This window comes from Molossus molossus, unplaced genomic scaffold (assembly GCF_014108415.1).
Source record: "Molossus molossus isolate mMolMol1 unplaced genomic scaffold, mMolMol1.p scaffold_m16_p_3, whole genome shotgun sequence".
NCBI lineage: Eukaryota > Metazoa > Chordata > Mammalia > Chiroptera > Molossidae > Molossus > Molossus molossus.
The window spans coordinates 73,763,118-73,835,206 of NW_023425366.1; the positions used below are offsets into that span (position 1 = coordinate 73,763,118).

General features: G+C 36.9%; 1 pseudogene; it reads right to left on the minus strand.

Annotated features, from left to right (window-relative positions):
* Positions 1-6,674: 6,674 nt before the first annotated feature.
* Positions 6,675-36,215, minus strand: LOC118642046 (annotated as a pseudogene).
* Positions 36,216-72,089: the final 35,874 nt, after the last annotated feature.

Consider the following 72,089-nt stretch of genomic DNA (forward strand, 5'->3'; position numbering starts at 1 on the left):
TTGGTCTGAGGGCGGATGCTCTAACCACTAAACCAAACCAGCCAAGGCTCTCAGAAAAATATTTAAAGATTTCAACTTTATTTCAGGCCACAAAAGCATAATTTGCAGCAAATAGTGTGAGTACAATTGAGTAATCGAGTTGTACAAAGTAACATTCTAAACATTATCTTGCCAGTGGAGTTGATATAATGTTAGCATGGAAAGAAGAGGTTAAGAATGGAAAGTTTGGGCTCACTCATCTATTGTGCTTGGCTCATTAGCACCTATGTACCTTGTAAGGTAACTTTACATATTTAAGCCTTGAATGCTATGTAAATTACATTAAACTTAGCTTTAGTTTCAGAAAGGACCTCTAATTACTACATTGGTTACATCTATGTTTAATAAAGTTTCCATTCCTTTTTTATTTATTTATTTTTTGAGACACTAACAGAGAACTTCTCAATATCGACACATCACGGGAGTCCATTCCATTAAAAATGCAGATCCTGCTTCATTACTTTTGGAGAGGGACCTGAAAACTTGTATTTCCAGCAGACTCACAGACCATGCCTTTGCTTATAGTTCATGCGCATTTTGAGTAGCAAAGCCCTATTGGCAACACATTAACACTCCTTTATTTTAAATGAAAATATTTTACGTCTAGGAGAAAATATACTTTGGTCTTGTTGGGATCTGGTTTCTTTGAGTTTCAGAACTATGAGGAAAGACATTGTAATCAACTTCTATGAACCCTGAGAGCAAATTCTCTGTCCCAGGATATGCCTTGTTCTATGTAAGACTTCTTTCCTAACCTATGCCAATAGTGAAGCCACATTTTTGTTTGTGTTTTAAATTTATAAAGATATGCTTATCAGAAGGGAGGCCTCATTCTGGAAACTAAACCTGAAATGTTTTATTTATACTCCTTTGCAAGTTAGCATTGAAGTTTGTGTTTTCAGCCTCAGATCTTCCAACCTATTAGCTTATGCTAGTGCTTCATTTATTATGTTCTGAGTTAAAATTTTGAAAGAATACCAGATGCCGTTTACCTGTTTATAGTTTTGTTTTCATCCCTTTACTTCCTGGAACCTGTCTCCCAATATAACTGGTTTGAGAGGCTGAGGCCTACTGCCCACTGAAAGAATCACACACAATAATCTAAAAAGAACAAAGAGTCAAATTCGTGGCTTTTGAGCTCTTTTATAAATCTATTGCAAAGTCGGTAGTCTGAAAGTCAAAGCTCTTTTCTTTTGGAATGGGTAGAATTTATTCACAGAGAACAGTTTTGTTTTGTTTCGTTTGAATTCCAAACGATGGGCTCTGAATGTCAAGAGCAAAACCTGGAGGACTCAGGGCACAGCGTTTACACAATAAACCACAGACCAGGGAACACTGTATGAATGACATGAAAGCATTGTGCCCACTCAGATGGAGCCAGTTTTGATCAGGGTTTGGAAGAAGATCAGAGAGAATGGGATTAGAACTCAGAGGCGGCCTAGAGTCATGGTTTGGGTGGTGGGGGTAGGGAGTGGGGCGGGGGAGTATATAAAAACACAAATATGTACAGGGAAACTTGGGAGTATGAGAGACTATTCCCATACGAGGATGAGAGACATCCTCTGTCTCACTAAATACAGGTTGATGTGAGACTACAGACTTTTTTGGGCAGACCTGTGTCTAGTATGTTGTTGGAGACCAGAGCAGCAAAGGGCAGAGTGAACACCACTGCCTCTTGTGCCTGGCAGACCATCTCCAAGTCCTGTTTTTTTTTAAGATGGGGAAAGAGATCTCACAAAAATAAATTGTTAGCATGAAGCATAGATACAAGGTAGGTTCCAGGTCATCAGCAGAAACTATGAACACCTTATGAAGGAGACTAGAGGAGATGAATTACATACAATGTGGAGAATAAAGAGTCCTGGGCCAGATGCCCAACAATGCAAAAGGACTTTGAGAACATAGATGATCTCCAGTAAGAAAGGTAAAGGAAGTCCGATGGGGATGGGAGCGGTGGAAGAATCCTGGGGAGTGACTGCAGTTAACTGAGTTGTACTAAGTAGAGACCAAGGTTTAAAGTGGAAATGACTGCTTAACTGGAATTGCAAAGACTGAGCTGCCCTGTCATTACTGGGCATGAGGCAGTGAGGCTAATAAGCCAAATGAAGTTTAACAATGTGATAATGAAGTTCCAGTTTATCAGCTTGACTTCTGTGCCTATCTCAATTCATAATCTCTGCAGTAAAATGGTGATAATGATGCCAGCCCTGCTTACTTCAATTTTAAATAGTAGGAAAAAGGCATTGTTGTAGAATTTTAGAGTTGGAATCAACCGCAGGGATAAGCGTGTCATGTCATCCCCCTTCTTACAATCTTGGAGCACTTCATGTTCTTACAATCAAGCCCCACTGGATCTGGTTCCTCATCCGTTTTCAGCCCCGTCCTGCTCCGTTTGGCCTGTGACTTGTTTGGTTCCAACCACACACTCTTTTTTCATTTAGCAAACTTCATTTACTTTCCCACCCCAGGGCTTTTTTAGATCTTATTCTTTCTTGCTTGGAAGACCCTCCCCTCCAACTGTGGGTCAAGTTTCTTGGTAAATGCTTCCGTATCACCCTCTATTGCTTCTGTATAGTACTGTACTTATCACACATTTGAAATAGATTTTTGTTGTTGTTGTTGTGCATAATGCAAGTCTTCCTTCAGAGGATGTAGGCCACAGTGGTCCAGAGACCATGTCTGTGGTGTTGGCTGGTATAGCCCCAGAATAGCATAGGCCTGACATGTGGCACCCAGTAGTACCTGGGGAGTGAGCTGGTGAATGAATGAATGAATGAATAGATGACGGTATCCCATGCTCTCATTTTACACATGAAGATGTAGGGTCTGATGAAATTGTTTTCTGGGTGCTTGACTAACATCAAAAGTTGTTTTATTATACCTTGGGAAGAGGCTAGGAGGACAATTTTCTCCAATGGTTAAAGACACTCAAAATAAATTCAAGAGTATTATCTAGTTTACGAAATCATTACCCCATCTCCTACTTTCCCAGCTTTTTTTGTTTATGTTTATTTATAAATCCTTTTTATAAAAGAATCATCTGTCATACTTTTATGACATCTTGGATAAAATGTTATGGCTAGAAATCGCAATTTTTTATTTATTAAAAGCAAATCGGTCTCTTTGGCTAGTTCGTTCAACTTTGTGGGTGTTTTGAAAGATGGACACCCACCAGACCAGCAATTGGCCCCCACAGGTGTTTTTCCCCATGGTAGCCAGAAAACCACATGATATTTTGGAAAGATGCTTGCTGTACCTACAATAATACTGAAGCAATAAAGACCAGTGAGACAGCTATAAATGTCACTAGACAAATAAAAGAGTCTCAGCTTGTTTTCTCTTATACAAGATTACACAATTTCAAATTGCACTAAATTGGTACTAATTTGGCAATCTTAACTTTGATGTGCTTCTAGTCTTACAAACCTGTGGACTGTAGACTTGAGGGGCATTCACACCAGGTTTGAATGAAATGAATTTACAGCACAGTGGGAGACAAGTTTTACTTTATTCCTGGTTTTCTCTATGCTTCTTGGTGTGGAAGCCCTGGAACCTACCAAACTTTATCAATATTTAATGTCTCTTCTTTAAGATGGCAAGCTTTAGAAAAATAATTCATTATCAAGGTAAATAACTGTAGCTCTGGATGTCCAGGTATATTTTAAACACTGTTGATGAAAGGGAATATTTCTCCAAGAAAACTATATGAATGTCAGACAACTATTTTTTCCCCATAAGACCTTATAAATAATAACTAATATTGCACTAGGACAATAGAGGATTTTCTCAATTTCCTCAGGGTTCCAGGTAGAATACTGACTGTTAGCTCACATTTATGACAAACTATTATTTTTTTCTGCTAAAACAGATGGATTTTGAATTGACATTTTGACATCACAGAAAAATACATACTGTCTTTTCAAACACTCCTCTCAAATACATCAGGAAAGCAGCTATTAAGTGAAATGCATGACAGCAGGACTTCATTCTGCCTTTCTTATTCGAGTGTTTATTTGTTTGAATTGGCCATAGATGGGTTCCTAAGGATTTAAACTGTGTCAGAAATGATTTGATTTAAGTCAAACAACAAGCATAGTCACACCTTGTCACCACTCCTCAAATGACTTCAGGGAGGGGCCACCTTCGTGGACAACATGTAATGAGTTCAGTAAGCTTCCCTGGGCATTGTCTCATTTGTAAGATATATTTAAGACTGGAAAATTTAAGACAACATTGGAATATTTACCAGATACAGATATTAACATAATTTTTACTCTCATAAATGTGACTATGGAATTGTTTAGAGACAAGTATGTGGCAGCTTGAAAATAGCATATAATATTGCCAGATAGAGATATACCCGAATAATTTCTGTATCTGTAAATGTGGACTTAGAGATATATTAGAGTTGTGACTACAGAAATATTTACTTGGGGAAATTACCAATGTGGAAATTTTATTGTAATTGTGTGTTTGTGTGTGTGGGGAGGGTAAGTACAATATTGATTATTGCCTTTTATGAGGTAGACAATTATGCATAGAGGGATATTTAAATTTATTTATTTTTTATATTAAAACGTCTTATTATTCTTTCCATGCAGACCTTTCTACATTTTTACATATTTGAAAGGTGAAATTTGTTTCTTGAATCACTTAAGAAGTCTTTGGACTTCTTTCCCATTCAAATATGATATTGTTTCCAATGTAAAGATACACTACAACATTTTGACATCCCATTTGAAGCTATTCCTTCTGGTCGTGCCTGTCTTTTACATTATAACCCCCTTATATTTTGGTAAGCTATAGATAGTTGTACCTTTTTCTTCAATTTCTCTTTTGATGAAAGCTATAAGTCCTTACTCATTTTATCTGTCAAAAGGGCCCAAAAGGCACTGCATCCTCATTTGGACATCTCATCCTTCCTTCCAGTCTTGTATGATTGGTGGTACACTTTGCTTCTCCAACATGAACTTAAGACTATAAAACATTACTGTTTTGGTGAGACTATAGTAAATGACATTTAACTATCATTGTTACTATTGATATTAATATTGAAGATGGTTAGTTGTGTGTGTGTGTGTGTGTTGTTTTTTTTTTTTTTTCCTCAAGAACTCATTTTGTGAAGCTGGTTAAAACTATTTATATTAACTTTGTCCTCTAAAAATCATGTTTCTAAATCTTGTGGTTTATACTTCAGTGAAAGAATATTTCAAGAGCCCCTATCTTTACATGACACCACTTTAATAAACAAAGTGAAAATCAGAGCTCTGGTTCTATTCTTGGACTTCTCCTTATTTGAATGATCCAGCTTTTCTATAGTGATTAGTGATCACAGAGATCACATGAAAGGAATATGACAAAGTTGCAGAAAATTTGGATATTTTTAAATGGATTTTTCTTATAATTCAGCCCTCAAATTCACATCAACCTTATAATTCAGTCAAATTCAGGATATTATCAACCAATTATTTAGAATTCCTAAAGTATGCCAGGTATGAAGTCATTTCAGCCATACAAACGAGGAGGACTCCATACGGATGGAGACCCATGCTCCACAAGGTTGAATAACATGTCTAGGAATATACTTCTAGAAATGAAAAAGTGGGAATCATATTTGGGTCATTCTGATTCCAATGATTGTGATGGGCTGAACCACTGGATTGGTTTCTTTCATGTTTGCTTTCCTTCCCCATAATGCTAAAGAGGTTCTTTCAGCCTCTGATAGTGAACCAGGCACATATGCTGAATCTTAGATTTTAAGGTTTCTATTGCCAAATTTTTTCCTTCTCCTCAACTTTATTTTTAAATGATTTAACAAAAGGAGTATAAAGAGAAGAGACTCAATATGCATGCATTTCAAAATGTATTATATGCAACAATCTCTCAACCCATGATATTTGAGGATAGCAATTGGAGAACTTCAGATTCTTCCGTTTCAACTATATTTAACAGGGTTATTAATATTTTAAATATTTTACTAGCAATTTAACCATTCATTTTACGTCTATGACTTGTAAGAGGTAAGAGCCAATAGCTACCTTGTGGAAGGCCCTGTTACTTTGTTCTTTCTTTCAAGAAGGCATTAGTTATAATGTTGGTCTAGACTCTAGAGCTTGTTCTGAATTTCAGATGATGTTTGACTATGAAATACTCATTAATATTTGTAGAGTTTCCACAGTGTATGTGTAAAGATGATGAAAAAGGAACACATGTCAGGGGATTTGCTAATACAGAGATGGTTTAATCAGACCCTGACTTGTATTATAGAATGACAGAGGTCAATGACTGTGCGTGGTAAAATATTCTTCTTTTGGTTGAGGAGAATAAAGTCTAAAGCAGTCATTAATTGACAGTAGATCTAAGGCAAAACCTGTTTCTCCATGGACCTGATCAATGAAATGGCCATGATTTGAATTCAGGCTGCCTGACTCCACATCCACTGTTCTCTGCAGCTCTAGGGGTTTGAACATCTCCCGAGTAAGTCATAGAAGGGCTTTTAGAAGAGAACTGGGTCACACATAGCCTCCCAGTGGTCTCTGGGCCTTTTTGGAGAAGGTTGGGTGAGGATTGCTCCCCGGGGTCTCTCACTCTTGCAGAGTAAGCTGCTTCGGCACAACAGCCCCCACCTCTGGGCGTTAGTGCAGCTGCTGCAGGACTACTGGCTGGTGCTGCCAGTCACGGACCAGTCTGAGAGTGTTTCCTCCTTTCTCCTTATCCTTCAGCCTCAGACAAGGTGGAGAATGAGGGATTCCTGGGGCAGATGAAGACTCAGGTGCAGAGGGGAAGAGATTTGCCTGCAGTCAATCAGGAAAAAGAGCTGGTAAGAATAGAGCACTAATGTACCCATTTCGTCTTCACAATAAAATGCAGAGGAAGCTCAGGGAGGCTAAGGAACTCATTCAAGGTCACACAGGTAAGGAGGGCTAACAACAACAACAACAACAACAACAGGGACACTAATACTAATATGCTAACCTGTGTTTGCAGTTACTATGTGCCAAACATCTTCTCATTGGATGTGCACAGTGGTAGGAAGTAAACGCTGTTTGCCCTACTTTTGCAAATGAGAAAACTGAGGCTCAGAGAAGTGAAGGACATGAGGAAGGCACGTGGCTAGTGAGTGGGGATGGAAATCAAATGAGCCAAACTTTATGAGAGGCTCAGTGTGTACCAAGACCTTATTTTTCACATCTGTACTAGGGAATAGTTGCAGTTATCTTAAATATATAAGTATGGAAAATTGGGCTTAACAACAGTTATTTGATAATGGTCACACAGTTAATAAATGGAAATATAAAAATAGTAATAATAGCCCTGGCTGGTTTGGCTCAGTGGTTGGAGCAACGGCCGGTAGATCAAAAGGTCTCAGGTTCAATTCTGGTCAATGGCAGGTACCTCAGTTGCAGTTTCGTCCCCGCCCTGATTGGGGTCGTGCTGGAGGCAACCAGTTGATGTGTTCCTCTCATGGCGATGTTTCTCTCTCTCCCTTCCTCCCTCTCGTTCTATCTAAAGATCAATGGAAAAATAACCTCAAGTGAGGATTTTTTATAAAAGTTATAATAATAATAAGCTAACATGTATTGGATGCTTAGTATGTGCCGAGTATTATGTCGTTATTCTGTGTCTCAGAGAGTTCAAGAACTTGCACAAGGCCTCACAGGAGTGGCAGAGTGAGGATTTGGACTTAGATCTCCAGAACACAAGGACTCTTTGTGGGAGGGGACATTGCAGAATGCTCAGGTCCTTCACTGCAGACCAGTGCATTGGCTGCGTAGGGGCTTCCTGGAGGGGGTTGGCATTCCCAGGTGGTGTCCTGACCTGTAACATAGGACCATTGATGCCCTAATTACAGATGTGAAGATGCAGAGGTCTGGGTATACTGGGCAAGGGCAAAGCTCTAACGACAACTAAATGCAGAGGGTATGGAAGGCCTGAGTCCCACTCACTCTTGGTAGGACACTAGCCGTCTCTAGGACCTCTCTGTGAGTCAGTCCTATTTTATAGATCGAGAAACTGAGGTTCAAAAGAGGGGAAGGGACTCAAATTAAAACATTTGTATTTTTGTCCTCTGATTTTCTGCTTCATTATTGTTTTGTTTAGATAACATTTAAATCACTACTGAGTTTGTAGGTTTAATTGTATTTTTTTGAATAAATGCAGAATCTTTTGTATGTAGTAGGTATTTGTTGATTTGAATATTCTAATTACAAGGAAAATGGGAAAGTGTGTGTTTATCTTATTTTATAGAAACCATGTTGCTATTGATAAATGGATTTAAACCATAGGACTATCCAAAAACAAACAAAAAAAAGAGGGTAAGAAAATAAACCCCACAGGTTGAAAGATAGAGAATGCTAAGGATAACGACCCCATACTATAAGATTTGGGGTCCTGACAGACAGAGAAAGTGAATTTAATAGGACATGAAAGCAAATGTCCTACTCAGCTGCTGATCAGAAAATAACAGATGAATTCACTGAGAATGTTGAAAGGCACACCAGAAGAAGAAAACAATACTATTATTTAAGGTAATGGAGACATTCTTCACAGATTGTTTATGGAAAACCCAGCAGGCAAGTTACCCCTTGATCAAGGCTCTGAAAGCCTTCCAATCAAAGCACAATAAGTTGACCCAATAAAACTTCTCAGAGCAAAAATAAAGAAAAGCAGGAGACATTATAGGCAGCAAGCATTTTACCTTTCTGCCGTTCCCAGCGCTATCAAGCAGTTACATTAGGCATCTCGACTGCTTCTCAAAGTGTCATAAAAGTATTCTGACAGACACATTCAGGGGTTCGGTGAGGCCAAAAGTATATCCATAATAATACTAAGATGTTATTTGCCTTTCCCACTTTTATTCTCTCTTGGGTACACAATTCAGTTTTTCCGGAGGCTATGTAAAGTTTGATATCACAACAGATTGAATGCAGCAGATATGTGAGATTCATTGTCTTCCGTTGACTAAAGATACTGAAGAGTTTTCCAGAAATACAAAACAATGCCACTGTTGTACTTTTTCCTTTAGAAATATAGTTTTCACTATCAGACCATATTACTTATGTTAATGTATGGTGGGTTTATACTATTGTTTTCAAAAAAATTAATGAATATTTTTAAAACTCCCTCAGAGTTGATTTTAAATATAATAAGTGTTAATGGGTAAGATCAACATCAACAAAAGCTCTGAGAGCCCTTACTGATTTTTAAGAATATAGAGAGATCCTGAAATAAAAAATCTTGAGAAACTCTGTCTTTAGGGATATGAGAATGTTTCATATGTTTCAAATTACCTAAGTCTGGTACAGACTGCAGAATTCATCATGTCCATTATTCTTCTCCTTTTGGAAGTATGGGAGGAATATACTTCCCCACATCCCTACAATCGAACAGATGACTCTTCTAGCAATGCATTGTGGGTAGCAACGACATGTTACTCTGTCAGGTCCATTGATGACAAATTTTCAAGAACTCTGTTCCTGCCACTGTGACCCTGGAGGCATGTGTTGACGTAAAGGTGCCAAAGATGAAAGCAGCTTGGGATACTAAGCCAATCCTGGTGCAGAACTGCTCTGAAGAACCACCTGGCTGGCTGCAGACCTGGCATGAGCCAGAAAAAATGTTAGTAGTAGTAAATCCCTGAGATTTGAAGTGTTTACTACTCTTGCATAAACTAGCCTATCCTGGCTTGGACCTTACTTTTCTTTGGAAGAAACAGCAGGGGCAAACAATTTTAGCAGCTAAGGGAAAGTCCTCATATGATTAGAATAAAATGTGATTCAGAGTACTTTTTCAAAATTGTTACCTTATATTTTGATGCTCTAGAGGTAATTATAAAAAATGACATCAGGCTCTGTGAAAATGCACCTAATATGGATAATACATACGTCCTTACTCTTAAAGAAACTGTGACCTAAATGCTGTTCTTTTATTTCAGGTGCTTTGGAAATTCAGAGCCTCAAAAGTGGTAATCATTTGCATTTACACAAAGCAATGTTCTATGCATTCAGCTCATTGAACAGTAGTTATTAAATGATCACTCTGCAGTCTGTACTTTTGGGGGGATAACACAGTGACTAAGAGTTTTCAATGTCACCAATTAGCTTACAGGCAGGACATTGCTGAAAGGCAAAGGGCAGAATTTGTATGCAGACCAAGATGGCACATTTTCAGGAGCTTTCTAGGAAGTCCCTCTACGGACTTAGGCTTAAATCTTATTGACCACTCTTAGCCACATGGAAGGCTGGAAACTGTAGGTTTTGGTTAGGCACATTGACATGACACCCTGAAGAGAACTGGTTCTTTTTAAGTAGGTGGTAAGTAGGCAGCCAGGCATGCCTTCCACATTTCCCTTGAGTGCTTTGATGATCTCTCCAGCTTGGTTTTGCCAAAATCTGGACTCTCATGTACTGCCAAGGCAAAAAGCCCTCAGTCTCTAGTGCTCCCAAACACCACTGATTCATCTGCCAGCCTGGTTCGCATGGTTGCTTCGGGTCCAGCGGCATAGTACTGCTCCTGTTACTCTTGGGGCTAGGATGTCTTTGAAAACTGCCTGTGGATCCATCTGTGAGCTGCTTCACAGAACAATTTTGGTCCCTGGACTCTGCTATAGAAAACAAACCCAATCTCCTTTTGCTCTTTGACCCACAGACCTCTGGTCTCAACCCTTTCCTTGCCCTCATGACAAGAGTTTCCAATAGCAGGGAAATCTATTTTCCTTCATCTTGTAAACCTAATCATTTGGCCTACACCTAAAAATCCCCTCCATTCTACTTTTCCTTTGTACTCTCATGTCTCTCTCCCTGAAGCAACACTTACAGCACCAGCTACCTATTTGAAAAAGAAAGAAGAAAGTGAAAGTTAATATTATAAAGTGTCATTCTCCACATCAGTGATTGGGTTTTCAATACAGTGTTGTCAAGTTCCTGATGTGCGTTTGCACAGTGTGTGCTATGGGAAGTCCTAGGGATTAGTTCCAGGGAGTCTCACGAATGACTTCCTACAAAAGGTGATGCCTAAACCAAAAAATAAATATAATCTATCTTGTTGAAAATAAAAGTGGGAGGGAGAGAGAGAGAAAGGGAGAGAATGGAAGTATTCAAGAGAGAGGAAATAGCACATGTAGAGACAAGAAAAAGTGAAGAGGTCAGGGGATTGTTGAAGTTCAGTATATGGCTTTGGAATACAATGCAAAATAAAGTGATGGAGATGAGGAAAGGGTGAGAGAGAAAAATAGCGCATTTGAATTTTATACATGGGGAAACTGAGCAGCCCTAACAATTATGCTTTAGTAAGATCTCTCTGGCTACAGTATGAAAATGAACTCAAGCTGTGCAAGACTGAAGCTTGGAAACCTTTTAGAGGTCTGTTGTAATTATTTTGTCTAGATATAATGTCAGGTTGACCTAAAGTCATAGCACTGGGAAAGAAATAATTGAATAAACCAGAGAGTTATTATGGGTATATAAAATAATTGCAACATCAAAATTAAATCTTGGTCTTTGGACTGGCAGCTGAGTGTGTGTCGGTGACATTCTCAGCAGCAAAGAACCCCTCTCCATTTCTGACTCTTTGTTTAGAACTTACTGTTATCTGTTATGTTTTATCTTTTCCTCGTCTGTATAACCCCACTAGAATTTAAACACCTCATGGAAGATATTTTTGAAAATTTTGTTCCTGATTGCATCCCCAATGTCTAGAAAAATGCCAAGCACATAATGGAGACTGAATAAATATTGGATAAGTGACTGAGGGACTGATTGGCTGCCTAAATGAGTAAGAGTAGGCCCATCGTAAAATAAATATGTTCAGTGTTTGGACCTGCTCAGTGTGAGTTGACTTTTGACATTCCTTTGGGGGTGTCTAGTAGACATTAGAAATATAGGAATGGAATTCAGATGCTATCTCTGATGTAGAAATAGAGCTTTGGGAAGTCCTGAAAATTTAGATACCTTTGAAACAACCAGAATGCATGAGATGTCTGTCCTGTGACTCAGCTCTCAATTAAATAACATATCCTATCAGATGTTTTTCTTTGCAGCAATTTTTGTTCTTCATAGGAATTTGCCTTATTCATCAGTGACACCATGAAACACTGTGACACGTTTGTAACCAGTTTCCTCACACTTCACTCTCTCAATCTCTTTCTCACCAGGAATGTAGTCCTTTCCTTGCGGTGTGTGAATTCTTATATTTCATTTTGTATCTTACATATCATCGTACATCTCATAGGCATAGGTTGTGTAGGCACCTCAGGAACCTTGTAAGATTTGGTGATTGGTAGTTAAGTAGTTGTCAGAAGCAAAGATACTTATGCTACACTCTTTCCAGGCTTACATAAATGCCCTTGAAAAAAGTTATACTCACCTAAGTATTTTCCTAACATATCCCATTTTTTTCTGTTTCATCATTCCTCTTTATATTATTAAAATGATCTGCACCTAAATGATTTTTCTCAGGGGAAACAGTTTAAGGTAGCAGACAAATATTTGCTCTCCCCACTCTTTCCTGGTGGAGCTAGCCTGTAATTTGGCACCAATTGTAATAACAGGGAATTCAAACATCGACCCACCCATCAGAGAGAGTCAACTTCTGTGAATGAGTCCTAGATGACAGAGTTGACCAGCAGTACTCAACTTCTCTCCGTAGAAGTTGTTTCGTGAATGGTGTTGTTGTTGTTTAAAGTAACTATGAGAGGAATGCTTGGATATGGCAGAAGTGGTGATGCTCCTAAAAGCAGGTGGAAACGGGGCGTGTGGCTGAGAAGCTGGTGGAGCCAGAATCCCTAGTGTGCTATTTTCACCCCAGGCACAAGGTGCACCATAGGAGTCTCAGAAGACCTGGGACAGAATCATGAGGTGGCGGGTGCTAAATTGCCTGATTTTAGTGATGGGAAGAAATATTTCCAGATTTTGTATGGAAGAGTAGTATTTTTCTTACAGCTTTTTAATTCATCGGGGCTACTTCTATGTAAGACCTTAAAATAGTTTGAGGGTTGGGATGTAAAAAAAGAAACTATCTGCCTGGTATTTTTCTCAAGAAACAAAGTGACGTTGTGCTGAGTTTCCTTAGCAGTGACCCAACCTGGTGTGTTCAGCAGGGTGAAGAATGGCTATAAAGTTATGCTTTGTGGTCAGTCTATAAATGACTAGAAACATGAATGAAACCATTGAGAAGTTGGCTTTGCTATATAAACTGTAACATTTGTCAAGTCAGAGCCTATGTATTACTTAAAAAATGTTATTCATCATATATTACATGCCCTATCCACAGAAATGGGATTACAAGTACTTACTGATCACCCATTTATTAATTACACAAATAATTTGAAATCATGCTTGAATACATTAATTATTATTATTATAATAGAAACTCAGCATTTTCTATAGGCAGGGTGTTTACTTTTAGCTTTTATTGCCTTACCTGGAAATCTTTTTTTTTTTTATTCTCACCCGAGGACATTTTCCCATTTTTTTTGTTTCGACAGAGTGGGAGAGAGAGAGAGAGAGAGAGAGAGAGAGAGAGAGAGAGAGAGAAAGAAACATTGACTTGAAAGGGACACATCGAGTGGCTGCCACCCGCAGGACCAACCAGGGCAGGGGACAAACTGCAACCGAGGTACCTGCCCCCAGCGGGAACCGAACCCGGGTCTCTCTGGACCGCCGGCTGATGCTCTAACCGCTGAGCCAAACCAGCCAGGGCTACCTGAAAGTCTTGTAAGTACAAAATTGTGGTACAGTGTAAGTCACCCAGAAAATTATCAGCAGAGTTTTATTTTTATTTTTATTTATTTATTTTTTTTATGAATTTTTATTTTTTTGTTACAGATATTTTACCTTTTTACCCCATTGGCACCCCCCACCCCACCCCCCCTCCACCCTGTCCCCGGCTTAGTTGTCCATGTCTATTGGTCATGCATACATTATCAGCAGAGTTTTAAATGGATATTCTCAGTTTTTGTATTGGATAATCGAAATGATTATTAAAATGTTTCTAAGCCCTTTAAGGAATCAACTATTCCTTAACTATAAAATGAACAATTTTCTTCTTCCTATCTCCCCAAACTTTTGCAGATCAGGAGATATGCATTAAGAGACCTTGCAGGTGGAACTTGGATCCACCCATCTGTTCTCCAGCACCTAGGTTATTCGAAGCTCTGAGCAGGGGTGTGTGTATCTCAATCTTACTGTCTCCTTCATCCGAAAGCATAACAAGTTCTGATGAAATTGAAAAGCTTTAAAAATAACAATTTAACCTTTTTATCCTTTTGGGAGGGGTAATGATAAAATAATTGTCCATTGAAACAACACAGTCGCTTCACTGAGAATTCAGTAACAGGTTGCAGATGGAATCTAATAAACGTCTAGTTCCCATAAGTTCCAAAGCAGGTTGTTCTTCAGCCTCCTTCTGAAAAGAATTGTTTCTATCCCTAGCACCAATCCCAGCACTGGTGAAAAGCTTGATTTTGGATTCAAGCCCATTTCCTACCTCAGGCTTAACATTGAAAGTCACAATTTTCACAGAATAATTCATTTTGGAGATATAGGCAGCCAAGCAATCATGTTAGCTACTGCTATTAATAATAAATATAAAACACCAAGAGAAAATATACATTCTTAAGTTAACCAGACAATGTGGCTGCAGGAATTACAAGACAAAATCTTTCAGCTGTTTCTTGAAAACACTGAAGCATCGAGTTCAATATCAACTGAAGAAAATATGTAGGCACAGGCATGGAATATATAATGAATCTTTTTGTATACTCTGCACAGTGAATGCATTTCTGTCAATGTATGTACCTGCACAGCACAAGGAATCTGTATCTAGGTAAGTGTGACTTGTAGGTAAAGACCTGCTTGCATGAGCTAAATTGCCTTCAAGTACCTTGCTCTCAGGAAGGCCACGTGAGTTAATGTTGCTTCTCCGGATCCACTCACTTCTGCGTGACAGAAACTTTCAAGGAAGGTCAGTGGTATATGGAAGAGATTATGACAGCTGAATTATGGTTTCAAACAGGTTCGGCTTTTACGCTACCTTAGAAAATTGAATAGCTTTTGATTTATAGTCATTTTACATTAATATGCATTTCTCTCTTGTATTTCACCTGAAATTAGGCAGGCTAGGTTTATGCATTCCACATTACTTCTTGAGGTGCCTGCCTACTCAATTACATATTTTAAACAAATCATTCTGCCAAAGTTGACATCAGGTACAAACAATGAGAGTGAATAAGTAAGAGGCTCTGAATGTCCGTAGGTATTAATAGCAAGATTAAAGGCATAGAAGCCTCTGTATGAGATGTTAGTAAAGATATATTTTTCTGTTAATGATTTTGTACCCAGCAAGAAATTTTTTAAAAGGCACCAACTTAGAGGTTCTGTGATATCAATCATGACATTTTTTTTTTTCTAAATTATGAATAATTTGGGAAACAATTCTTGACGTTTCTGGGTCTTTGATGATAGGAAGCTTAATTCCATTTTATAAACATACCCATAGTAGAAGAGAATGCATTTGCTTCTACCTGCTAAAATGTGCTGTTTCCATTTCTGGATGGTCTTGTGGGTTTCTCTCTCTACTTCCATTACTGTTGCTGGCTAACTGGGTAGAAACCCCCATTCCTCGGTATCTTCCTTCATTCTGCTTTGGATTATGTTCGAGGGCTCTTAAATCAGGCTTTAGAGGGACAGGAGGGGTGTCGGCTGATAGTCTCAAGTTCCTACTGTGGTTGACTGCAGCTTCCTGAGCTTGAAGATATGGTATTCTGCAATTTCAAGTGTAAGTTTTGAGAGGAAAAAGTAAGTATTTTATAGCACAGGGAGAATAAGCCACTTTTGCTGTACTTTACCCTGTCCACTCTATGGAAGAGTAGACCTAATATCATTAATTCATTGATTTATTTAACAAATATTCATCCTGTGTCTGTTTTCTACCAGACATTGTTCTAGAAATTGGGGAAACAGAGAGGGTGACAGCCATGTTTGTGCCTTTGCCTTTGCAGTGCTATTTGCTACTGAATTAATGTAATTAGTATTATATATTAAAATGGACTCTGAACACTTGAGTTTCTATTACCTGATGACACCTCACAATTTCTACACATAAAAGACAGGAAACACTAGGAGAGAAGGAGTAGTTTTGTGCATGAATAACAGGAGACGTGGGGAGGAGATGGAGGGTCTGCAGAAGTTCTGCCCAGGCACCCAGTCATGCCTCATTCGTAACGGATGGCCTGTCCTAGGTGCAGGGTCATGTAGTGGCTCATTATTCAGTAAACCAAACGATTCCCACATGCCTGGTATATTTACCTGAATTATGTGGAATAAAGCATTTCTTTAGGGTTTTCAGAATGCTCGATTTGAGGAAACTATTTTAAAGAAGACAGGATTATATAGTCTTACAGAGGAAAGGGACATGGGACTCCATAAAAAAAAAAAAAGATTTGTAATAAAACTAGGTCTGTTTTTAAACCTCATGGAAATAGTCTCACAAACTACCTGAAAATATTTAAATGCACAACTGAGTTCTTTATTAATAAAAAAGTGTACGGTTATTTTGGAGCATTAGAAGCTTTTGCTCTTACAGCAGCAACTTAACCAAGAGCTCTGATTCCCACAGCAGGAAGTATTCTCTCTTTGTTAGCATAGATCCGTGCCTGAATGCACAAAGCAGTGTGTGCTGCTAGAACTGACGAGCCTCTCACTGTCTCTTCGTCCCAACCTCACTCGAAGGTCATGTCCCTGCAGGCCTGCATGCTCCGCTCATTGAAGCCTGATTGGTGTTTCCAGACCACTCTCTACTTCTCCGTACATTGATGTCCTCACCATCATCCTTGATCGATACTTCCTAAATATTGCTCTGTTCTTACCATGCACCGTGTTTAAATCAACAACAAGTTGTATGTAACTAAGTAAGAAAAGCTCTTTGACATTGAGGAGTTCACTGTTTAATGTAGTTACTCTTAACTATAGATGAACACCGGACTCAACAGAAGACTTTTCAAAGATATGGATTCTCATTCCACACCAAGCCTGAGTGGGGAATTATATCAGCACTTGAAAATTCTTCTCCATATGATTATTGCACATGTGTAGTTGGTATGATTGGAAGTGGAAGAGATGGTCTTGATAACAAAGTATGAAAAATGTGACAAATATCGTTGGTCTATGGCATAATGCCATTATAGGTGGGAGAGGGCGGGGCTCTGTGTGGGCAGGTCACCTGGCCGAGGGAGTGATAGTTGAGCCTAAAGATGATTGGGATTAGATAGAATAAAGAGAGAGAAGGTCAATGTATGCAACATGCATAAAAGCATGAAGTAACTAATCATGGTTTTCAAGCACATATAAAATTTCAAGAGTAGTAAAGTGAATACATATATTACTTTTATCTATAGTCATAAATCGTTAACATTATAAAATAGTCTTTGAAAAACAAAGCAAACAGAAAACCCCAAAACAAAACCAAGCCAAATCAAACCTTTAGCTTCTTTTCAATGAAAATATTTGGAAAATAAGGAGTTTGATATTCTACTCATACTTTTTTTTTTTTAATGTGTAAATAATTGCCTGTTTAAAAAGTAATGTTTCCTTACCTACATGGATCATACTGTGTTTAGGAAACTACAATCTAGTTTATCTGTACAGTTTCTGTTAATTCTAAAAGTCTGATTCTGTGTGTGTGTGTGTGTGTGTGCACATGTGTGTATGCGCGTGTATGTGTTTCTAACAAAATAAAATAAGCTTATGATTTGATCTATATAAATTTATCTATTTTTAAGATAATCTATACAAAAACCCATTTTCCTTACAGCAATCCCAATTTGTGAGAATTTGCTGCCATATTTCTTTGGGAAATTACTTGATATATTCTACTTCTGAGCTAATTGTTTTCTCTACAGACCTGTGGTGATCCTGAGGAAGGGAGAAAAGGACTGTGAGCCGAGATCTTTGAAACCACTATACAGCAGTAATTTGCTATTAGATGTTAGAAAACTGGCAACTCTGGCAAAAAAAAAATAAAATAAAGGCAAGAGTTAATGCTCAAGATGATTTTTTTTTTCTGACCCAAGATGCAATGTATCAGCTTTCATATCATTTTTTGGAATCAGATATTGTTTATATTTAGGAGCATGCTGGAAATTGTCCAGATTCAATCCTGTGTTCTGTATTGACTTGTTTTTTTAATTATTAAATATATACTATAGAGCATTGATATGAAATGCAGTTTGAACTAAAATGCTTTTCAATGACCTTTCTGAGACATATATCTTGTAACTGTATGCAACATCCTTTAGAAATTGTGCTAAAATATTATCTTGGTTCATAAATAAAATGATTTATTTTTTTGGAATTATTTCAACTTATTGATATTTCTAAAAATATATTTTTCAAACAATACACAGTATACATAAAAGAAAATGTTGATATTATATCTGATTTAACTATATTAAAATGATTATGAATTCAGGAATTTTCAAAGTTGTAACCACTGAGATGGAAATTAGAGTTTTGCTCAGTGCTAAGCATTGTTTCACTAGTCATCAAATTAAATTGAGACCATTCCCATCTATGTTGGGTTGCTTATTTTTGATGCAGACAGTACTTTATGAATGCAGATATGTGCAACTTCTGCAACATTACTTGTTATGAGGGTTTAATGTTTATGGTTGTCAGATCAGAACTATCAAATGCAAATTTCTCTCAGGTGTTCATGCAGTCAGGAATGGTTTTTAGGATATATATGCCACTTGGAAGCATATATTAGATGACTTCTGAGGTGATTTCTCTTCTCTTCCCCAGGGCAGGGCTGACTGCCTGCTGCTACGTTAGACTTATGGTGACTCACCAGAGCTGTGCGTGTGAAGCTTGATCTCTGGCTCTGGGAGGAAGAAATAAATTGTTGGTCATCATGGCACTCGCTCTGCTGCTGGTTAGCCAGAGATCTTCATAAACACCGTTACTCAGAGGGGGACGTGCCACAGGTTTCCAGTGCACTTTCTGCTGTCTGGATCTTGGGACATTTTAATAATGTATTCATTTTTTTTATATGTTAAAGGTATATTTGCATTACAGTGGAGTACTTAGAGTTATTATTATTATTATTATTATTATTTGTTTCCTTCAAAATCAACACTAAGAATATTGACTTTAGGTAGTCATTTTTTTTTTTTTTTGTATCCTCACCCGAGGATATTTTTCCATTTTTTGTACAGATAGAGTGGGAGGGAGAGAGAGGAAGGAGAGAGAGAGAAACATCGACGTGAAGGGACACATCCAGTGGCTGCCACCCGCACGACCAACCAGGGCCGGGGACAAACTGCAACCGAGGTACATGCCCTTAGCGGGAACCGAACCCGGGTCTCTCCGGACCGCAGGCCGACGCTCTAACCGCTGAGCCAAACTGGCCAGGGCAAGGTAGTCATTTTTTATATTTTGACTGCCCAACATCAACTCCCATTTCCTATCAATACCCCAGTTGTCTTTTGAAAAGTGATTTCTCTCCCTTTGTATGTAGTTTGGAAGATGGAGTTAATCATATTACACTGTTTTTCAACTTATTGAAGCTGATGAGTGCCCACATCTCAGTACTCAGATACAATCAAGGGCTACAAGTGAAAAACATCTTTAGCCAAATAGATTCTCTCTGCTGAGATTATAAATCTCAAAGGGAATGAAATAGGATGGAAGAAATAGCTGGAGTTCATTTATTTGAGGAGTTTTTCCTTCGCAGTAAAGCAGTTCCAAGTTGGGTTCTTGCTCTGATTTTAATCCTGGTTCTTAACAATTCTATCCACTGGATCACACCCTGAGATCTTAATAAAATTCTTTCATATAAGCTATCTAGAATGAGTTTCTGTTGTTTGCAAACAAATAACTACTACAGGACACACCAAAGTTAAGTTACAACATTGAGTAACACCGGCAACTTCAGCATGGAAATTAATATGGCTTCAGGTTTTCATTCCAGCCTTTCATTGGTGTCTGGAGACTATCAATTAGCTATTACCTTTTTTGAATCTTTTTTAAACTTTGCAAAGTTCTTTTGCTTTTGACCTTCAGAAATGAACAATTCTAGTAAAATATTAAAAGATATGGACCTGATTTATTTTAGTAGAGAAAATGAAAGAGAGGAGAGGTTTTTATTTTAGCTTGCTAATGTTGATGTCTCTTTTCCTCTGATTTTAATGCAGAAACTGTCAGTGTACATTAGAGACAACTCAGTAAATCTTTACAGAGAGGGGACACTGAAAAATATTCTCCTGCTTATCTATTTCCCTCTTGAGACCAGAACTATACTACACATGATATACAATATATCTCAACCAAAATGGAAAATATAGCTAATTAGCATTTTAGGCAAACACATCAGGGATTGGGGGGAGGGGTAGGTGGATATAGCCTGTTTCTAATTATTTAGGGAGAAAAACTCTGTTTGTGAATTATACATTTTTATATATCTTCTTCCTCTCTGTACTCTTCTCTGTCTCTCTGTCTCTGTGTGTGTGTGTGTGTGTGTGTGTGTGTGTGTGTGTGTAATACTGACTATCCAAACCTTCTATTGCTCATTCACAACAAAACAAGAGTGCATGAGAAGTATTCATAGGCCATAGTACTCTTGTAAAGGGTGGATGGAAAGCAATTGCTTCTATGGAAATCATGGTCGTTTCACTCACTTTCCCTGAAATGCATACTTACATGAGTAAGTTAGAGAGCTTCTTTAATATTCCAGTGATTTTCACTGTAGTTGAAGAGTTTGGTCCTGATTACAGTACAGCTGCTTGCTCTCCACATGACCTTGAAAACCCATTACTTAACCTTCTTTCAGGACTTGCTCTTTATGCTGTATAATGAAGTGCTTGAATTAGTGATCTCTACGGACTTCTTCCCTCTAAAATGAGAATAGTGGATATTGCTACAAGTGATTGTCAACATATGCATCCCCAGGATCAATTTCTTCAGTAGAGTAAAAAAACACTTCTTTTCTGGGGAAAAAAGCCAAGAATAAAGATGGTGTATAATTTGCTATGTTTCCCCTCTGTTAGTTTTAGATGCTGATAGGAAGTCTCATACAATCTTTACCTAAAATATCCCATGACTCATCTAGTTTTAAAATTAGATTTTACTGGTCAAAGCATGGTATTTGAATCATATCCTCCGAGTTTTAGCTTGAAATTGAAGGCTTAGCGCTCACTATGGCTTTTGAGTGGTTTACTAGCTTTGGATATAAGACCTTTATGCTCTGTCTATATGAGGAAAGTATTTTTACAACATAGCAGACCACTATATGGTTTATTCCTCAATTTAAAAATATTTTTCTAGTTATCTCAGAATAAGTTTAATTTGACAAACACTTATTGCGTGCCAGGCATATAGTGGATGATGAGGATACAAAGTGAAATAATTGCTGCGTATGCAGTTGTGAACCCCAGCAGTCTACTTATGGAATATGCGTGCCTGACATTCAACTCCTTTTTTCACTGTACCCAGTTTTCTATTTTCCTATCTTGGCTTTATTTTATTTTATTTTTTCTGCATTTTATCCTGAACACATGAAACCCCAATTAAGTCCCTCTTCTCAATAACCTCAACAGCTCTGTCTCCACGTCTGTCTTTATGCCTACACTTTAAGGCCCAACTGTCAGTGTAGATTATGTGTTTGCTAGGTCCAGGCAACGGAGCGCCACTAAAGGAAATCCCATAAGGACGAATTCATAGTTTCTAGCTTCAACTGGGTACTTAAATCTTCCTGGAAATCCTGTAAGTTTTCATCAGTCTCTCTTCCATGCATTGTTATTCTAAGCTCCCACAACTCTTCTTAGATTTCCTAATCTACTCCTAGTTTTTGTTTCCCACGAGATGACGGTGACTTGGAATTCATAGAGAAAACAGACGGGACTAGGAGGACTCTAGTTTCTTAACCTCTCACCTGTAACATATCCACTCTTGCCTTTTATCCTGTCTTTTCAGAAGAGGCAATAATTTTTTTGTTAATAAAAATCTTCCTGCTTTGCCATGGACCCCATCATCCCCATTTCTTCAGGGACGTCAATCCATCAGGTATCATGGCTGGATCTTATTACTTCCACATTTCTTTCTATACTGATTCCTTTCAACAAATTTTCATCCTTCTAACCTAAAACAGTGAATAAACCCAGAACTCGTTTCAATTTTGTATATTTTCTAAGCATCATACCATGTTGTTCTGTCCATTAACAACATGCTTCCTGGAAGAATGTCCCTCATTCCTCACTCATGCCAATTGCACTCAGCTCGCTGTACTTAGCGGAATTCCAGTTCCCTGGAAATTCAGGAAACCACTTTTGCCAAAATTGCCAAAACTTCTATGCAAAATTGAGTGAGTAATTTGTGGTTCTCCTATAATTGATTTCTGAGTAGTACTTGATAGTAAAATTGACTATTTCATTTTCTTCCCATTGAAATGCTTTCTTCTCTTGGCTTCATTGTTTTCTGTCTACTTTTCCGAGCTATCTTTCATAGCCTCCTTTTTGGACCTAGACCCTCCACCACACCCTATGTTTTGTGTTTTCCATGGTTTCATCTGAAGCCCTGATATCTTCTCAGTAATGTATTGGTTGCCAAAGATGTAAACTCTACCAGGTTTCCTGTCACCTCAATGTTATCATCAACTGCTTCTGTGGTCTCTTGTGCAGTAGAAAGGAAAAGCTGGAAGCCATGCTTCTGAGAAGACCCATGGCCAGCATAAGGAAATATAATTTGATAATGCTACAATCTGCATCTCAAGCACAACTTGCTTCCATGCATCATAGTATATCTCCAGCAGTTCAAAAACGGCTCCTGCTGACCACCCAGTGGCACCTCATGTTCAACTCGTACAAGATTAGACTCATAGTTTCTATGCCCTAAATCAATTATTTTATTTTATCTCCTTAGTAAATGGCACTTCAGTTTCATTTTCTTTCATAACTCCCAAATTGGAAGTCATCCTATATTATTCTAGTCCTCCCCATTCATACTGTTCACTAAATCCTGTCAATTCCTAAATGCCTCTTCAATGAATTCTGTTAAATCTATACTCACAGACTCTATCTTGGCTGTCTTAGTTCTGTTTAGCATAATTCTCAACTGTATTATTTTAAGGCTTATAATTAATGTGTCTGTTTCATTTAACTTCTTTTAATTCTTAAGGATATGATTTTTCACATGCTTGTGTGAGATCTTCAAACTGCTGTTCATTACCTTCAAGACAGAACTTAAACTACCTTGGATGTTTAAAGAAAAAGGCCATAAATTTGTCATAGTCTATCTTTCCCATGTCATTTTCTATATTCAGCCCCTGTTCTGCCCATTCCTTAATGCATATTCTTCAGTTTTCTGTGGCTTTGCACTATGGCGACTTAACCCTCTCTTTCTATGACTCAAAAATTACTGTAAATATAGTCTCCTTTCAAAAGCACTTTGATGGTTCTTAGCAGTGCACTCTGAACCACAATTGTTTAACTTTTGTGCCTGCCCTTCTCACACCTTGTTCTTATCTTTTAGCTTATCACTAATTATGCAGTATCATAAGTATATTTTAATTGTTGGGTAACTTCCTGTGTAGTTTATGAGAATGTGGCATCTTTGAGGACAAAGAATATAACTTTTTCTGAGTGCCTAGAACCTACCAGATATAATAAATAAAAAATAAAAGATTGACAAATGAATTAATTTCAAGTGGCTTCCAAATCCAATAAGAATACATGTTTATAAAAATACTTCATGAACTTATAAGGTGAGTAGGATTGGTCAGTCCATGAACATGGAACTCTGATTTTTAACTAATCTCCACCTTAAACTTGTAAATGACACAACCTTCTCTAATCTCATGTTAGATAGTATGTGCCTACATCAGAATTATGTGAGAAACTTTGTTGACCATTAATGAGTTCATAGAAAAAGGTAACTTGCCATATCAGAATAGTATAATATTTTTGGACAGGGAGTGAAGTTTCCCACAAGAAGGTGTTAGGAAGACATTTATTCTTGTTTTTTTTTTTTTTTTTTTTTTTTTAGCCTAAATGGCTCATTCAAGTTATTTCCTGAATCTATTTCTGCTAATGATCACAAGTCATAAAAACTGTTTCACAAAACTTGTCCAGTCTGCAATATTGACTTTCCTGTCCACTGATTTTATTCTGTCTCTTGATTGATCCTATTTGCCCTTTGAATTCAGTAGTTTTCTGCCACCAACTTGGACAATAAGTGTTATGTTTCTAAATCCCAGTTACATAGCCTTAGGCTTCCTTTTGGAGTATTCCTTCCTTCATTATTTTAAGCCAGTGTTTCCCACTATAGCTCTATTCTAAATATCTGGAGAGCTTAACAAACACAGATTAACAGTTTCCAGCCAGACCAATTAAAGAAATCTCTATGTATACGGTTCAGGCACGGACATTTAAAAAACAACAACAATCATGAGTACTATTGACTGAGATCCTAACCCTAACACAGTGACACTTTTGTGTTCTAAAAGCAGAATAAAAGCCATCATCCTCTGTCCTTCAGACTAGGAAGCAGAAAAGAGTCTGTAACTCAGTGCAGAGCTATAGATTTCAATTGAGGTGATGTCCACTAAATAAATTTGCAGATAAGACAGAGAAAAATAGGTTTTAGAATGGTACAATGAATAATTCACAAAAATTACAAAATCATTGATTCAATTTAACTGTGTTCAGGCTAACCAGATTCCTGAAATCTCTCCTTAAACTTTTGTTTTGGAAAGCTTTCTAATAATATACAAACTTTTTATCTGTCTCCTGATTATATTGAGTAGAGGTGACTGCCAAGATTTTGTTTCCAGAGGTTCAATTGATTTTTTTTTTTAATTTCAATTTTAACTTTTATCTAATTGAACTTCAATCTATTATTATTTTGGGTCTTAGGTTTATTTATTTATTTTTTAGTACAAAATTGTTAAAAGATATTAGAAACATACACTCAATGGCTTCCATTAATGGCATCAGTAGAATAAAAATGTGTTTCCATCATTTTTGTTTCTGGGGAGCTCTGAAAGTGGAAAAGGGATATCTCTGAACACATTGTTTTTATTTGCAGGACAAAAATGAAATAGGTTTACTTTGAAATTAGAAATTGCTAATCCTATTTCCTAGAGTTGTTAACAGTGAGTCACTGTTTACAATTGGATTATCAGCTGAACCAAGAGCTGTGTGCCATGTGCAATGGAAATCGAAAAGCCTGCATGACTAGCTGCCATTGATTTTGTGTTACTGCGCGATGGTAAACGTGCCGCCTCCCTAACCCGACGCTCGGCCGCTCTGTTAAAGTGCCCTTTCACGGTTAGGAGCAAATTATTTGGTGAGAAAAGAATTAAAAATACAGTTATTAATGAGACTGACAACTTTTGGCTTCCTCAATAATAACTTTTTTTCTTTTTCAGGTTAACATTTTACTAAAATGTGTAGTGTTATGGAAGTCATTGTGTCACATGAAGAGATGACGGTTCTTTCTGTTGTTTCCACCACTGGATAGCATGTGAAGCCTGAGCTGCTCTCCTGGTCCTCGTGCTGGAGGATGATGTGGTCGTCAGTCTTCTCATGTAACAAGGTATTACTTAGGTACTGCAGAGGAACACACATTGCGTGTGTGTGCGCACGCATGTGTGTGTGTGTGTGTGTGTGTGTGTGTGTAGAAAGTGGCATTAGTACAATAAAAAACTTGTCTCTAACATTTTTGCTTCTTTCTCTCTCTTTACTTATCTACGGAAAGAAAGATTTTTTTTTAAATCCTTACCTGAGGATATGTTTATCGATTTTTAGAGAGAGAGCGGAAGGCAGGGGAGAGAGAAAAACATAGATGTGAAAGATCGATTGATTGCTTCCTGTATACATCCCAACTGGGGATCAAACCCTTAACCTTGCTTTGTGCCCTGACTGGGAATCAAACCTGCAACCTTTTTTGGTGTATGGGATGACGCTCCAACCAACTGAGCCACCAGGCTGGGGCAGGGGACAGAGATTTATTATAAGGACCTGAGGAACTGGCTCACCCAGATCTTCAGGGTGATTTAGCAAGCTGGAGAAGCAAGAGGGCTGATGGCATGTTCCAGTGTGAAGGCCATCAGGCTCAGGGCTCAGGATGAGTCAATGTTTCAGTTCAAGTCTGAAGGCAGGAAAAAAAGCCACCTTTATAATCTTTGCCTCATCTCAGTATCATGTGTACTTGAATATGTTCTTTTCCTCCCTTCCTTCTTCCCCTTCCCTTTCTCTCTGTCTGTACACACATACACACACAACACACACACACTTCAAATCCTCTTTTTTTTACTATGTCTTATTTTACTTTTACTAAATATTGGCAAGAATAGACTGTTCATGTAAATATATGTATATATGAGGGGGAACCCAATGCAATCTTGAATTCCAGGCAGAATCCCCCTCCTGAGCATTATCTTGCACATAATGGAAAAGGATGCCAGGGTCTTGGAAGGCTGGAACAACCTCCCCCCCAATTTATATATGTAAAATTATATACACATATATATTTGTGGAAAAAAAAGGTAGAGCAGCGATAGGTAAGAAAAGCAGGGGGTGCACCCCAATATACTACGTTTTTTAGAGCATGTAATGGGGAATGCATGGGTATGGGCAGGACCTGGTAGCCAGGACACTCAGAAATATTCTTGTAGCTTGGCCTCCAGATCCCATTCAAAGGAATCTAAAGGCCTAGGTTTGGCTCAGGACCTGGATTGGAGCTAGAGAGTAAAATTCTAGCTGATGTTGCCTGGAGGATGATGGTGGGCTGAAGTTTTGTATAGATGACATCTCTACTCTAACCCAAGGCTTCTGAGGAAGCCACAGGGCTGGAGCAAGAGGCTTTGAAGCTTGGGAATCACAATTAGAGGACAGGGTGAACTAAAGGCACGGTGGCCTCCCCACTGGGGGCCGAGCTAGAGCCTGCTCCTGCTAGAGTTAGAGAAGCAGCAGGCTCGGGTGCAGGGAAAGCTGCTGAATGCGAGGTGCAGAGGTGTGCTTGATGCACACAGGGTCCAAGAGCTCTTCCTGTCTGCATGGCTGTTTCCCACCTTACCCATTCATTCTCCAGAGAGCTGGCCTGACCACTAAGTGTCATGTTCATTTCTTCTCACTCTCTTCTAGGGACCTTCACGTAGGGTGAGGGGCTGGGAGAGAATACAAACATTAACTCTGTGTGTGCTGGAGTCCAGACTGAGTTGGTCCTGTGCAGTAAGAAGCAGGGATGTGAGAATAAGCCACTCTCATCCTGGGGAAGAAAGTCCATGTTCCATAACCGTAGGACTGCAGATGTCTTGGCTCCCCCTGCACCTGGGGAATGAAGCCAACCACACCTATGCTTTACTTCCCTGCTCCCTAAAGAGGTGCTCAGTCCCAGCTGGCCAGGGGAAGAGGCTGCCCTGGGGAAAGTGACCCCAGCTCCAGTGACCTGAACAACATAGGTAAGATGAGTCATGAAGAGGGTAGGGGCAATTAGAAGATAAGTCTTTTTCTTGAGTTTGCTCTGCCTCGACAGAGCCAACTTGCTAAGCTTTTCAGGAGACTTGGAAAATAACCTAGAATTCTCTGCTGACAGATGCCTCTCAAGCCTCATCTGATCTACACCCAGAGGCAACTTGTTTCACCCCTTATTGGTCACCACCAGCACTTCATAGGGATAAACAGACTGGGCTTCCAGTCTCACTTCTAATGGGCTGAAGTCTGTGGACTGTAATTTGTTCAAGGTAGTTCTCTACAAGTACAGAGAAGATTTAGACATCCTGGGTTTAAGGAGGTACACGTGTGTCCGGTCAGACAGGGAGCAAGTTTCCTCCAGATAGACAATGACTTTTCCATCTCGTCTTTCAAGATCATCTTTCCCAAGATGGAAGTCACCTTACTGAGTTCCTCTCTCTAATGCTCCCTGAGAGTCTCCTGCTCCTCTCTGGAATTATCGTTTTTTACCTCCTCTTCTTCCTCTGCCTCCCTTCAAGATGCCTCCTGTTTCCTCTATTCTGTCTCCACAATGACCAACAATGGAGGCCATGGCCAGAAGTTGGTTTCAGTCTTGGCTGGCTGCTTGGGTCAGAGGGCTGGGCTGCAGGGTACTTGGATGACTCCATGCTGCGGGCCTCAGTGAAAGGTTTGCTCTGAGGACTGCCTCTCATGGGCTTTCTGCTTGTGGGTGGGTGGCTTCCTGTAGATGTTGAAATCTGGGCAGGTCATTTCAGGATGGTGGAAATGGGGCATGTTGCCTGGTAGGTCCCCTGGTTCTTGAGGCTGAAGCCTGGGTGATGTTTCCAGGGGACCATGTGTTCCAGGAGGAAATAGGTAAAGTGGGACTTGTAGATCATGTCCAGGATGATGGCCTTGTCCTTGGGAGTGGCAGCAAAGTCCGGATAGCCAGGCACTTAATTCCATGGAGTTTGTGTGTGAGCTCTATTTTTTCACTGACATTTGAATTAATGCACACCTAAAAATTTTTAAACCTTTTTTAATGTTTATCTGTGTATCATGTAAAATAAGCCAAATTACCACCAGAAGTTTGAGACAAATTAAAGTTTGTGAAAATTATTTTTAAAGAATTATAATACCAGCCATGACTTGAAAAGTTTAAAGCTGTTATTTTAAAAAATGATTAATTATATAAATGCTTATAAAGGAGGCTATACTTGGGGTTTTGTTAACTCAATACTGCACAGTATGAACAATGGGTAGTAAATTTGGTTGTATAATTTATACATTGTATATAGGTAGCTTGGACCTGAATTTATGTATTCATAAAAATTTTAACATAATTAGTATGTTATGTGAGTTAGAAAACATACACCAAACTTAAACATTTTACAGGATGGCACACAGACTTGAATAGAAATAGATATGTAAACAGTTCTCCCCACTACCATGCTGCTAGTCTGGAGCAACCCTGAGTGTTTATACTCCATGGAGTAAAATCTGTGAATCATCCGAATTTGACTGCTCAGATTAATCAATGATTTTATATTTTTTAAAAATATGCTTTTATTGAATTTATAGAGAGAGAGGAACAGAAAGATAGAAACATTGATGTGAGAAACATCAATCGGCTGCCCCCTTGCACACCCCCTACTGGAGATCGAGCCTGCAACTCAGGCACGTGCCCTGACAGGGAATTGAACTGGGTCCTCTCAGTCCATGGGATGTCGCTCAGTCCACTGAGCGACACTGGCTGGGCAATGCTTTTATATTTTTAAGAGACTTTGTATTTTTTGCCTTGATCTGAGATAAAGCTGTTTATCTCCACAATATTCAATTATTTGAATATTTTTATTTTAGTTGTGGCATAGTGGTAGCAGAGCAAAACAATGGACCATAAAATCAAGAGAACAACTGCTGAACGACCAATACAAGCAGATTTAGCTACGGTAATTAGTGGTATTCAAGAATGTTAAACATGGATGTATTTTACTAGGAAAGCTATAGCTAAAAAAAAAAAAAAGAAAAATTAAACAGAGATCTTGCAGACTGCCGATTCAGTATTACGTTACTTCATATTGTTTACTGTGAACATAAGGGCAAACAGGACCCCTTCAGTTTTTGCTTATGAAGACAAAGGGAAAACCTTCTGTTTTAAGTAGGATGTGCCTTATAGAAGCATCTTATTAAAATGACATTCTCCCTGTGGGCACATGTATTAAGAACCAGTTCACCCAGCCTAAAATCAATTACTTCTGCCTATGGCAATGAGAGTCTGAGTTAAACACAATTCTCAGAGGTAGTTAGCATTCCATTGAAAGTTATTGCTTCCATCCACGAGAGGAGTTACCCAATTCAATCAATTCTGAGTGTTAAACCTCAGATAGTAAACAACTTAGATTATATATAGTGCAATTATTAAGTATAACAATTAAGACTCTGTGTTTTAACTAGATAATTCAGAGTAATCAATGGTTAGCCACAGAGTTCGGGTTGTTTAATACTCACTTGAACTTTTATTGAGAAGTAAACATCAATGAGTTGGAATATTAACTTATTTCTATGACTCTAGACTCATCCTCCTCTCATGCATTCTGCACATTAGCATCAGGGTTTTCTTTCTAACGCAAAAACTTAGGTCACTGTCCTGTTTAGAATCTTCATTTACTCTTCCATGCTCTCTTGGTAGAATTCAAATACATTGGCGTGATGTAGTAGAAATTTCATGATCTGACCCCCATTGACGTGTCTAGCCTCATCTTTTATCTCTGTACCTCCCTTGATAACCCTTTCCCTTTCTTCCACTTGAATTCTACACTCTGGTCATTCTGACTTTTTATTTTTTCGAACACAATACAATCCATCACTTCTGGGCTTTAATGTAGGCTGTTGCCTCTGTCAGGAACTTTTTTCTCCTTCTCTCTAACTAATTGTATTCTTTAGGTTTCAACACAGATTGCAAAGTCACTGGATATCTTTCCTTGACTCACCAAGACTGGATTAGTATTTTTGCATAGTCCCAAAGTGCTTGGCTTTATACCTATCATATAGGTGCTTAATGATTAAATATTGTCCAGAAGCCATATTGCAGCAGGGGAACATATCAGTCACCAGGACTTTTCAAACTAAGTATACGTCCCCCACACACCTCATATAGTGAAAATCTTTCTGTGCCTCTCATTTGCCATTAAAACCACTACACAGTAAGCCATTATTTCTGCTGGAAGTGGATCAAGTTTCTGGGGTATGTTGGGAATCATTTCTGTATTAACCGACATTGAGAAACACTTCTATATTAACTAAGGGTTTAATCATGAATCATCCAATAAACATTTTTTGAGCAACTACTATCTGCTTAACATCAAGCCTCTAGAATATAAAAGTGTGGAAAATAGATGTAGTACTAAACAAACCAACAAGTTCACATAAAGAGACACAATTTGAAAAAGTCTTTACAACAAAACTTTGTAGGGGCGGAGAAGAACTTTATCATTCGGATGTTACCAAAAAAGAAGAAAGTGGCTAACCACTTACCTGTGCCTGTTTCCCACCCTGCCTTTAACAGTATCCTCACCAATGGGTTCTTTACCTCCTGCTAGTGTGAGAGCTAGGGCTCTACTGCTAATCGTTTCTGCAAGGACACGTTAGCTGTAGCAGACCCCATGATAAACTTATTGTTTAACTGGAACATAGAGGTGTTTGTTATGTTCCTGGGATCACCCAGATAGCACGGCATTTGAAATACAAGTAGAAATCTAATCTGTAAGCTGCTACTGTCTTCTTTTCTAGTATAGCCCATTAAAAGATCTGGCCAGTGTGTTCATGTAAGAAAACAAAATAAATTATGGATATTAGAAAGTAAGATGTTTAGAAATAAAAAAAATAAGTGGCTTTTAAATTCATCAACTCATAGTAATGAAATAGGAGAGAACTTCAGAATTCTCTTACATCAGTAAGAAATTAGAAGCTACTGCCTTAATCCTGAACAGCATTTACTTAGGCATTTGGAGAAACTTGTGGGGAAAAGGGCTTTAAAAAACTGCTTTTAAAATTTTTGCATCTTATATTTTAAAGAAAGAAAATATTTATTTAGAACTTACAGTTTGAGAAAAAATTATTGAGGAATAATGATGGATTTGTTAATTAATGGTATGAAGACAGGAGGCTCACCTCTTGAAAAAACAAATTCGATTCCTACATTACAAAGCATAAATTAGTTAATGACTTAAATGTAAAAAATATTTTATATTACTAGAGAAAAATATGTGTAAATTGTGTAACTATTGACATTGGTAAGTCATTTAAATATATATCATCAAAGCCAAAAATCATGCCTAGCCGGTGTGGCTTAGAGGTTGAGCATTGACCCGTGCACCAAGAGGTTACCGGTTCAATTCCGGGTCAGGGCACATGCCTAGGTTGTGGGCCATTCCCCAGTGGGAGCCATGCAGGAGGTGACCAGTCGATGTAATCTCTCATCAATGTTTCTATCTTTTTCTCCCTCTTCCTTCCTCTCTCTCTAAAATTAATAAAGAAAAAATATATTTTTAAAAAAGCCAAAAATCATCATAAAACTCTCTAGCAAAATTAACTACAAGAAGTTAAAAAATATATATATGTATATGACAAATCGGGGAAATTTTTGGAAAAAAAATAGGGCTAGCAAAACATTTTCTTAATTTATAATGAGTGTCACAGATAAATAGGAAATACAAGTAAAAATCTTTATGTCAAGGGGATAAAAAAATATTTCATACATGCAAAATAATAACCAATAATAGCAAAAATGAAAATGTTCAAAATAACTAGCAAAGTAAAAACATACATTATACCAGCTGATGTGGTTCAATGGCTGAGCTTTGACCCATGCACCCAGAGGTCGCTGGTTGAATTCCTGGTCAGGGCACATGCCCAGGTTGGGGGCCAAATCCCCAGTGCGGGGCATGCAGGAGGTGGCCAATCAATGTTCTCTCTCATCGATATTTCTATCTCTCTCCCTCTCCCTTCCTCTCTCTCTAAAATCAATAAAGGCAACACACACACACACACACACACACACACACACTCACACTCACATACATTATAAAAAAATGACATGGGGTTTACATCATTTTTGACATAGGCCAAAATGTTTGATAATACTCCATGTTATCAGAGGTATGGTGAAAAATATACTCTCATACACAGCTTGTGGTTATGCATTGATTCCCTTAAAAACATTTAATTCTTTTGGTATTGAAATTTTACATTCAGAATTTATTATAAAGATACAAGTAAACCAGTGCTAGAGATGCATGTACAAAAAGATGTTATCATAAGTCCAAAATGTTAAGTTCCAAGGGAGCAGGTAATTAGTCTGTTTTATGCAAAGTGTTTAGAAAATACTAAATATTTGTTTTTGTTGTACTTGTTTGTAATAATAATAAAAGGCAATCTAAATGTGTAACAATATAAAAATTGTTATATAAATTAGGATACAGTCAATTAATAAAATTTATGCAGTTTTTTAATGGAAAGATGAAGAGAAGTGTGTTATGTAAGGACTTTCATTTTATATGTGTGTGTGTGTGTGTGTATAATGTAAAAAGCAAGTAACAACATGATGCTCAGTATGGTCTCATTTTGTAAATATTTTTTTTTATCCTCACCTGAGGATTTTTTTTTTTAACTTTTTAGAGAGAGTAGAAAGGAGGGAGGGAGGGAAGAGGAGAGGGGGAGGGGGAGAGGGAGAGGAGGGGGGAGAGAGAGAGAGAGAGAGAGAGAGAGAGAGAGACATCAATATGAGAGAGATGCATTGATTGGTTGCCTCCTGAAAGCACCCAACCTGGACCAGGAAGAACCTGCAACCCAGGTTTGTACCCTGGACTGTAAATGGAACCCTTGACGCTTCAGTGCCCAGGCCGATGTCCTAACCCAGGAGCCACACATGCCAACGCCCATTTTGTAAATATTTTAAAAATGACACACATTAAAATGTTAACCATGGTGAGAGATCATGCAATATTTATTATATTTTCTAATGTTGTTTTATTATGTATTACTTGTCAAATAAAATAAATTAGTAAAAAAAAATCCATGTTAATAATTTTCCTCAGTTTACAGAGCACATTTTATTCTCATTAGTATGGCTAAAGGCTTCTATGATCTTATTCCTGTTGTCTTTTAGGTTTTATTTATGCATCCTTTGTTCCAGGCAAACTGAGCTCCTAACCTATCTACAAAGATAACTTAATTTTATTAAGTCTATTTTAATATTACTTCAACTATTCTCTTTTTCTGAAAAGGCCTTACCTTTTATTTCTGTAGAAATTAATTCGTGTGTCCAAGTTGTGTCTCATGAAAACATAAAAATTTAAATTAAAAAAAGTATTCTGTCAATTATTTTATATTTCTCTTATGGCATTTAATTCTTTATATATTATATTTGTGTTTTTTTCTAAATATGTAATTTTTACTCATAGAATAAGTTTTTTGATGATATAGGCTAGTGTTTATCATTTTACACTATTTAATGCATAGCAAAACATCTTGAATAGAGTTGAAGATTGTTTGAATTGCTGAGCTGAGATGTTTTAAAAAAATGCTCCATTACATTCGTACTTATATAGTATTTTAAAAAGAAGAAAAGATTATTGCTTACAAAATAAAATTTGGAGGGGATATTTAAAAATATTTTGCAAGGTGTTTTTTGTTTTTTTTTCCCCACCTGCCTAGTAGAGTTTATGTTCGTATTTTCAAATTTAACTAATTCAAGTGAAGACTATTGGAACAAAGGATTTAAAACAAAAACAAAAAAACAATGTTTTATTCATTCCAGGTCATTGTTCTGTTTCATTCTGTAGTAATTAATATATGTCAGCGATCTTACCAGAGCACAGGCAGGAGTCCTAGCCAAGGTAATTTTCAAACTGGCCTGAGTAGGAGCTTTGCAACTGAGAGATGTCCGCAGAAGTGTGTGTGATGGTCTATAACTTACAAACATCTGAAATGTTTTCAAGTTGATCCGTTTGAGAATTTAAGACCAGCAACGTTAGATACATATCTTAGGGATGTTTACCCTGGCTTTCAGACAGCTCCGGTGCGCAGGCAGAATGCCCCCTGCGCGGTCTCCGTCCCTGTTCTGCCGCTGAGGCGGGAGCGCCACGCGCCAGCTCGGAGCGCACACACCTGTCCAACGCTGGCCTTCACAGCTCTGGTCATGGCGGTCACTTGTTAAAAACATTTTTTCCTTGTACTGATTTTTTTAGAGAGAGAGAAAGGGAGAGGGAGAGAGAGATAGAAACATTGATGACAGAGAACATGGACTGGCTGCTTCCTGCGTGCCCCCTACTGAGGATCAGGCCCACAATCTGGGCAGGTGTCCCCACCGGGAATCAAACCGGTGACCTCTTGGCTCGGGGGTCCACGCTCAACCACTGAGCCACACTGGCAGGACTCACGGTGGTCATTTAAAAATAGATGGTTCTAAGTGCATCCTTATTTCCTGAGCAAGTTATAGCTGGGTGGGAGGTTTCTCCGCTGCGACACTTGTCTGACGTTATTTCTGCGTCGCCGTGTCCTCCCACTTCTCTGCTAACCAGCACTCCTTCAGCTCCGGTCCCGGCTGCCTCGGCTGGCCCCTCAGCGCGCTCACCGTCCAGTGCTCAGCTGCTCCAGGACTGACTGCCTGTATGTCTGTTTCTGATAAGAATGGCCAAGTGGATATGTACTAGACTTGAGTTTACAAAGGAGTCCAAGCCAAACAGCCTGCTTCAGGGATAAAAGAAGGGAAATCTCACAATGAGTTACCCTGACTCCCTGACCTGGGGATCAACAGGGCTGATTTTATTTTGAAAGTTTTTTTGTTTTTGTTTTTTTGTTCAGATCTCGTTATAGGGCTTAAAAGGTTGCCCCAACTGTCCTCAAGGGAGTAAGCTACACCCTAGGTAAGGGTTGAGCACAGCTGTCCTGTAAAGATCAGACCTTTTTCTTTATTGTCAACAGCAACAATAACAGCAAGTATCCCCATACACAAAAAAATGAGTTTTATCTTTTGTTCTTATGCTCACAATGCATGTCTTGTTTGGGTTGCAATTTGCCTAGAGAACACCGCTAAAATGCTTTCAGCCCATTTTTGATGATACTCTGTATTATGTATGTCATAGATGTGATCACATGTATTTAAAAATAATGGTGGATTGTATTGTAATTTGCCTTTTTACTTTGTTTTCAATTTCGAGCATTTTAGTAGTTTAGGAAAATGTTTCAGGTTTTCTTTTTCTTTCTTCTTTTGTTTCAGATTAAGACAATGCGTGCCTGTAGCATTCATCACTTACGAAAATGGTGTTTTTTCCTTTTCAAACCCCAGTCTCTGCTCCTTATTAAAGAGCTGAATTCTAAATCAAAGATTGTGGAGATGAGATATGCAACCTGAATAAAACATTTCCAGAAGAGCCTGAATAATGGTCCTGAATAAAGGGAGCTGAAATGTTCTTGAATTGTAATGGGAAAAGATTCGAGTGTATGTACTCAGGAGCACATGTACACGGAGAGGTTAGTTTTTATTATTCTTAGTGCTGTTTAACATTTATAGGGCCCCAATAGTATTTTTAGTTCTGAAGTGAACACAAGTGGTCTGATAAGTGAGCTCCCATCTCCATTACCCGTGTGGAGACTCACCTGGAACCACTCTCTGTGCAGAGGCAGCGTAGATAAGAACCCCCGAATAGGTGGGCTGTGAATGCGGCAGTGACATCTAGCTCACAGTCAGTTAAATAAGTCATTCACACTAGTAGGGTCTTTAGAAATATTTCCTCCCAAATGATTTTTCTGTGGCTGGATGTAAGAAAGCACAATTGTTGGACTCATTCAGAAGTTAGTCAGCACATTTGTTGGCTCATACATGATTACCAAGAAATTGGAGAAGGAAATGAAGGTAGATTGAGGAGGACTAAAGATTATGTTCAAACTCTGACCTCGAGGATTTTATGCTGCACAGATAAGTAATGCAATGTCTTTTCTTCTTTGTCTCATATCAGCAATGTAGAATAAACAGCAATGGCTACTTTTGAGATACTGTCTCCAGTACTTATTCTTAAAAGCCATGATAGAAAAATTTCTGAAGTAATGAATACTATAGTTCAGAGGCAATTAAAAATAAGAGACCATAATCTTATGATAATTACATATTAGATGGAATTGAGAATGGTAGATGTGAGTCATGATTGAATCTATAAGGATGAATACATGATTCTGTGTGTAGATTTCTGTTCCAGGTACTGTATGTGCATACATGTTAAAAATGGTTCTACCACCTGAGAAGAAACTAAGCATCCAGCAATAATTATGATACAAGGGAACACTTTGAATTCTAAACTAAGAAGTGTAGACTTTATTCTCTAGGCATTGGGGAGCTGTTGAAAATTTCTGAGCAGGTAAGTGACGTGTCTAGAATTGCATTTTATGAAGATTAACCTGATGGCATTTTCAGGATTGATTAGCGTGAAACCTGTATTGTGACAGAACAGATTGTGGTAATGCAAGTCTGAAATATGGTGGTGGCAATGAGAATAGAAAGGAAGAAATTGATTTGAAAGATCCATGACAGTGGAACTATGAGACTTGATTATTAAATATGGGACCTGAAGTGGGGAGACGTCAGAGGTGACTCCAGACACTTTCAGCCTGGATGAGAAATCAAGTATGGAAGAGAAAGAATGTCCTGACTGTCAGTGGTTTATTATTATTTCCTGGATGCGATGAATCATGTAATCGATTATATTCTGAAAATCTTGGGTCCAAATCCATGTTCCACATCTACTAAGCATACTGTGTCATCCTGGCATCTATTTTTGCACAGTGATCAATTGCCAGCCATAGGTATTGCATTCCTGAAAAGTATAGTGTGTGGCAAAACTATAGTTGACTGGATCAAAAGAATAAAAAAAAAAAAATACATTTAATGTGTTTTAAAAATTAAACCTCAATAAATAACAATTCCAGTAAAGATCCATTTGCAAAATAAACTAGATCTGAGTTAGAAAGCTGCTTTAAATTTATCCATTCCATTGACACCAAAGCACATGTTACACATACACACACACACACACACACACACACATACACACACACAACTTTTCTCTGGAATCACTTTTAGTTCAGGAAATATTGCTGAAGTGGTATAATCTTCTGAGGCAGATTCTCCTAGACATTTTATATTATGCAATGTGCATTTCTTTCTAAAGTTTTCAAAAAACCCCTTACTGACTTGAAATTTGTTGTATCTTACACCTACAATCTTCTTTGCATTGTTAGCAGCTCTCAGCCAAACTCTTATGTAAGTACTTGGCATGTTCACAAATTACCAAGATCTTAAAGGACATGTATTTCTACTCTTCTATCAACATATTGAGAGCATAGGGCTTAAATAGATGCTTTATACCTGCAGTGTCCTCTAAACTCATTGAAATGGTCCAGTAAGGTGGGAAAATAATAATTCCAGTAGACTCTTTGCTTCGGGGGATAGAAATTATTCTATGTAGAAATATGCATGCAATTTAAAAGTTTTATGCAGATATATAGCCATTTTATAGAAAAATAAAATGTGATTGCTAGAGCCACAGTTAATAAGGCATTACTGTACTAACTTTATTCAAGGGTTAAAATATTTTCCACCTTTATTTTCCTGTTTTGAATTCCTCATCTTTATTTAAAAGTTTATTTTCTTTAATAGTGTGTTTTTGTAATTCTTATATATCATTCAGCTGACCTTCTCAAATTATACAAGTGTCAGAGAGGAACATAAAGACAGAGGATGAATGTCACTGTCTTCATGAAAAATATGAAAATGCTGCTCCGGTTGTTTTGGAAAGATTCCAAAACTTTGCCATTAAAATAAACATCTACTATTGTTGTTTTTGAGTAAAGCAGCCTTCACAGGAATTTAAGTGATAAAGCTCCACATTTCAAAGGGAGTTCCGGTGCCTGGCCAGTGTGGCTCATTGGTTGAGTATTGACCCATGTACCAAAAGACTCCAGACACTTTCAGCCTTGAGAAATCAAGTACGGCCAAATCCCCAGTGGGGGGCATGCAGGAGGCAGCCAATTGATGTTCTTTCTCATAGAAGTTCTTTCTCATCGATGTTTCTATCTCTCTTTCTTTCTCGAAAATCAATAAAGAAAAAAAAATTTAAAAAAACACAAAAAACAAGGGGAGGTCGGTTTGGAGCAGGCAGCTGTGCACTCTGCCCAGGAGGACTGGAGGAGTTGTTTGCAGAGCGATGTGCAGTCCAGGGGCCAAAACTCAGGTGCTGGAGTCAGACAAACCTAGTTCGAGGTCTGATTCCATTATTAACCATCCAGGAGGCTCTGGTAACTTAATTTCTCTAAACTTTAGCTCCATGGTCTGTGAAATAGGGGAATAATAATGTGTACTTCACAGGGTGGTTACAAAGATGAAATAAGGTGTGGTAGATAAAATACTTAATAAGGGCCCTATCTATCACATGATTAGTCATTCAGATATGGACACCATATCAATTCCTAGTTGCTATTAGCATTGTAGAGTAGTCATAAGAGAAGATACCCCTTTGATGTGTGAATTTTAAAACACTTTCCTAGGATGCCTCATAAGTTGGACAGTTGTTTCTCTCTGTACTGTTCCATCAACTTGGGGCCCTTTCACATACATTTCCAGGTTATCATTATGACTTAATAACTTGGTTGCCTTTGCTACTCCAAGAAAACTGTGGGCTTCCTGAATATTTGTTCTGGGAATGGATACGGGTCGCTCAGTGTACACTCAGTGGGGTTAGGTTTATGTAAAATCATAGCTAACCTAAAGTGAAAACATTGTTTATCAGAAATTTTATTTGCATATTTCTATTTCAGTAGAAAGCTGAAATACTTTATTAACTTGCAAAGTTACGTACATTGTGTTTTATTCACTTCTATGTATTAATGTAGTTTTAGTGAGAACATAAAGCTGGAGCACACAGATACCTCTATTTCGTGGTAGCCTGGGGACAGGGCAGAATACTTGGTAACTCTGGGAAGACCAGTGGAAGGCCTAGGTCATTTATGAGATGAAATTTTCATTTTAAGTAAAAAAAAAATGCTAAATTTTCAAATAGGTCACGCTCCAATCAAGCATTTTTTTTTTTATCCTCACCCAAGGACATTTTTCCATTTTTTGTTCAGATAGAAGGGGAGGGGGGGAGAGAGAGAGAGAGAGAAACATTGATGTGAAAGGGACACAATGAGGGGCTGCCACCTGCATGACCCAACCGGGGCCAGGGACAAACTGCAACTGAGGTACATGCCCTTTGCGGGAACCAAACCCAGGTCTCTCCAGACCACAGGCCGACTCTCTAACCGCTGAGCCAAACCAGCCAGGGCAAGCATTTCTTTTTTTTATCCTCACCCAAGGACATTTTTACATTTATTCTCAGATAGAGCAGGAGGGAGAGTGGGAGGAAGAGAGAGAGAGAAACATCGATGTGAGAGAGACACATTTACTGGTTGCCACCCACACGGGCCTGGGGACAAACTGCAACCCAGGTATGTGCCCTTAGTGGGAACCAAACCTGGGACTCTGTGGTCTGTAGGCCAATGCTCTCAACGGCTGAGCCAAACCAGCCAGGGCTCCAATCAAGCATTTATTTTCCATTTCACCATATTATTGCATGGGCAACATGCTGATAATATTCAAATATTATTCAATTTTCTTGATGTACCTGATTTATTATTTTGAGATAAGATACAAATTAGTTTGAACATTTAATTAAATTTTGCTACTCAAATGCCTGTAGATGTTGGTATTATTTTCAATGTAAAGATAAAATTCAGAAATCGTTTTGACAGTTGAGGGCAATCCTTTCTTCCTTGTCCCTGAGTTTCTCTCTCTGTGATATAAAATAGCAACATACATAGCCTTCTTGTATACTTAATTACATTTTAGTCAAATGTCTGTTTTCTTCCAAGCCCCAAATCAGACTTTACATAGTAATAACCTGAGTAAAACTTAACACAATAAAACAAAACACATACAAGTTAGACTTTTAATTAAATTAGAAAATGTGACTCATCCGGTTAAGGCCAATTCTTCTTAGGCAAATATCTGTAGAGAGATGGTTATGTCAATAATTTAGGAATAATGTCCACCTCATTTTAGTCTGAGTTAACTTGGAAAATTGAATCATGTAGATTTAAGGTGTTTGTTTGTTGGTTGATGTTTTGTTTTTTAATATATAACCCAAAGAGTGATTCTGGGAATTGCCTGGGGATTTCTCTTTCAATATAGCTTGATTTTGGAAGTGCGGAGGGAGTGGGAGCAAAGACATTTACAATCACCACTCCCGATTCTCCTTGACGTAGATCATTGGGAAGAGCTAGTGAATGCTTGGCTCTTTGACATTAGAGTGTTTTGAACATTTGAAGACTTTACTAAGAAGATTTGGAATGGTCCATTCATAGGTGGGTGTGAGTGCAGCTGAGGGGCTGTGCAGTTCTGGGACTGGGACTCTGTGAGCATTCTCTCTCAAAACACTGAATTTTGTCCCTGCTAGGACATGAGCTAATTTTAGGTGGTGGAAGACCAAACACTTTTTAACTGTAATAGCCGAGACTTTTAAAATTTAAATGTGGGATAGGAAATACAGCTAACAAAATACACCAGGGATTTTATGAGATGACTGGAATTAGTGTGACATAAATTAGGTATGTCTACAACAATTATTTGTGTTCTTTTTCATGACACATTGATGTGTCTTACAAGGGTATGGCCAAAATTATGAAGCTACAATATATATAATATATATTTCGGAAACACTGCCCTTAAAGGGAAAAATTAAGTGTCTTAAGTATTTTTTCATTGTGTTTGTCTCATTTCATAGACGGACACTAAGCATTTTGTTGTTTTCACCAGCAATGAACAAGAGTGCTTTAGACTGATATCTTCCAATGGAGAAAAATACATAACTGTGCACTGCCCACTAATATATTTCTTTTGCTTACTTTGGTTTAGGTAACACAAGAATTGGTTTTAAATCATACATTGTGAAGAAAGTTAACCAGTTTTAAGTAAGGTTTTTATTCCAGATTAGAAAATGTATAGCCCTGGCTGGTTTGGCTCGGTAGTTGAAGCATCGGCCTGTGGACCAGAGAGTCCTGAGTTCAATTCCCAGTAGGGGCTCGTACCAAAAAAAAAGAAAAAAAAAGAAAAAGAAAATGTACGTATCCATTTTCGAGTAACTCAGTTTGCGTATTTATTCTTTCAATTGCACATTTGACATATATTCTTTAGGATTTTATTTTCTCTTTCAGATAAGTATAGTATACTTATTAAAATGTTTATTTTTTAAATTTTAGCTTGATTTTTGTTGATATGAAGAAAAAGAGAGCCACCCACAATTGTTAGGTAAAATTATCTTAGATTTTTTTTGGGGGGGAGAGGGTTGTCTTAATAATTTAAAGCAGTATTTTGCAAATTGTGGGTAATGCATCATCTGAAGAAAATCTCCTGAGATACGTTCCAAAATGTGATTTCTCTAGGGGCAGAGTCTAGGAGTTCACAATTTTAACAAGTTTTGAGGTGGTTTCTGTTTGTTCTTCAAAGACTAGTAGCTTCTTAAAGAAAGAGCAGAGACTGAGTCTAGTGTTTGTGCAGAATTACACATATAGATGGTATTAAACACATTCCTTACATAATTAATAAATATGGTTCTACAATTTGAGGAACAGCCAATTGCTTTTATTCTCTCATTCTCAATTCCCTTTCTGTTCTTCCCCTTTCTTCTCCCTGCTTCAACCCCTTCTCAAGGTAAACACACATAGGTTCCCCAACTCCTTAACCTAAGACTACTTTGAAACTGTTGGTTCCTCCACTATTACTGTTTCATATAGTCTTGGAGACCACCCAAGTGCATTGTTTCAATTTCATTTCATTTTTTAAAATGCTTCAGAAGTGAACAGTGCACACACACACGACCTAAACATGGAAGCTGAAAAATAAAGGAAGTTGTTTCACAGTATGCTACAGCTTAAGTGTCGATGCTTGAAGATATTTTCATTGATTCATTTTCTGTTGATCTAATCAAAAATTGTCAGAGCAACTGTCAGTTGCAGGATAATTTTATTGCTACTTCTAATTCTATACCCCGGAGAGATTTTTTTTTAAAGTGAAGTTAAACACATCTTTTTTTAATGCGGAGATGAATAGCACCGAAAGAGCCCCAGAGTGGCACTTCTGGCATTGGTCAACAAAGCTGAAAAGCAACCTGGGACAAACAAGAAAAAATGGGGGGGAAACGTTCCCATAAATTCAAAATTAAGTTCCTCCTTCAATTTCCGTGAAGCAAACTCCCTGTGGTGAACATCTGGCAGGCCATTAACTTTTGTTACTTTATTTTACTTAAAAAAAAAAAATCTTAAGGTGAGAAAAATTTCTCCATTTAGAGACTTGATTTAGCACTGAGGCGCCAGTCCAGGCCATCCTGTTGTCATTTGTGTGGCACCCAGGATCCAACACAGCTTATTGCCCTCAAACCTTTCCTGAGTCTTTCACCAAAGGTGGCAGTTCTTTGTCATTTTTAAAAATCATGACTCTTGAGAGTTATTTTTTAAATATATAAATCAGCTGATCAATATCCTGTATCTGCTGGAGGAAAAATGACTGCAAGATTCTTCAACTTTATAGATCCTTGCTTGCATGGTTTTAACTATATTATATTCTATAGGAGCTTGAACGTCATAACTATTTACCCAGAGCTTTCCAAGGATCCATCAGAAGGATGTGAACTGTTGATTGCACCATTTTCTTTGTTTGCACAGCTGCTATAACCTTCACTCTAAATCATTTTCTTACTGTGTCTTCCCTTTGTTTGCTTTTTCCTTTTTCTCCTTTGTAAGCTGTCGCTTTCTAAAGTAAACATTTCACATTCCACCATCAAAATTATTCGTGCACATTAACTTCCAAGCCATGAAGTTGCTTATTAATCAGGCTGGGTTTTTTTTGTTTTGTTTTGTTTGTTTTTTTGGTAGAAATCACATAGTAAATGTTAGAGAAACAAATGAAAGTAATTTATTTTTTTGTTGAATTTAATGTAATTTATGAACTTGTATCTCTCTGTATTTTTTATCGCATGTATGCATTTATCTGTCTGTCCATCCATCCATCAATCATCTATCTTAATTAACATTTGATTTTTAACCTAAGCAATTTTAGGTTAAAAAATTATTCCGTTTTATGAGTGATTTTAATAGAGTTCTTCTAAAATAACACAGAAATGTAGTTTCTGTTTATTATAATTTTCTCTGAATATTCATTCAATTATTACAACAAGCTGCTCACCAGCCCTGAATTTTTTGCAAGTAAAATATTTTATTCTAAAAGTTCTTGCCCAACCAGTGTGGCTCAGTGGATTTAGCATCATCCCATGGGCTGAGAGGTCCTGGTTCAATTCCCAGTCAGGGCACATGCCTGGGTTGCAGGCTCCAACCCCAGTAGGGGGCATGCAAGGAGGCAGTGAATCAATGTTTCTCTCTCTCACATCGATGTTTCTATCTCTCTCTCCCTTTTTCTCTCTCTAAAAAATCACTTAAAACATATTTAATAAATGAAATAAAAGTTCATCTTCTTTAGTTTCACAAAGTCTTGATTTTAGGCATGCAGTAAAACTTAATATTGACTTCTGAAACAATGCCAATGGCTAATTTATTTTTCAGTTTGTAAAAATTTTTATGATAATATTTTTGAAAAGATTAAGTGTAAGTGGTTGAATCTTGAGTTTTGTTAATGGATTTTAGTATAACTGCATAGCAACTTATCTGAAAAACAAAAAAAGGCATTGGTTATCACATAATTGTCCCTCAATAGTCTCAGCTTAACTAAATGCCTACATCTGTACCTATCAATGTATATAATGCTGTGCTATTTGCAAAGAGAATTTTATAGAATTCCTTTGCATTTGACAGTGGCTCTGGAAGTTGAACTAAGGTACATATGATTATGGAGATGAAAAGTCAAACAGGAAAGATATGATTTTAAATAGGGGAAACTGAGGTCAGGCTGCAAAAGTCTTTAAAAAGAGTAAATGCCAACTTCTATCATTATAATGTGCTGTCTTTTCCAATATAGTGGGGTTTATGGTAATTTGTGAGAAATTTTAATTTTATTGAACCATTTGAAACACATATGCAAAAGTCAAATAAATAATTTTAGACATATAATTTAGTCCTGTAACTCCTTGAGAAAATATAAAACCAATAAAGAATTTCATATCTGTATTGCTTTTTAATTACATGAGTAATATAGAAACACTTTATAAATTATCCCAAAACCCAGAAGTATATAGAATTAAAACAGGATAGCTTTTAAGCTCTCAGCAGCATATTTCATTCCCTTCTACTGATGTAACAAAGCCAGTTTCTTATCAATTTACTAGTCTTGATTCTTTTCTTTCTCTTAAAATGTGCCATGAAGCTCTTTATATACGGTTTATCTTTTCTTTTTAATTACGTTGAGTTTTCCATAGTAGGAACAGGATATAATTTTATTTACAATTCCGTCATTGTTGAACAATTTAGCCATATTTTTGCTATTAACAAATTGTGCTCCCATGAATAACTTTTTTCATATGCTTGTGTATACAGATGACTGTTTCTTACAGATATGTTTCCAGAAACAGAACTAATGGTTTCTCATCATGCTCACTTCGAAGTTTGGTACACTCTGCTATAGCACCCTCCTCTATCCGTAATGTAAAATGGCCTTTTGTCTCTATCAGTGCCAAGCCAGATATAATCTATTATAATTATTTTCTACTAATTATTACATTATTTTCATTGCTTTGATTACTGAGAGTGCTGATCAGCTTTTCAAATAGTTTTTTTTTTTTAATGAGAATTGGCTATCTTTATATGTTGACCATTTTTCCATAAAAATATTTTCTATTGACATGTAGAAGTACTTGATATAATCTAATTGAAATCTAAACACAGAGGAAACAGAACAGTGGAATAACTTTCCAGTCCTATCTTCTATCATCTCCAAATTGGAACAGTAAAGGTGTCTGCCTCCTAGTAAGGGCTGAATAGTTGTTGGTGGTTGTGTTAACTCTTTATGACTATATACCTAAATATACAGCACTGTTTCGAAAGAAGTCTATGAAAACTCTTTATGGAGTACAAGAGCACAAAAACAGTAGACAAGTTCTAAAATGTTAACTATTTGTATTTCTGTTACCCAGCTTGCAGAGCCGTAAAGGGACACTTTCAGAGGCTCTGTGGGCACCTGTCACATATTATGTAGAAACTCATTGTCTGATTCAGTTAATCAATACTGACAAAGGGATTTTGGTCAGGCCTCCTCCCCAAATATGTATTTATCTGACTCATCTAAATTTACTTCTTGTATTGCATAATTTAACCAGGTAATTGATGACCTCTAAAATCTTTTTTGTTTGTAAATATAGCTAATATACCTAGAAGATTTATGGGAGTTCACTTTCAAATTTAATTGCTAGACTATTTCAGTTAGCCAATAAATTCTATGAAATTCCTACATTATCTATTTTCTCCAACTCTCTGAGTTTTGAGTTCCAATATTTATTTTTATTTATTGGTATATACTTCTATGTGCATAGTTTATCAAACAGAGAGAAATTATTTAGAGAAATGGAGGCAAGATGAACCCAAATCTGATCAGAAGACATACTTTGTTCCCGGAGGACAAGAATCTAATACTAGTGTCCATGCAGAATGATTTTGACAGGCGATTTTCTTTTATGAAAGAATATGGAAGGACTTTTTCCTTATAATTTTCTTATTATTGTAATTCCCTAAAATTCCTAATAATCTCCAAAGACTCTTGAATACTTGTATTACCTTCCTCTTTTAATCTTCCTTGAATTTGCTTATGCTATTGCTCTTGTATTTCAAAACTTGCTTCTTACCCACTTGATCTGCTAATTGGGGTTTTCCTTTCTGAGGTTACTGGAGCTGCGTTTTCTTGCCAGTTGACTCTGTGCTCTCAACACGCTCCTTTATACTCACCCTCTGTCTCTTCATCTTTCCATTTCTATCATCTCTCTTGTTCCTCTTTTCTTCAGCTGCCTTGAGCTTGTTTTATTTTGTGTGCGGAGATGGAAAATGCCCTCACGACAAGAAATGTCACGGCTTGTCTTAGTTTCCATTTCTAGTGTGTATTTTATTAATTAAAAAAAATATATTTCCTAACCTACATGCTGACACAGTGCCAGGCTTATTTCAAGATCTTTAACTCAGTCAACGCCAACTGGCGTGTATTGCGCTAGGAGAAAAAGAGAAATCAAACAGAATAAGAATGACCAGAAATCAACTGCACTTTCTGGATGAAGAACTTTGGTAATTGAATTGTTACATAGCCACTAGGTATAGGGAAACAAATACACAATGCCCGAGATAAAACTGGGGAGAATTATTGAGTCTGTTAAATTAGATTTGAATAATTTGCTCCTGTGCTATAACCTATTCCTATAGGAAAGCATTATATGAATGAACTTGAAATAAACTTCCTGTTAGACCTCCAACTCAGCAGCATCGCCAGATACGCAGCACATTAAGGAACATAGCCAAGTGCCTGGTTATGATAGACCATCAGCATCAGGAAACAAATATTGCATATGTCATAGGGTTAGAGTAGCTTTTTCCCCTTTCTATATGGGTGAATAAGAATGAGTAAATGGAAAGATTTAAAGTTCTTCTGTTTCTGACATTTTACTGAATATATTGAAGCCAGCCTGGAATTTTAAAATCACTTGAAAGTACATTTTCAGTGTTATCACCACAGGCTATCTTTTCTCACATTTTTGTGTAAACATTTGTTTAAATAACCCTCCACATGCGGGTGTGTGCCATAAGGTGAAAATGATAAAATATAGTGTCAAATAGGATAATTTTGTTCCAAAAAGAACAGTTGGTTTAGAATGATAAAAAATGAAATTAAATATTAAATAAAATGTAAAACACTGGTTTAAGCTGTATCACAAGTGTATTGCAATTATTTTATCCAAAGGTAGAAGTTATCCCAGTGTAATTCTAGTGTTTCTGAAAAAAATTATTTATACCTTATAAGCTCTCAGAATAATTTGCTCTTATTTTTGACTTTTGCAGAATACCTTCTATTTATTTAAGTGCTTTCACACAATCTTGGAGGGCCAGATGCCTTGGTTCAGCTGTGAGGATGAATTTATTGGTCCTTCTACAAGAACAACAGCTTTGGGTAGTTTCTGATGTCTTACATCATGAAAAGAAAAGAAAAAAATAGGAAAAGTTTGAGCTTTCATTTTTTTTTTCTATAGAAATATGGTTACATGAACGTGAACAAAACAAAAAGAGGGGTGGAATTCAAATGTATTTTATGTAATCTGGTTAGATATTTATGCGCTTAGATCACAATAATATTAATCTTTTTTATTAAGCCAATCGAGATATATATGTTATCAAAAATATGTTGCCATTTCCTTATATTTCAATATAATTTGACTTTAAAAGCCACAGTTGCCTGATGGGTTTTGCTGGTTATGACTTATGGAAGTGGAGACATTATGCTAAGGCCATCTGAATTTCCCTGCATTTACTGAGGATTAGCAATTGACTTGTAGATAAATGATACTCATGGAAAGCTAAGTGCACAATGAGCTTATAAAGCTTTTTTTTTTTAGAGAGAGAGATAGACTTGGCATCAAAGGCCTGCTGCGTCTGCTTTCAATGTCTTACCCTTTATCAATTTAATCAAGAAAGGCTTAAGCCTGAAATAGTGAGGGGTGAGTCAAGTCTGAAATTCAGCTGCAGTGTTAAGGACGTCGGTGAAAACCCCTGCTTGCTCAGGGTTCTGGGCTCCAATACCTGCCATTGCCATGTACTTTCCCAAAGGTTAAAGAATACAATTGGAACGAAAGTCCACGTGACTGGTGCATGGGATCAAAACATCAATACAGAGGATGCACAATAGCTGGGCCCATATATTTATGACAAAGACGTGAGAGCAGGGGTAGCTAAAGAAAAATGACACGCAACTTTATTACATGCCGAATACTGAGAAAAACAGGAAATTTTCTTATACATTGTATTTCAGATGTAGAGGCTCAGAACACTTGTGGAATCTTTGCTGTTGTTGACATGGAGCAGAAAGGTGGTGTTTTAAAGTATAAACTTTTTTCATTTTCTTCAAACTGGTAAATCTTTTCTATCTTTTCAGCTGACAATAATATTGCCTTCTAGATGATTGAGAATTTCTGTCTTTCAGGAACTCAGATTACAATATAATATTTTATAAGACTTTACAATTTACAAAAACCTTCACATTCACCATGCACTTAGTATGGCCTTTATTGTGTGTGTCATACATTTTATTCCTTAATATTTAAGGACTTAAAGGAAGACATTATCGAATGCAGTCCAGTATTTCTCAAATTATTTCCTACTGTTTTCTGTAAACTAAATTGTTGATCCTATGTAAAACTTCAAAGCTAGAACCATAAACAACTAAAAGACTTATCCATTTGAATAAGTACTAAATTTTATGTTTCTGAATGGAAGAACGTAAAACCCACATGGAATGATGAGAAGAATAATAATATGGTATAATATTCTCAAATTGTTATCTATATTTAAAATTATATATAAATAATTTTTTCTCTTAATGAAACTTTTTTTTTTAAATGTTCAGATAGTTAAGCATTCAGTGTCTTTGCCTCAGGAAAGGGATGAGACCACAGAAAACAGAGAAAGCAAAGCCTGTTCATTTTTTAGTTTAGATGATAAAATTACCAATTAAAAATAATAGCCTAGAATTATGGCTCCTCTTTACATCCTACCTTCAACAAGAAACACAAAAGAGCAAGAGAGATAATTATGTCACAAAAGAATAAGTGAAGGGTAGATACCTAGATAGCGTGGATCCCTAAAGAAGGGGCATTCAGAGCCTTGCTTGCCAGGATCGGGCTTGGGTGAGGCACTGATGTTTCAGGGCAGGTTGAGGGGGTGGGTGATCAGTCCTCTTTCTGTACAGAGCTCGGAGCACATCAGGGCCCAGAGGAGTGGCTGTGAGCTGTGTCTGGACAAGAAGAGACAGGTGGAGTCAGGAAGTTTCATCACTCCAGAGGTTCCCAAACTCTCATGCCTCAGGTCGAGTGGTGTGAGTAAAAGAGTGAATGGGTTTCTGAGGAGGCCCTGCAGCTGGGGAAAGGGATGCTTTAACTCTGTCTTCAGGTGCTGATCAGATAGAGCTAAGTAGAGTCCTGTTTAGATGGTTCTCTTCCAGCCCTGGAGGCATGAGAGCCTCTTAAATTTAACACAGCCTCAGGTGTGGTTAGGTAGGGGCCTCAGTGAATTGAAATTACGCCTCTATTACTGAGCAGGATGGAAAGCAATAAGAGCATTTTGATCATATAGATTGGGTAGATTAAGACTCGCACCTGTTTCAGGAACAAGGCTTCCTTTGCATGGACTGAAGCAGATTCCCTAACACCATGGTGAGGGAAATCCAACAAGAAACACAGCTAAGAGAGTGGTGGGAGCCTGAGGAGAGAGGTCTTTGGTCTGCACCTGGAAGGCCAGGAACCCCAGGTGGGACAGGTGTACACATGTGCCCAGGACCTACTTTCTCTCACTTCCACAGTAATGCCGAAGGAAGGGGCCAAAACAACCTGAGGAGGTGAGCCGTGGGCGGGATGTCTGAGAGACTCAGCAGAGTTTCTGAATGCCTGGATTCCCCAGCAGAACAGATGATGCCTATGTAAGTGGCAGGGAAATGGAACCTTAGTTTCATGGAGTTTAAAGGGAAAGTTTCTTTAATAAGAATTCTTTTCGAGGGAAGGAATGGGCCTGTGAACTCCAGAAGGATACTGATGTATTAGAACAATCTGGGCTTGACTTGATGATTTGAGAAGAGGAATGATTTGGTGTTATTTGTGTGAACTAAAATGGAAGGTTAGATGTGAACAGAACTACCTCAGTGGATGCTCAGGGGACAGCGAATGGACCCAGGCAAAGTACACCTTCCCTCTGTCAATTAGTTCTGCTAATCTAGGAACATGTACCAGGGGTGGTGAATGGGTAAATGGAGATATTTGGTGAATTGCATAAGATTAAATTATGGCACAAGGAGGAATTTCAAAAGGAACAAAAGAGAAAAACTGAGTTTTTCTATAGAAAAATAGTTCATTTCTGAAAATGATTATTTTAGAAAAGTTGATCATTTCTTGGTCAACTGACCTTATAGAATGGGATATATAATATATTTTATAATTTTCAGGCATATTCTTTTACTTCAAATGCATATCAGCAGCAATAGGTGTTAACAAAACATACTTTATATTCATCATGCTGCTAAAATAAGGGTTTAAAAATTGGTATCTGCTTAAATTAGTACATCTAAATGCCTCTAGAATTAGCATCTCTGTTCTTTGTTAAAATTTTAGAATAGTCTAGCAGTCTGGAAAATCTAATGTTTTTCAGACTTTTTTTTTTTTTTTGATTAATGGCTATTCCTGATTAGAATCATTTGGGAAATCAGTACAATAATGAGATAATTTTGGTCTGAATTTAGGAGCTGAGCATCAGAAGTCAATTCTGACCCTTATACTGCTATTAAGTGGCTTTTCAAATAGATTATTATCATCTCCCTTGGATTTCAATTGCTATAAAAAAAGAATTTTAAGAATCATAATGTAAATCACTTGATTATAGGAAATTGCTATTTCACTTTTTTTTTTTTTTTGCTTAAAAAAATCTTTTCCAAGGCTGAGAGATTTTATTTAGTTCTGGTAAATGTTAAAATTCAATCTACATAAAATAAAATGAAGGGCTTGACTGATTTAGTATTAATTTAAAAGGTTGTAAAATTAAATGAAACAACAAAAAAAAACAAAACCCTGTCACATGCACTGGCCTGAAGGAGCTCCTAGTTACTTGTGAATAAGATGCCACTTATAAATGGCTATTGTGATATAACTAAGAAGACATTGTATAAAATAATGTATAATTTTGATGATAAATTATTTAAGGTAGTATCTTATTAGTCTTAGTATTCTAATGAATTTGACTATCTCTTGAATACTGACAATGTTTCATATTTCTGAATATTAATCTCAAGATTTATTATGTAGATTTTAATTTCATATTCTGAGTATAGTCTTTTGGTAGTTTCAGAGGATTCTTTTTTGTAGTTTTGCTTTTGTTGAACTATGTTTTATCAACTCACATTCAAATAAATTTTCCTTTTTTAATTTTGCCAAATAATGATTTTTCTATAAAAGATACCATGTTAAAAATGGGCTGCCTATTACTTCCATGTCTAATTTCTTTTCATTCAGCTTAGCTGATGATAGCATAATTTTGAGTTTCATGAGCATACCAGTTGGTTTATTTCAGTGGGAGGCTAAATTTACAGTAACTTATGGAAACTCAAGGAAATTGACATCATTCAATTCTTTGACTCTTCCAACAGCCCCATCTTCTGTATGAGACAGGATTTGAGTATGGTAAGAGCTAACACACCTACAAGTGGACCTACAAAAAATATGGATAACAGGTAAGTACCTACAAAGCCTGAGTGATCTTTTAAAAATGCAAATTCAATTATTATTTCCATCTTACGGCAGTTAGAATGAATTGGGAAAAATATTCAGTTTTACCTACAAGGCTTGGCATTATCTGGTTCCTGCCTACATCTCAATCTTAACTTGCCTCTTTGTTTCCACTCTTTGTTGCCTTGTTTTCAGTTCCTTCAGCCTGTCATGCGCTTTCCTGCTAAGCTTAATGCCTTGAATGCTCTGCCTCCCACGCCTGAGTCCTCCTCTTCCTAACCTCTTCAATCTAGCTAATTCTTCCTCATCTTTCACATCTCAACTTGAAATAGCATTGCTTCTGTGAACGCTCTTCTGACACCCCGGACAGAATTAGGTTATTGCTTGAATAGTACTTTTTCATGGCGTTTCCCTATCACCAAGCTCATATCTTGACACATTAAGGGCATTCAAAGAATGCCTGTTGACAGAGGGATATTTGGATTTCTGAAGTGTCTCAGATAATATTTTTTAAGTATTGATACATCAATATGGTAGTTACTGAGACCTCTGTTTGCTGTTTCACTACCTCATCATACTTCCTACCCCAACAACTTTGTGCTTCTGTGCAAATGAGGGCTTAGTGGAAGTTTGAGACCTCTTTTTTTTTTTTTAATGTTTTGATTTTTTTTTTTTTTTTTTTTTTGTGAGAGAAGAAAGGAGAGAGAGAGAAACATGAATGTGAGGGAGAAACATCAATTGGCTGCCTCCTGCACGCTCCCTACTAGGGATCGAGCCCCCAACCCGGGCATGTGGGAATGGAACCGGGACCTCTCATGGGACGATGCTCAATCCACTGAGCCACACCGGCCAGGCTCGAGAGCTCTTGATTTCCAAATGTATTACTCTACTGTTCAAGCCCAGATTCCAAGTCTTTAATATTTTCTCTTCTTCCCTGATCTCCATCATAAGTACTGATTGGAAAGGACGGAGCTGGTAAAGAGAAGTTGAGCAGAGGAGCTCAGACATTTGTCTGAATAATTCCACTTTATGGCTTTTAGAGATTAGGCAACAAACATGTTCACTTCAGCCATTAGGTACAGGACCTACTTCCTAAAATTTTATGTCCTGATATAAATGAGTGAGAAAGTATGAGAGCAGACAAAACTAGCTTAATCAGCCTGTAAATCTACCTAGAAGCTCGATGGCAAGCATCGCATCCCGGGGTATTTATATCTATCTGTGGAAAAGGAAAACGCAATCCTGGCTTTGCTTTTATTATTGCATGTTCTAGTTTGTTTCTTTCTTTTGCTTAAGTCATTGTACCCCATGGATCAGTTGGCCTAGCAGCAGTCTGGAAATTCAGGTGTACTGTAGTCCATCCTCTGCTGGGTTTTTAATGTGCTGTGTAACCTTGAACATGCCTCTTAATATCTCTGTGCTTCAATATCAAGATCTGTAAAAGAGTGAAAAAAGTATTGAATGTCAGGGATATTTGTGAGGAAAAAGTAGTAAATATGGTTGAAAAGCACTTTGAAAATCTAAAGTCCTAACCATAAGAAAAAGAAGAAATCAGCAGAACCCTAGAACAACTGAGAATGGCCTTAAATGTACTTAGCTGTTGATGGAGAGATTTAGGTTTGATGGGAGGAAAATTTTTCTGACAGTAGGTTGTTAAAACAGGCTACCCCTTTGGCTTATAGTATTTTCCTGCTATTTCACATTTTATTTTGTCATCGCCAATCTCCCATCAAGGTATATGTGGAAGCTATAAAATATAAATTGTGCCATAACTATAACCAGCTATATGAAATAAAGTCAGGCTTTGAGTAAGCAGCCTTTGATTAGTGGATACTTTTGATCTGTAGCTTAGATAATTAATAGGCTGAAATTAGGCAGACTTTGTCAAGTAAATAACGTAGTTTTGTGACTTTAGAATTTCAAAGCTTAAAGTAATGTTCTTTCTAACAATATTTACTTAATCGAATGGTCAATCCAGAAATATCAAATTGTATAATTTTAGGCACTTGAGAAAGGGAAAGGATAGCTTATATTTACTTTTTGGGCAAACACTCCTTCTTGAGACTACAGAAACTACATCTTAACTGGTCATTTGCTTTCTTGTTTTTTGTTTTGTTTTATTCTTTTTTTCCTGCTGCAGTGTTTTTTTTTTTATTGTATTTTTTATTAAAATATAATTGACATGTAAGATTAGATTAGTTTCAAGTGTACAACATAATGATCTGTTATTTATATACATTCTAAAATGATCACCACTACAAGTCTAGTTACCGTCCGTTACCATACAGAGTTACAAAATTTCCTCAAGTATGCAGTACAATATTATTGACCATAGTCACCGTGCTTTGCCTTACAATCCATGACTTACTCACTTTATAGCTGGAAGTTTGAACCTCTTGATCCCCTTCATTCACTCCCAACCCCCCATCCCCATCTCTGGCAACCACTAATCTGTTCTCTGTATCTGTAAGCTTTGTTTTGTTTGTTTGTTCATTTGTTTTGATTTTTAGATTCAACATATAAGTGAAATCATATGGTATTTGTCTTTCCTTGTCTGATTTATTTCACTTAGCATAATATCCTCAAGATCTATCCATGTTGTCACAAATGACAGAATTTATTTCTTTTTTCCTCATTGTCAAGCACTGTTCCATCATGTATATACATACCCTGCATCTTCTTTATCCACTCATCCATCTATGGACACTGCAATTATTTCCCTCTCTTGGCTATTGCAAATGATGCTGCAATGAACATAAGGGTGCATATATCTTTTTGAGTTAATGTTTGTATTTTCTTCATATAAATACTCAAAGATAATTCTACTTCATTTCTTTTTTAAAAAAAAAACTTTATTGCCAGACCTGTTTAACCTCTTTCTTGAGTGCATGATAAGGAGTTGGCATCTGATAAGAGATGAGTTTCTGGAGGGAAAGATAAAAATACCAGGATTGAAATGTGTACATTAAATCTTATTTAGGGGATTTTTAAATATTTACCTTTATAGGCCATATAATGAATTCATAGAAACACATTAGTTTTAGAATGTTGATGTTGTTCTCTTGAACTTCAATATTAAAATATATTTGATTTACGTTTTTATAGTTGGAATATCACTCTCCTGGAATATGTGCATGATCAAAGACCCCATCTTTGGATCAATGTTTTTGCAATGATACTTTAGCAAGATCACAGTGTTGCTAATAATATTGAAAATTTCAATTAGACATAAAATTCAGTGTAAAAATTTTATAGCATCATATGGTTAAGAGGTTTGCTTTGCATTTTTTAAAGATTGTCCTAAATATGTTACAGAATTCTGATGGATGTGCATAGAATTTTCTTTTATTTATCGGAAGTAAACCCTATGATTCTTACACAGAAGAAAGGAGGTAGAAGATTGTGAGATCACTTTGGTTTATTAACAGCTTTTAAATTGAATTACACAGTAGTTTATTTCAAGTTTCAGTCCCTAACTTGTCTTTCCTTGGTGAAGAACCCTCAAAGAATTTAGAAACATGATTCTCAATAAATCAGTAAATTTACAGTTTTCTTAATTAAAAATCTAAAGTTTTATGCATATAGCTTTTAATTTTGACTATAATGTGTTGCATTTGATTGTTTAATTGTTGAAAATATAACACAGGTGTTCCGTAATGATATTTCACATGTAACTTTCGGTTTCTGAGCTATGGCCATGGCTTAATTGGGTATCAAATTATCTATTGCTCTTGACCTTGAAGTTTCTTCTTTGTATGACCCTTTTCATTCTGTTTTCATTATCCAAATCTATAACAAGCAATAATGAGAAGTACTTTGCTTTGTATCATGGTATGAATTTAAAAAATCTCAATTAATGTTCAATACAACATATAATATTAATAGTATCTCAGTCTCTCCATTAAGTTTTTTCTTTATGGTCACAGTAAATGTATCAGTTTTCAAGACAAATATATAAACTTTTCTCTTTGAAAACAGATTAAAATGATATAATCTTAAAGGAAGAATGGAAGAAATGCAGAACCAATGAGGGCAGAAGCTATATTTTACTTAGAAAACTGGAAACACAATTTATAGTGCACTCTTTAAATAATATATTAGTTCGACTCCTGCTGTGCTCTATATTTTTATATATTTAATGTGAACTTGGGGACTCATTTATAATGGGTCCAAGTTAGTCTTACCTGCATTTATACCAAGTGAAGTTGCTGCTACTTACAGGAGAGGAAGAAGAAACAATAATTTATACATACATGTCAGTTCTCTGAGACAGTTGAGCCTTATTGACTTATCACAAAACATTTGCTTTACATAGTGTGCAAAGCAACATTCAATATGTTAAGACTTCCTCCTATGGCATAAATTCTATTGTTCATTAATAATGTTAATCCTTCTGTAATTCGTATGATTGCTAATATTGAAATTATGTGCTCAGTTACAATGGAAAGTGAAGAGCTGACAATTAATTCCTGAAATATACTTTATTGGCTGAAAATAAACAGCTAAATAAATATCTTGCCTTCAGATTTAATCTATATTAAAACTCTTATCTTAAGACCTGTTTTACACATACCTCTCAGTACATCAAGATATTTTTTATTTTCTCTTTCTTATGTGAGGATTGACTAGTAAATGTTTACAAAGCATTTAGAAGGTGTAATGTGCTATGTAAGTGCTAAGCCCAGTAAAAGTATTTTAGACTGATTCTGGGAGCTGACTTGTACAGCATCCAGCTTTGTGAGTGAATAGAGCAAAGAAGACTAAAATCAACATCATTTGTAATTTAAAATACAGTGAACAACAAACAAGATCCAACTATAGCTTTCCTTTTGGCAGGCTGCAAATCTAGATTGCTAAACAGTGGTAGTCTGTCAATACAAAGTGTTTAGCACTTCCCTAAGCACCTTGAGAATTTTTACTCTAGGTACAAATAATATATGTGAAATCAGATTTTATGTAAGGTTATTTTGTAGTTTGACTATATCAGTATTAAAAAGAAAGCTACAACTTAACAAAGTCTAAGAAAATAGAGTTTTGTTCTCCATAAAACCTTTATCCCCCATCCCCATCACGAATATGAAGAGAGGTGATTACAGAAATCAATTGAACAGAAAAAAAAAACAGCATCATATTTATAAGGAAAAGTTGAGAACAGATAAAAGATTGACAGGCATTCATATGAGAAGTAGCTTTGGAATGCAGCTGGGCAGTTTCCACAATCTAGTTTCACGAAATGCAAAATATTTTATTAAAGTAATAAATGTTGATTGAGTTCACAAAACATTTTTAGAACTTTGGGGAACACTTTTGTTTGTTTTTTATGATGCCAGTCTTGAAAGTAATTTAACTCTGCTCTTAAGGAATACACAATGGGTAAGACACAAATAATGAACTCTCAGAACGAACAGTCCAGAAAGTATAATAAAATGTATAAATAAATATTTATACTGAAAAAGAGAATGTAGTTACATGATTAAGATACTGATTTGATTTTAGGAATTCAGAGGAAGAAATTCTGCATCCATCAGGAGAAAACAAAGAATACTATTAAAATAATATAGTTCTGCCTAGCTCAGTGTGGCTCAGTGTTTGAGCGTCGACCTGTGCACCAAGAGGTTGCTGGTTTGATTTCCAGTCAGGGCACATGCCCAGGTTGTGGGCCAAATTCCCAGTGGGGGGACAGCAAGAGGCAGACAATCAATGTTCTCTCTCATCGATGTTTCTATCTCTCTCTCTCTTCCTCTCCCTTCCTCTCTCTTTCAAATTAATAAAGAAAAAATAAATAAAAATAATATAATTCTGCCAAAATCAATCTATCTATCTATCTATCTATCATCTATCTATCTATCTATCTATCTATCTATCTATCTATCTATCTATCTATCTATCATCTATCTATCTATCATCTATCATATATATGTATCTATTACCTATCTATCTATCACCTATCATCTATCTATCTATCTATCTATCTATCTATCTATCTATCTATCTATCTAATGAATTGTTTCAGAGAGAAGAATTTAAGGTACTAACAGCAATAATAAAAGATTAATTTTATTCATTAATTCTACAACTATTTATCTTGATTCTTATATTTAAAATCAAAGGTCTTGAATTTAAAATGCACTACTTTGTTAATAAGTGAAAGTTTTGTATGTATGATTTGTAAATCAATTTAGTTCATTTTTTTTCTGTTGTGAAACATTACTATGATTAATGTGTTTAAGGACACTTCACACATTTTTTAAAAGTTGCAACCAGATTCATTTCCATATTTTTACCTATATCTTGAGAAGATGGGCTAAAATCATTATGCTTCAAACATTTCATTGGCCAATGGACCTTCTCAGTAACAAAATTGGAGATATGGCTATCCAAAATGTAAAGAGAACTAGATACTCTAATAGTAGTAAAACTATATTTTCATTATCATTCTAATTCCTTCTACTGTTGATCTTATTCTTATATTGTAACCCTTATACATCCAAGGCCCTTATATGGCTTCTTAATCTCCCATCATCCATATTCCTGGGCCCCCATCACTCACTTGTTTTCTTTCTCCTTTTAGAGTTCCTTGTGTATCTCTTCTGTATATGCACACTGATTGAGAAGTGTTTAAAATTTTAAAATATGAGGATATTAACAAAATCTCTCATGATCTTATCACCTAGATATAATCATTTTTAATATATCTTTCAAATAAATTTTTGATGCCTAGTTACATTTAAAAGGTTGTATAATATTGTAAACAAACATATTTAGCCTCATACCATTGACTTTCTAGAGATTTCCTCTGGGAGACAGTAGTGGTGCTTTTTTACAATCCCTTAAATCCCAAGCAGTAGGAAGTACCAGTGTGTATAATACTACTCCAAGATAAAAAGAAGCTGATTTATAAAGCCCCAAACCAAGGTATACTGTGAACAAAGTCAACATTACTATTTTTCTAAAATATTTGCATATGGAACACCAAGCATTTTTTGAATGTTTGCTGATGCTGAGGAACATTGTATCTAGAATGGAATGGGGTGTAATGGGGTAACAAGGGTATTGCCCTATCAAGCCCTATCTGTTCAGTCGTGGAATAACTTTCTATACATGGAAGGTTTTTACTAAACATTGGGTTTCTTGAGGTTAAGACAACTTAATTTATTTTTTGCACCACCTAAACCTAGCATAAAACATAACACACATTGTGTTAATGAAAATCTCTTGAAATGAATGACAAGGCTTTATAAGATTACCTAAAGTCTATTTTTGATTAATTAATCCTAAGTTATAAGTGAAAGGCTTATAACTAAAATAATAACTATTAATTCTGGTCTTTGACATAGATCAAATCTTTCCTCTGTAACAGTCAGAGGGCTTTATGTTTATTGGCTGATATCACCTTCACAAACCTTAAGGAGTATGGACCCTTGAACCATACACCAGACTGCCTCACAGAGGGAACCAGCTAATGAAGGCACCAAGAGAGAGAGAAACATTGATCAGTTGCCTCCTGTTCAGGGAGGTTCTGAACCCAGAACCTGGCTTTGTGACCTGACCTAGACTTGAACCAGTGACCTTTCAGTGGATGGAACGACACTCAACCAGCTGAGCCACACCAGTCAGGGTTCTTTTTCCTTCTTTCTTTTCTTTTCTTTTTCTTTTTTTGTCAAGAATCTTGGCATGCTATTGTAGATTAAATATCTAACTTTTGTTAAGTAGAGGTAAGACATTTTCTTTACATAATTTAAAATATTTAAATAATTTTTATTTAAATAACTTCTCAATGCTGCATTTTAAGAAGGATATTTTCAAATTGGGACTTATCCAAAAAGAGCGTGAATTAACTAAAAACCCATTTTATGTAAGAGTCACAGTAAGAGGGTTTTGTTGATGTTATTAATGTACTTTTATTAATTTTTTTTTTTAAAGAGAGAGGAAGGGGGAGAGAGGTAGAAACATCAATGTGAGAGAAAAATGTAGATTGGCTGCCTCCTGCATGCCCCACACTGGGGATCAAGCCCACAAACCTGGCATGTGCACTGACCTGGAATTGAACTGGGATCATCTCAGTCCATGGGATGATGCTCAATGCACTGAGCCACACCAGCCAGGCAGTAACAGGGTTTTAAGAGCTTGAAGAAGAAAAGAATGTACTATTTCTAATGGAAGCTATTTGTAGGACATAGGGTGTGCCGTGAAGGTTGGGGATGTTGACGCGAATATAATCCTATTTGAAATACTCCAGATTGGAGGGCGGATTTCTGGAAGTCTGCATGGAATCTATTCCATGTGACTACAGCATTCAGATTTAAGAACAGTGGATGAAATGCCCTAGGAGACCAAATCTGACTCTTTATAAGGAATATCGTTTTCACCTTTACAGCTGTCTCTTCCACCAGAGGGCAGGCGACGTGCCCCTGATATTTCTCTTACCAGTGCCTGGCAACACACCTGACTAGTCGGATTTCAGTGTTGGTTTACTAAGTACAAGAATGGGTGTTCAAACAAACAGTATGAAAGGTGATGTGAACAGGTAGCGAGTTCCCATTAGTTGAAGGTTCATTCACAGGGGACTGACTGCTATGCTGCCCGATAAGAGAAAAGCCCGACATCAGGCAAAGAGCAGAACCTGCTACTAAAATCTGGGTGCCAGGTCAGAGCGGAGCTGTAGTTGGACCATGAACTACGGATTCTTGCTCACAGGCCAGACGAGTCCCAGTGTTTGGGTGGAGTTTGGGCTGCGGATCTGTACTAAGAGGTTCCAGCTGTCCTGAACAGGCAGGCCATTTACATGAGTAAGTCTTAGACAACTGTAATACAAAAGATTTTAGCGTTTTGATGAGTTAAGATTACTTGAACGTTTGGAAAAATAAAATTGCAGATCTTTTCATAAACTGTTAGTAATTACTAAAAGAAATCATTTCCAGAAATAGTATGTTCAATTCAGTGGTTCTCAAATATGACAGCATAACTCCCAACTGAAAGCATTAATTCTGATTTAGTAGTGAGATGAAATTATTTCTAAGCTGACTTTTCGCTTTTAAAAGAAATTAATCAGCCCCCACATCTGTCCCCCGACCAATAAAATATAATTATGCAGATTTTTAAAGTTTTTGATGTTCTTTCATACATAGAAATATTTCTTCACTTATATTTATGAAAGTCAGTGAAATAGTCAGTTAAAAATGAAAATTTAATTATATTTCCATATATTCAAAAATAGCTTATATTTGCATTATGATAATGTTTGTTTTTATTTTAATTATTTGATTGTATCATCTAGTAGGTTTTTGTTTGTTTGTTTGTTGTTCTTTTTTTCTTTTAGGAGGTTGGGGATCTGTTTTTAAAGTAAAAGAAAAATATTCTGAGTAAGTATCAATTCTCCTCTTCTTATTATTAATAGCTTCAGATTTTAGCTGACTCCCTTGTTCCCCAGCTCATAAACTAGAGTTTCCCTTCCCATGATTGTGGCCTTATGAATAAATTGTGACCAATGAGAACTAAGTGTTATATGAAGCTTTCAGGAAATGTCTTCAAAGCCAATGAGGTTTTTATTCTTAGTCCCTGTCCTTTTTCTTGGGATGTGGACATGATGACGAGAGCACAGGCAGCCATGTTGTGACATGAGGCAGCACACTAAGAATGGCAGAGTATCAGTAAGCTACAAAATAACTCTGGGCTGCCTAAATCTATTACTGAATGAGAATAAATGTTCATCTTAATAGTCATCTTTTTGGTGTTTTTATTGCTGTTGTTATTTTTATATGTGGCTAAAATTAATGCTGATATACTAGAAGATTTAACTGTGAAGGACACACCCATATAGTCACTCACATACCCGCTCTCACATTTGTGCAATGCTGTTGTAATTAATTTGTGTTGGAGATGCCCAGTAACCTTTACAGTTCTGACAGTGATTGAAGTATACCAAATACATTTGGTGGTTTGAACTGTCACAAATTGACACTAATGACTGATGTGTTTCTGATCTTGTCTTTTGAGGAAGAGGAAAGCTGCCTCTAAATCTTTCTTCAAATATAATCTTTCCTAAGTTGTTGAAACACATGTTTGGAAAATAAATTATAGATGAAAAAGAGAATTTAGCAAAATATAATGAGAAGGTTTCTTTAGTTAAATAAAATACATTCTTGGCACTTTAAAGCCAACAATAATTTTGAAAGATTTGTGATAAATAGGATTCTATTAACAAGAACTGCAGTTTAGGCTTTTTGTGCATGTGATCTGGAGCAGGGCAGGGTGGATGGAGTATTAGTTTCTCCATCCTTGTAGGCTGGTACCTTTTTATCCTATGGGGTTGCCCTTTAACACAGGCTTGACTACAATTAGTTAACTGAAATCTCGTCAAGTACCATTTATGGACTCTGGGTTTGAAGGTTCCCTCCTCGCCTTAGGGTGCTGAGGGCATCACGCTGAAATTTTGATTTGAAGTTATGTTTATTCTTTTATCCATGTTGTTTACATGTGCCTGCCAAGTGTACACCTATATCAAGAATTCCTGCCGTCAGTGTGGGTGTTCCAGAGAAAGTCCAAATCATGCATACATGCACTACTGGGAAATTGGGAAGAGTCTGTGAAACTGTGTGTGTGTGTTTTAAAGTTCTAGGAATGTTTTAAGAGCATCTTTAGTAGATGTATCTAAATTACATTTCTATTTAAGTCTTGTTTTAAAGAATAGTTCATCTGAGGCAAGAGGAATGTATAAAGATTTTTGTGACTCTCAGATCTGTGAAAGAACGTAATTAAAGAAAACTACTTTACAGCAAAAGTAATCCTAGCTAATTGTTCTTAAACTCGTGTGTTAAAAAATAGCATCGAGAAAAGTTGTGCTGCAGAGAGGAGCAATTCACCACTGCATGGAAGTTACAAAAGTACATATGTGCTGCACCGTGTATACACAACACGGGTCTGCTTTAGAAACATCCATCTACATAGATGGGCCATATATCAGAGAGCAAAAGCGAGTTTTATAATTTTATTTGAGCTGATTCTGATATGAGACTAAGGAGCATAGTTTGAGGAAACCGACTTGTTTCTCATCACAAATAGGGAAGTTTTATGTAATATTTCTGTATATTGTTATTCACTCATTCTCACTCTTTTAACTTGTCAAGTGTGATATACCAACATAAATGTGCACCTATCTTAAGTGTAGAGCTCAGTGGATTTTCATAAACTGAAAATACCCAGTACCCAGGGCTGAAGACTTACTAGTAATTGATGTCTAATAACATACTGCCATAATTCTGACCTCCTAATGGCATAGATGAGTATTGCCATTTTTCATACTTTTTTCATTTTTTCAAATTTAGGAATAAAATGTTTTCATTAAAGCAAAGCAAGTGTAAGAATTGTAACAGTTCAGCTCAATAAACGTTTACATGTGTGTCTGCTCATGTAGCCATCATTCAGCCAAGGGACAGATTTCTACCATGCCAGAGGTTTCCCCCTGCCCTTTCCCAGCCAGTAGTCATCCTCTCCCCAGAGTTCACCACCACTCTTACTCTTAATTGTTTATTCAGTGAGGCTTTATTGTGTTAACTGCTGTGCTGGCTGCTAGAAGTGAACGACATACTTCCTGCCTCCAAGGAATTTGTTGTGGAGAATCTAGATCTATACTCAGGAAAGGTCAATACTGTGTGCTAACAGCTACCATCGAGATAAGAAGAAAGTGCTCTGGCAGCTCCTCGGAGGACAGCTAAGTTCAGCTTAAACATCAGGTCCGGCATCCCAGTGAAAGGGACAACTAAACCAGGAGCTGAAACAGGGTGAATTAGCCAGGTCGTCGAGGAAAGAGAGAGGGGCCACTTCCACTAAACCACAGAGGCCAGAAGTCAAATGACCTGGAAATCAGGAGGACCGAGTCCTAAAATATTAGGTGGAGAGTGACCAAGTAAGATGGAAAAGATAGTAAGTGACGAGTCCACAGAAGAAATTTGGGTTTTGTCCTGAGGGTGTGGCAGATATGGTCAGACGTGAACTTTGGAAAGTTCTTGGGCTATGTAGTTTGAGTGGAGGAGAAGATTGAACGTAGGGGATTTAGTCTTGAATTGAAGAAAGAGGATTGTCTCTTTATTCTAAGTGACACTGAAACTGGAAACAGAAATAATAACTACGGCTAACATAGCCCACATTAACCAAGCCAGGCACAGCTAAGTGCTTTCATAGCCTACCGCCTGTGGATCCTCAACACAGCAACATGGGGTAGATGGTAGAACTCCACTGTACTAGTGATAACACTGAGGCACACAACTGAGCAACATGCCCGAAGTCACACCATAAGGGACTGAGTCAAGATTCAAACTCAGAAGATCTAAGTGTAGGACTTGCCTTCTTAACTGCTCTGAGTGGAGTTCTTTCATTAACACAGTTGATACATCATGAGCAAGTATCTGAAGTTTACATGAGTTGTGCGTTTAGAGGACTTTTCTCTGTGGGTGGAAACCTGTTGGTTTTCCTCTTCTTGAATCTCTACTCCAATCTCCACTGCCACACATATAAAATGTTGCCTACTGCGATCCAAGATGTCATAATAATAAAACTCTCCAGCAACCCTCTGATTGTTCCGTTGGTTATTTGCTGAATGAACTGTGCATGTCATTAAAGGTTTCCAATTTTCTTTCCAACAAACAAACAAAACAAAAAACCCCTTGCTTTATTCTGTATCGTTCTAATTGCCATCTGAATTCTGTGCCTGCTCCTTAAAACAGCACTCAGGACCCTCTAACATCCCGAGGTGTCTATGGTTACACTCGCTGTTCTCTTTCCAAACCCCACCTGTCACATGTCAAACTCCACTGGACATTCTCGCTTTCACTTGAGCTGGCCTGTTCTCTCATACTTGTTTCAGCTCCTGTCTTGAGTGCCCCTGCCCATCTATTGAAATCTAAGGCACTGTTCAGGGCCCAGCTTTGGGAAGCCTCTCCAACCCCTAACACCTTTCCCTCAGACTCCACTTAGGCTTCCTCCTCTGCTAAACTGTCGTATTTTCACACTATTGTACTTTGTTTCTGCCTTTATATCATTCAGTAAGAGTTCTATTTGGTGCACTTTGAAGGAAATTAGGAAGGACTGCTTGCCTGCTCGAGTGATCTAACCATATGGCTGCTATTGCCTGAAGTTTTATAATTAAAACCAGAAGTAGATTTGCCATGTAGCTAGCCATGTTTGAGCTTCAGTGCCCCTCACCTGGACAGGCCCTGTGAGTGCTGGGGGCTGCAGAACGTTCCAGGTGAGCAGAGGCATGTTGCTGTCAGGAAGCATTGCTACGTAATGCTTCATAGGGATCTTGTAAATGTTCTGAAGTGATCTAAAAATAGAAACGCATGTGCATCTCCAATAATTTGTTGTCATTTCTTTTCTCATTCTGAAGCAATGATCACTTTCATACCTGTTCTGTATTTGTAATTTTGTATTCTTTTTTCTTAGAGAGCCCAGCAAATTATATAATCTTCAGGTCTCACAAAGTCTGGATCATCCCTAAATATCACATTATTTCACTGACTAAAGTCATTCATAGTAATGCCTTGCCTGGTTTATCTTCCAGCATATTTAGTTTTTATTGCTGGGGATGTTTAGCCATCTCCCTGATAAACATTGGGTCTGGTTAGAAATCAGTTCTGTTCCCAGGCAAAACTTGAAAGTAGTAGCTCAGTCTGTCTGCAGAGGTCGTCTTTGAAGTCTATCTTTGACTTTCAGTTTCCAGGAATTTGGTACCTTACCCCTGTTTCTTGTCAGCTCCTGACCTAATCTAATAACTAAGTCTCTTTCTTGTTTCCCTGTGTCTGGAGTCCCTGCCTCAAATACATGTCAGAGAGTATGGTCTTGGAGCTGTACAAAAAGACATACTGCTTTGGGAAAGTGTTGACTCAAACCCCTAGGAAGACTAGACTTTGGATTGATTAAACACACACAGCAACAACTAAACAACAAAAACAATGACACACAAAAAAAAAGGTGCCATTGCGACAATGGGGAATAGCATGAGTGGAACCAGCAAGGGGATCTGACTTAATAAGAGATGGACAGAAAGTGACGGGAGGGCAGGACAAGCTTGTCCGGGTCTGGGGACATTGGAGGGCCTTGAGAGTTAAGAATGAAAGTGACGATTCATCATGACTTCCCCTGACAGTATCACAAATATTTCTGATTTTCCTTCCTTAAGTGAACCTCTAAGATATTGCTCTGAGATATTCTGGACCGTACTGAAAAAGTTAGCATCTATTTGTGAGTAACAGAAATATATAGACTTCAAAGTATATTGACAGTACATGAATAGAATTATCAGTGCATTTTTGTTGGTTAAGGTTATAAATGATTTTATTACATACTGTTTTCTCCTCCCTCTGCCTTAATGCTTAATTTTTTTTGCATTAGGCATTTACTTATTTTTTTAATTAGGGGAAAACAAAACTATTACTGTTTAAAAAGTTTGGAGAAAAAGATACAAAAAATAAACACTTAAAAACATACTCAAAGAACATATGCCAATTCATTTACAATGATAGTCTTTAGGTGGTTGAAATATATGAGTTTTAAAGATATTATTTTATTATATTACTTTGTTGATTTATCCAAGTTTTCATATTGCAGTATATATTACTTTTTAATTAGGAAAAATAACATTGTTAAAGTAAAAATGGAAAGAACTTTTCTGAAATATTAAGAATGATTATCTTTTGGAGGTGATATATTAGACTTCCTTCTTCTGACATCTTCTGAACAATTCTATAATGGAAACTGTTAGTAGGTAACTTTTATCTAAAATAAGTAAGCATATTAAGATCTAAATATTGCATATTATGGTTTTTATATATAACTGTTTCTAAAAAAACATTTTTTAAGAAAGCTATATTACATTGTTCCTTACCATGTGTTCTAAATAACTAGCATATTTCTTTTTATGCATATTCTTTTTGACAGTATCTATTTTGAACACATGAAATATTTTTAAAAGTGGGATGAATTTATTGCTTGATGCAGTAAGCATCAAGTTAAATGAAAAATTAAATCGTTATTTTTTTTCTGTAATAGTATTTTAAACTTTTTTCATTATAATGCTGGCAATGTGATAATAGATGAAAATATTTTCAAGACTGATTTTATCGATAGTCACTCTAACACAGGTGATTAAATAGCAAAGCACTAAATGATAGTTTTATTCCTTTCAAAATAGTTACGCATCTTGGCTGGCTGCTCTGGTAGAATTTTGTTTAAGACCCTAAGACTTGTATTAGAAAGCAGATGTGACTTAGTCTTGCTTTAAATTCTTATTAATATGGTACACAAAGAAAGGACAACCAGTCAAAGAACCAAAATGCATACGTCTTAATCCTAAAAGTGCTATCACTTCAAAGTGAATTACAGACAATATGGGAAAAGGCTCGCATTGTTATTTAAGTTCATCCATTCATTTCAACAGGATTAAAATAAATGATGCACTTACCTCACATGGCATTGAAATTTGTGGTGATGAAAGGAAAGGGTGAACTTCAAAGATGCAGTGTGCAAGATTTAAGATTTGATGGAGGGATTTACTTCTCAAATTGTCATTGCCATTGATTGGATTTACTAATCAATGAGCAAGAGTTGACTGAAATGAGAAGCTGTGCCTAAAACTGGTAAATCTATATTTCATATTTTACTTTTGCGTTTGAAAGACAGGGCAATTTTGATCAGCAGCTGAGATAACTTTATATAGGAACTCCCTAAACTTATATTCTGGATTCTTACCTAAAGTAATTTCTAAAGCACATCTAAATTTTCTTTGGAATCAAATTATTAATTTAAATAAATTTTTCTAAAATAATATATTAGAGTTCAAGATGTTGATTATGCCTTGATTCTTCTGGCCTTGTGAATTCTCTTTGTAGTTTTGCATTTTTAGCCTTTGTTATGACATCCAACTTTTGTTTGTTTATTTTTATTGTTCGAATTATTTTTTCATCATTAGTATGATCATCTTGGTCATTGATCTTAATTATTATAATTTTACATTATACAAAATTATCTGATTGCTTAGCTGAAATTAATCAAAGCTACTATATGGACCGTGCAGCTTTCATGACAGTGGTTTTACACTGTTCCAATAATTATTTTACGCTAATTCATTTTTTTTTTTTTTAGAAAATACATATACGAATGCTAATCACGATTACTTTGAGGTTGCATGGACCACAACTTATGAGAGCCAAGACAGCAAAAACCACTCTCTAAAAATATTTCTTTTACAGAGTTTTTGTTTGGGGTAATGGAAAAGTTTTTAGAAATAGGTAGTGATAATAGTTGCACAACACTGTGAATGTAGTTAATGCCACTGATCCGGACACATAAAATGGTTAAAATGGCATCTTTTATGCTATATATGTCTTATTGCAATACAAATTTTATAAGGAAACATAAGACAATAATCAAGTTGTGTGTGGTTTATAATCTAAGTAACGTTTTGAAACGTTAGGTTTGGGACAAAGGACTCTATTGCCGTATCACAACAGGCTACTGCAGATGATTCAGGTTTTTCATTGGAGATTTTAGAAAAGAAATAGTTCATAAGGAGCTCTCATCAGGAATGTTGTACCCAATTTAACATAGTTAAATATGAACTTGCTTTCAGAGTCCGCTGAGTGAAATCTGGGGCATTTTCAATTGGTGATGTTTTGAAAGTTTCCATGTGAAATAGTCAGCCAGTGACTGTAGGAGTACCTCCTCCAATAGTGAGGGTGAGGTGGTTGGCAACCTGATCCTTTTATTGCTGTTCTGCCCTTCAACCCCAAATGTCCACAGCAGCCAAGTGCTGCCTGGAGCCATACGGGGAACCCAGGAGTGTGACTCTCACATCCTCTTAAAATTCTGTCTTTCTGTTTGGACTAGTCAGCCCAATTCTCAAAACCATCCCTGAGAAACGAGAAGGGAAAAGCTCAGGGTGAGAGAAGTGGGATATTTCAACATTTTGCCAAAAACATCAAGGCCGGAAAACCTTTGGCAAACAGAAGAACTGGCTACTTTAACACCTTTCTCATTCCTGGGATCCCTGTTAACTGCGGCGCTACTGTCCCCAAAGGTTCTGTTTTTGCAGGTGGAAAAGCAGTCGGAGCAGCAGCACCTTCTCCAACTCAAACATTCTTCTCCAGGCCCTCTGCGGAGCTCCTGCTCCGGTGAGAGCCCCTGGGCTCTCGGATCCCGGAAGGCCCATTAGACCTTAACCAAATGACAGCCTGTAAAGTTCCTTGGAGTGAAGAATTAGGTTGAGCTGTTAACCTTCCCCATGCAAAGGACAACAAAGAATTTCTAGTAACAGGTAACAGGACAGACACTCAATTGACTGTTTTACTATTAAATTCTCATCTCTCGCTCATGGAAAAAAAATGTGCTCGCTTTTACAGACATTTTCCTTTGGCAATTGGCATAGAAGGCTACCTGCAGCAGCCGCCGCTGCTCTCTGCATTTATTATCCCATTCTGCTTGCTGCCTACTCCACTTCGGCACCTTATATAAAGTGATACCATTTAAGCTGAAGTACTAAAATCGACCCGCCCTAAATGGGATATGGAAATGTGGGAATATTAGCCCTTAAACAGTAGGCTTGAATTTCTTTTATCCAGCCATCCCTGAGGCAAACTGGGTTGTAAAGCCAAAATCACAGGTTGCTTTTGCTTTGTAAATCAGCAGTTGGATGTGTAATTGGGATTTTTTTTTTCTAAATGTCAAAATGACTCTTGGGTGTTGATCTGGCAAGTGGAAATAACATCGAATGGCAGTTAAAATCTCATAATCTGACTTTAACAATTGATTTTGCTCCAAATTTCCATATTGGTATTATTCAGTTTTTGGCTGAAGACCTGGAAATGGAACTTTTCCCAGTGAAACTCGCACTAAGCCTAATGTGGGACTTACCGTGGTCATAGTTTGGGTAGGCAAATTTTATACATCTAATTTGCAGACCAGCTTACAGAAACAGGAGACAAAAAGACCATTTCATTTATTCCTCTGGTGGGGTGGAACATTTTCTTCCAATATGTTTTCCAATTTACTTTTGAAATTTATGGAGCTTAAGAAAAGTACCATTCCATTATCTAATAGTTCTTGCTAATAGGCAGTTTCCTTAAATACCTAGCCTAAATTTTCCATTGCTCAACTAACTTCAAATCTTCACCACTTTCCAGCTTTATGGATTGTATAACTTAATGTTTGTAAGTTCTTAGTTAGTAGCCATTCTCAAGATCGTGATTTTTAAAAATGCATGTTAAGTGATTGTGCTCCCTTGGAAATTCTATAAACTACTGATTGAATGTGTGAAACATTTATGCCATAGCTCTAAAAGAGGAAAAACTCTATTCACAAACATTGCTCTGTATAGCAAGAGATGAACCCATTTCTTCTGCCTAGCTAGGAGAATTGTTCTTCTTAGCTTGACGTTGTCAAAATATATTTAATTAAGAATAAAATGTGAATTGATAAAGCTTGTGGTTGTTTTCTGAGGTTGAACTCAGAATGGTATATGTGGAAGGACATAAGACATTTAACAGAACTGGAGAGCAGCAATTTCTTTACATCATTAGCGGCCTGTGGGGTGTTCAATTATTGACCTACGAGCAAAAGGCTGCATCTTTCATCACCGGTTCCCTGATATATTTGGACTTTTTGGTTTATTCGCATTTCAACTTTTATATTAGGAATTGAAAAGTCATTCGTCCTAGACTTGTCAATTTAGCTGCTATGTGTATAAAAACTGTTGCAAATATTTTTTGTATATTTTTTCTTATAATTAATTCCATCTACTTAGTAATAATAGCTAATATATATTGAATACGTCTATGGATCAAGTGTTATTTGAAGTGCTTTATCTGAATTAATTTATCTAGTCTTGACAGAAATCTTATTTGTTAGGTATGTTTCTCACCCCCATTTCACAGGTGAAGAAAGCGAAGTACTGACTAATTCATTTGCATAAGGTTTCACTACTACCCTGAGGCAAAACAAGGATTAGTTTCCACATAGTCAGCCTCCAGAGCTTGTGCTTTTAGCTACAACCCTGCAATGGTCAAAATGTGAGTGTTCCTATTGTTAAAGAACACTTCCCAACAGCACTTAAGAAGTATTATTGCCAAAAGCGTTAAACCTGAATTTGATTGAGCCTCTAGATCCAATTTCCAATTTACAGGAAATACAGAGGATAGCAGAAAGTATTAAGGAACCACAGAGATGCCATCAGTATAATCCAGACTATGGGAAACTGGATAGTAAAATAAATCTAGTTTCTTCACAAAATAAATTGCAAGGAAGAGAGAGAGACTGTGCATGTGAGAGGAGTGGAAACCTATAGATTAAAAAAAAAAACTTAAGAATCTGTACTCCATGTTCATTGTAGCGTTGTTGACAAGGCTCAAGAGGTGGAAACTACCTAAATGTCCATCACTGGATGAATAGATAAAGAAAATGTGGTATGTCCATAAAATTAAATATTATGGCAGGAAATGCTGTCATCTCCAAAACATAGATGAACCTGGAGAACATTATGCTAAGTGAACTAAGCCAGACACAAAAGGACAAATGTTGCATAATAACAGTTATGTGAGGAAGCTAAAGTAATCAAACTCATATAAGCAGAGAGTAGATTGAGGTTTGCCTTAGGCTGGTGAGGAGAGGGAAAAAGGAAGTATTAGTCAGAGGGTACAATGTTTCAGTTATATTAGAGATCTACTATAAGCATAGAGACTCTAGTTAACAGTACTGTATTGAATACTTAAGAATCTGCTAAGAGAGTAGATTTTACATTGTGTTCTTATAAAAAAAATAAAATATAAGTAAACAAATAGTGCAGAAGGAAACTTTTGATAATGATGGATATGTTTATTACATCGATGGTAATGATGGTTTCACAGGTCTGTACTTACCTCCAAACTCAAGTTGTATGCATTAAATATGTACAGCTTGTATGCCAACCACACCTCAATAAAAAATAAAGAGGTTTAGTAAATTTAATCAGCCAGTATCCATTAGCATTAATATACATAAAAAAAGAGCAAAAGAGAGAATGAGAGAGATATTTAAAC